At 46.3% G+C, this 62,598-nt stretch overlaps 1 long non-coding RNA gene across 4 annotated transcripts; it reads left to right on the top strand.

Moving 5' to 3' along the window:
* Positions 1–3,342: 3,342 nt before the first annotated feature.
* Positions 3,343–29,812, top strand: LOC119459068 (uncharacterized). Of its 4 annotated transcripts, none has more exons than XR_007466506.1 (3): positions 3,343–3,580; positions 20,301–23,750; positions 23,839–29,812. It is a non-coding gene; the product is annotated as an uncharacterized LOC119459068 (long non-coding RNA). The 4 variants fall into 4 exon arrangements; XR_005193583.2 differs by having other exon boundaries at positions 3,345–3,580; positions 20,301–22,785; positions 23,220–29,812; XR_007466503.1 differs by having other exon boundaries at positions 3,349–3,580; positions 20,301–22,014; positions 22,105–29,812.
* Positions 29,813–62,598: the final 32,786 nt, after the last annotated feature.

Raw genomic sequence — 62,598 nt, 5'->3', positions numbered from 1 at the left:
GGATGACAATTCTCCCCCCCCCCCCTTTTTTTTTTCACCCTTTCAAAAAGTTAATTTGTCAATTTTTTTCATTATTTGAATATGTGTTTTGGTTTCTTGTGTAAGTAAAATAATCTCTAAATAATCCAGCTGAAGGACTAGAATTATGTTAACTGCAACAGGCGATTTAGAAAAATTTTGTAGAACTTGAAAATGATTACCTCTGATACTGCAGCATTTAAGGGTATATTTTGTGCCCATACAGAAAGGCATCTGAATTGCAGGAAACCTGCAAAAATATCAACAATCTAAAGAATTTGAAACTTTACTGTAAAATATGAAGCACATTTGTTGCAGCTAGTAAAAGTTTCTTTCAAATTTGATGAATTCATCCTTAGTTGACTAATTGATAGTCTCACTATCTAGACTGAAACCTTCAGAGCACTTCCTTTCTGTAAATATTTTTGCTTCACATATTTTTTAGGAGTTTGATGCAAGCCAAAAGAATGCCGCATTCTTCATGTTGAGAGTGTTCTTTGCTGCTGGTGTTATTAGTTCTTGGAATGCGGCAGGCCCCACACTATACTTATCGCAAGCACTGCTGTCATTTTTATTTTATAACATGTTCATGATAATAATAGTGCTAAAAAACAGCATAGCCTGTAAAAATGTAATTTTTTACCCCAAGTACGAAAACAAAGTCCGAAAACAAAACCTCGCGAAAACAGAAATCTCGAGATTTGCTCTCCTACACAACATCCATAACTATGCTTGCCCCACAAAACCACCCGAATGTCTTTCTCATTCAACACATCTCACAGGGTTCGTACAGCACATTCGACTCGAAGTTCGAGGACAATTCCAGGATTTCAAGGATGCCAAAGGCCAAACTATAACCACACCAACCACTCTTCGTACAATAAAGTTTATTCATTCATTCATTTAAGGTGGGGGAAACAAACCTTATTCATACACATGCTCTGAAAAAAAATGAAATCTCCTGCTTAGGGGGCTGCAGTGTCTTGCAGCTAAGCAGCTGCTGAGTTAGGTGGCTCTTTAGGTGGCTTTTCAAATTTGGCTTCCCCATTGTAATTATGTCGATCGCCTTCTAGCATGATGGTTAGTAATGTTCGGCTTCAGCCCACCGAAAATTCAACGCAGCTGTGCCAGTCTTCTGCACAGACTAAGGCTGGGGGTAGCGTTTACGCGCGGATACGTACACCTCATGCGACGCACCGAGTCTCCAGACTGTGAATTGTGCAATGTCAAAGAGACTATAGGTCATGTGCTTTGTGACTGCCCTAGGTACGTGCAAGAGCGTCAAAGGTTGAATAATGACCTTACGCGTCTCGACAGCCCACCGTTGTCGGAGGACGTTATTTTAGGCCCTTGGCCAGACACTCAATCAAGTTTCAAGGCCATGCAGGCGCTACTGAACTTTTTAAAAAGTACGGGCCTGGACTGTAGGCTTTGAGCATGCCAAAGTGCTTGCCATATGTTTCATATCCTCCTTCTCTCATCATCGTCACCCATCATGCGCCTTTTTCTTCCCTCTTTCTTTCCCTCTTCCCCTTCCCCCAACGTAGAGTAGCTGGCTAGAGGAATTTACCTCAGGCCGACCTCTCTGCATTTCGCATCATTAAACTTATCTCTCTCTCTCTCGGCTTCAGCCAAAGATAGTCACTGCATTACAGGCAAATGGCTGAAACTTGCTTTCTGCCAGGCATTTCAAGCACCTGGAGCCATGATGACTGTGGCGTGGAACAACTAGCAAAACAACAAAAATAGTATGGCTTGGTCGCTTAATCTGGCATCGTCTAGCTCCACGAAGACAATAGTAATTTAAACAAGCTTGCCATTGGTGGCTGTGTACACACGCTACATTGCATCACTTGGCAACTCAGAAAAGAAAATATCTAGGATCGTTTCTCGATAGACAGTGTCCATGGCATACTCCCGATGCTGAGCTTGTTATTTTGAATGTTCATAGGTATCCCCCAGCCCCAGTTTTCAAGGAGCACATTTATTTCGGAGTTCCAAGAGCCCTTGAATCTATCTCTCTCTCTCTCTCTCTCTCTCTCTTTTTTTTTATTCACGGGCTTTCAAGGGTATCAAGGAGGTGTGCAAACCCCGATTCATGTTCTTAGGGTTGGGCAGCGCTACCCGGACCCGGACGAACGACAACGGAAGAGACGATACGAGCTCTTCCGTTGTTCGTCCGGGTAGCGCTGCCCACCCCTAAGAACATGTTCAGTTACCAACTCGCCCAGCTTGCTGTGTTAATCCCGATTCACAGTAGGCATGAGAAACAGCAGTCAAATACCCTGGTATTTTTTTTTTTTTTTTTGTACTGATTTCAGGTGTAAAAATTGCTGGGGGAAAATTCGGTACTTGTGTACTTTTTGCATGTTGTGTGATGAGCAGCTGCCATACACTCGTAAAGAAAAATATAACTCAAACATTACCCCAATATCTAGTTGCCATCACTAGACATTATATATGGATTCAGAGTAAATAAGTTTTTATTTATTCTATTAGGTTTGGAGAAGTATGTGAACCATATATGATAAACCATGTGGTAAGGGTTTAAGTCATTTACAGAACCACAACACTGCAACCAACCATGGTCATGTTTGGGGGGGGAGGGTGGGGGGGAGGACTGCCTGCTCAAGATTTATCATCAGCGTTAAAGTGTGGCATGTATGGGAATAAAAAAAAAAGGGGGGGGGGGGGAAGGGGAGAGTACTCGCCATTGACTGCACTGCAACTGCGGCATAAGCAATGCTCGTGTGCGGGTGTTTTCTTTTTCTTTTTTTTTCCTTTTTTTTTTTGGAATCGGAACTTGGTGTTTTAACAGCTAGCCTATAAATTAATATCTCAGTAAAAAGAAGAACAAAGAAAAAAGCCAAGAAGCTCGGCCGCCATGCCTGCCAAGTCGCACCGACATGCAGATGGGCAGGCACTGAACAAAATACAGCAGGCTATTCGATGCGTTAGTTCTGTGCGTAACGTCATGCGTCGATTTCGTGAATCGGAAGGCTGCATTCCCCAATTTCTTTTTTTGTCGGACTCGAGCAAAATTAATCTACGCAGCTGTCGTCGATACCTAGGAGTAGTAAACTTTCCTGAGGGAAAAAAAAATAAGTCGAGAATTTCGCTAAGTTGGGGACAAGGGCGCACCACAGTCCACAGTGGTCTGATATAATTGCGCCGCATGGCTCCTCGCAAGCGGTTTTTTGGAATAAAGAAACTTCCTTTATGCCTTAAATAAGCGCGCCGTATGATTTACAACTTTTTGGTGAAAGTATTCATTACTTCCACGGTATCTAGAGCGAAAGGGGACAAACAAGATTATACTGGGGACTTCCTTGGCGACTACGTAGGGATATCGAAAACGTCGAGAAGATTGACCAAAGAGAAGTCCGACGCCATTGCCTGCTTCGCGTCATGTGTCGTTCAACGTCGCGCCCGTTTGCCTCTCAACAGTGTTCCACTGAGTTTGACGCTGCATATTCTAGCTCAATGTTCGCGGCGGTGCGCCTCGTGCATGCAGCGTTGTCATCGCCTTGACTCCATGTTCGGCCTGCAGGTCGGCGTTATGGTAAGGAGCGTTGTTTTTGATTTGTGGTCTTGGAAAAAGGACCCCGGAGCGCATCTGTCCGTTCGCTACACGATCTGCACTGCATGTGGCCCGTATAGAAACACCCGATGGTAGGAAATAGGCGCATTTGCCCCGCCTGACCAAGAAGCACAGCACAGTAGTTTTCGATTGTTATTGCTAGCGTAGGCACTCCTGAATCAAGAGAAGAGCTAGTACTGCTACACGACCACGAAAAATTAGCCTTATGCATGTCATTCAAATTAACCCGTGGTATTCAAAACTGTTGAAAAATGCGATAATTTGCCCTGTTGGGTATATCTGGGGTAGCGAACAAAACTAACTAGTATACCACTGCGCGTGACGACACTGGTCGCCATGATGTGTTTCGCAGTCGGCGTCTTGGAGGTTTTGTAAGTTACAGTTGAGTGAGTGCGCCGCTTTGACATTTGTCCAGTGCACGCAGAAAGCGTACAAGCGGACAAGAGTATCATTTTATGCAGGATCACTGCTGGCAATGTTACAGATCTTCCATTTCAGAAACATTTCGTAGATGACATATCCGTGTAGTTGACATTATAGTGAATGGCTTGATTTTGTTCTTAGTTATGATATGTTCGTGTTCGTCGACTTCGCCTTTCCTTAGCTGCCGCTAAGGAGCAGCGAACAACAGCACACATAACCATCGTGGCGAAAGGGGGCACGCAAACCTCGACCGCACCGACAATCAACTGCAGAGTGGAACAGCGGTTGGGGTACTGCTAGTACCGCGACACCAACAGGGAAAGCTGCTATCCCAAGATACCTAGCGAGACGTCGGTGCAAGCCATGTATACTTTCGATAAATCCTATGTCAAAACAAACGCCGCGCAAAACTTTGTTAAACCACTCGGCCGGGAAGTCTTGGAAATGTGGATATCGGCTAAAGGCTCATTTGCTCTAGACCGACACTACGCCGATTTTGGTCTGCCGACTGATGGCGACAGCGTTTTTCTTCCTTTAAGCCGTTGGCCACAGCGTTTACCGTCCTGTAAACTGCTGTCGCCAACAGTCGGCCGACCAAAATCGGTGTGTCGGTCTAATGTGAATGAGCCTTAAACGATATAGATGCACTGATGCTTGCAGATCTGGGGTTAATCGGGAATTAATTTTTATTGTAATGCTAAAAGTCAAGCGGCACTACGATACATAAGCCTGGATAAGGCTGCCTATTTCTCGTGGAGACAAGTTTACAGCGATGAATAACCGCATTTCTTGAGCTACTTGGTCGCACATGTATCTGACGCACGTGTGTGCAGGCGCCGTATCGTAACCCGTGCCGCCTGACGACGTATTGCACACTCGCTTGACTTTGCAGCCCTTCTAAAGTCTCTATATTATTTATTACCCATTATCAAGAAAGTGACTACAGCGCTGCAGTCTCGAACCAGACCCGTGCCGTTTTTTTTTTATTTATTTAGGTAGTATATTATGTTGGTCAGCATAAGCGTGTTATCCCACCTGTTGTGTGCGCAGACCCGTTCGTAATTTACCAATCATTCATCGACGTCAATGTTGTCAATCCCAGAAAGCCAGGGTCGCGGGGCTGGGATAGGTTGACCGTCGGTGGCGTCGATGGGGCTGCGGTTGAAGACTCCCCTTCGGATGACATGGCGGCCATGTTACGTCCGCTGCGGAGCTCCGTCTTGCGCAAGTGACTACCCCGCACCTCCACCAATAATGTTACGGGAAGGAAGAAGCGTACTAGTATTCACAGATGGGTTTTAATGGCCGCGTAGAGTAGCGAAAACCAGAATCTTCGTCGTCTCCCAGGGCACCAACCATGTCCTTTTCACATTACATACTGTGACAATATGAATGGGGATCACGTCACTGTAAACTACTTTGCTCTAGGCACGTATCAATCACCTATGTTACACCCCTGAAGTACCGAATCCCCGTACATGAACAGCTACTTGCAAGAATCTTTCTACCACCGTTTTCGAGTCAGCGTTGGGAAGACAAAACTTGTATTCCTGATATGCTCATCGTCGTATTAAATATATATATATATATATATATATATATATATATATATGTGTGTGTGTGTGTGTGTGTGTGACTATTCTAAATGATGCGGATATATCTTCCGCATCATTTCGAGAAGTCCGCCTATTGCGAACGTTCGCATATGATGAAAAACCCCGCGTGACGGCCAGTTTCGTTGCAAGGGCCACCTTTCCTAGCGAGTAGTGTTAGGAGAATCCCACAAACTAGTTTTATAGCTGTAGCAACAATTGAAGTTTTATGTTTTGCTGATTAGTGATGCATCTTCACCTTCTGTCGCCGCAGTGAGATAATACATCTACGCAAAATGCTGAATACATGGGAGTTCCACTTGGAATAAATTTCCAGAATGACGCCAGTTTCGAGATATGCGCTATCAAACTCGCCGTAAGAAAGCACTGTTGTTCCACTTATGTAACAAAACGCCCTTTTTGAATTGAAGCACAAAAGTAACTGGAACGCCCATGTATATCGTCCTGCACTTTGGGAAATATCTCGAAACTGCTGTCATCCTAGAAATTCATTTTAAGTGGATACGTCTTGCGAGCTCACTGGCTACAATTCGTAAATTTCAATACGTGCCGTAAAGTAATTAAGAGCTGAATTAGTGAATTGTTAATTAGTTGAGTATGTGTTTCGATTTATCGTGCTATTAATGTCCGCCTCTTTGAATAATACAGCTCAAGGACAAGAATTATGCTATCTGCCACAAGCGACTTTTAAAAATTCCACAAAACTTAAAAATGATCATCCCGTATTTGAACTGCAGGGTGTATTAGTCATGGCGATAATTGGCACAGCGCGGCAGTCAAATTAAATGAAGGAAATTCAGACGCGCCGTTGATTTCCTGCAGTCAGCGCGTAGTGTTTGTCTGCTGCTCTTGTCCTTGTCTTCCACGTACTGATTATCGCCTTAAATTACCAACTCACCCAGTACTCTACGGACAAACCTTGAGCACTGGCTGTTGAATTTGTGCTTCCGCGACTTCGGCATATATGCCATAAGTTAGTTCCATTTATTGATAAGCTAACGGTCTAACCGATTCTTCTTATTTGTCGTGAAAATCCGAATGTTTGAATAAAAATTAAATGAAGGTAAACACGATTATACCTCCACGCAATTAACCGAGCAGGCGGAACGGCTCTGCTGCCACAAACAATTAAGCAACATTGTTCGCACTAAGGGAAGGATAAAACTAGCAGCATATCTATTTCATGCACGCGCGCACAAGCTTTGGAATCCGGAGTGTCAATGTAGCGGGATTTACATTAATGCGACATGGCATTTCCAAGCGCATCATCTTGAATAGTCTGATACGCCACTGTTCACGCGCAACGCATCAAGCCTTTGCGTCACGGCGTCCTCGCGCGCCTATTTTTAGCAAGCACTATTGAGGAGAGCGAACGCCATACGTCTCGCTTTCCTCTCCCCCTTTGCTTTTTATGCGCTGGAGGACTTTTCGATCTACCGCAGGCGATGCACCTTTAGTCCGAGTTCCCTTAACCCAGTCGGGGCGGCGAAATGTCCCGTCTTTTAAGTTGCTTTTTTCCCCTACTGAACAACAATCAATATACCGTTGTATAATGCGTGATGGCTCGGTTGTAAATTCTATTGTCTTCTGTTGCACTGCCACAAACATACTGGTTGTTTCAGCGAACACTTCCAAATGTTTTAAAAGTTGCCTGTGGTAGATAGCACAATTATAGTCCATGAGCTGGCGTACTCGAATAGGTAGACATGCACAAAAGATTGAAATGCATAATTGTCACGGCCGTCACCCGTTCGCCGTCGGTGCGAAGTCAATCGACGGGGTATACAAGCCGGTTGGTCGTTCCGTACTCAAGCGAACACAGTGAAAGAGTCAGAGTCGGGAGTAAACAAAAAAACAAGATATTTATCGGCTGATAAATATACACAAATTAATAAAATAAAATAATAAAAAAGACGCAAGACAAACTAACACGCCTGAACTTAATATATCTCAATGATGACAAAGAAATGTGACGAGCAATTAACAATGCATATACATATGAACCAGGGCGCGGATCAAATATACAAGAATAACACTTAACAGCACTTCACTAAAATAAAGTTCAAAGAAAACAAAGTTTAAAAAATTATGTCATACACATGGTCGGGCAGCAGCAGCAAGTCCATAAACCGTGAAGTCGGCGCGCAGAGCTTTCCCGAAGAATGCTGGCGAGCCGATCTTGTTGAGGTGGATGCGATTGCTGGGCTGGGTTTCCCGGGAGTCTAGATCCGACAACTTCCCTCAAGCAGGTTGAGCTAATTTGAGGCGAAATACAGCGAGCTTCGTTGCAGACGTTGGTTTGTCGTCTCGCACGTCAACGAGTTACTCGGAGTTACGACGCGAGTAGGCGGCCCAGTCGATATTGGACGGCACTAACCCCCGACTGCTTCTCAGCAGATTACAGGCTCAGCTTCTAGATTCATTAGCAGGGCCTAAAACCTGCGCTTAAATAGCATCTCCTTTCCCTAGTTCCCTATGTCGGGGAACTGCAGGTTCCCTCGGCCCTTTTAATCAGGGGCGAGGGAACGGTAGATTTCCCCCTCGCTGTCCAAGGTCGCGCCCCCGCACTGCACCACACGGATGCACACGCACACACTTGGGTCCGTTAATCGGCGTGTCGATATCTCGAAACTATAGGCCGCACCGTGGGACCACGACGTTTTTGACGCCCGTTAATCGGCGTGTCGCCGACTCGAAACTATGCCGCTCCGTCACAATAATCGACTATTTAACAAACATTCACTAATTCAGTTATTAACTAATCACCTTATCACAACACTGTAGAGGCTTGGGCTAGTCGGTACATACTCGACAGGGGAACAGCGCGAAAAGACGAAAGACAAAAGGGGAACACACAAATTCTAGACGGGGAGCTTTCAAGGTGGATCAACTTTGAAACGAATTCTCATGATGACACCAGTTTCGAGATATTAATTCCCGAACTTTGCGGAGAAATGCATTGGCGCGTGCCAGTTCTGTGCTTCAATGCATAAAACGACGTTTTGTTAAGACAGTAACTGGAACTCCAATGCATTTTTACCGCAAGTTTGACGGCGCAAATCTCGTAAATGGTGTCGTCCACACAATTATTTTCAAGTGGATATTCCTTGCAGTCTCACCTGCTAGAATTTGTAAATTGCAATATGTGCCATAAGCTAATTAATTATAACTTAGTCATTGTTAATTAGTCGGTTATGCATTTAACTTTTTGTGTAAGTAATGACCACCTCCTTCGAGTAGGCCAGCGCATGGACTAGAATTGTGCTATCTGCCACAGGCAATTTTTAAAAATTTTGAAAGTGTTCGCTGAAACACCCTGCATAAAGGCCGTTTCGTTTTTGGTAGTGCTTCTAGTTCTGTTGGTTGGACCTAACCGTTCACAGTACCTGTATTTGTAGCCGTGCAAACGAGGAGTCTGCTGCACCTTTCCTATGTAATATGCGCGACATAGTAGGACTAAAAAAAAAATGCAACTTGGTTGTACGAAAAGACTGGCGACAATTGGGTCGTCGTCGAATAGTTGCGAATAATGTAGAGTCCACTCACCATTAATACCAAACAAATTTCATTAGAAAGTTTATAATTAGAGTGCACATTAAAAAGAATGCTTTATAAGAAGCACACGGGATAATTCGAAACAATTAAGTCGTTTGTTCGCAAAGTCTGCTGTCTTCGGAGCATACGCGGTCATGCATGCTCATATAATGTTTAAAAATTAAATTCCCGGATTCTACGGTGCCAAAACCACGATCCGATTGCAGGGCCTCCTTATTAATTGGGGGACTCCTGATCAGTTTTAGCCGCCTGGGGTTCATTAACGTGCGAGCGTTCTTGCATTTCGCCCCCATCGAATTGCGGCCGCCGGGATCGAAACCGCGACCGCGTGCTCAGCAGCACAACGCCATAGCCATTAAGCTACCGCGGCGGGTCATAAAAAAAGTTTAAAAAGGCAGCTTTGTGGGCCAACAAACATCACCTTACAGCTTCGCGACGAAAGCAGACATACATGTCGTCTGCGGCGACGGCCCGAGCGACAGAAAAACAAAAATTATCCGCCTCCATTCCACCCTGTGAAAGTGGATGTACAGCCTCCGGCATTTTTAGCTATATCGCGCGAGAGCACTGTAATATGGTCGTACGTCGTCCTGAAGGGAACATCGCATTAGACGACTCTTGCACAGGAGATTGCTAAGTGCACTTGAGAGTACTCCGGTCTCGCTGATTATCGCCGCTTAAAGGCGCTAAAATGACGCGTGATTGACGCTCGCGCAATATAGCTAATGCGGGAGGCTGTACAGCGAAGCTGTTGTCGACGTTAGACAAACACCACCACCACAAGCGACGTACGTGTGCGGAAGTGCAGCATACATGCTCATTCCTCTAGGGCCAAGCGCAAGTGCGTTATTAACTGAATTTCTCAAAGTAAATTGAGTCAGAAAATTCGTAAGGTATGACTTACAACAAGCTGAATACATGATAGCTTCGGACTGCAATTCGAATATACGAGAAAAAAACGGCATCGTCACGTGACGATATCGCCTGATGACATCACGTCACGCGATGTCTTCGTCAAATGAAGTCACCTGATGACGTCATGTGATGCCTCTTGGAGAAGCAGCACACTGTGCGCTTCCCGCTTCTTTGCACTGTCTCCGGGATGGGCTTACATTTTTGTGGACCAACTATTTTTATGTTATAGAGGCTAACAGCTTCTCTGTCAAAACTAGTTCGTGGCGTCAGCGGCGACGAGGAGAACGACGCACACAAAATAGTTTGCACCCTTTCGGGCTTGTCTTGTCCTCAAACAGTAATAGTCATCTCTTGCGTGCCTTTCCTTTATTTAACGCTGCTGCATGCGTTCCCGGTATTTTCAGTTCACGAACGACACGTGCATTGTCAGCGAGACATAACATTTTTGACAGGAAAGTAGCGAGCGCAGATCTGCGTTAAAGATGGATGGATGGATGGAATAACTTTATTGAAAGGTCCTGTCAATGCTTCCTAAATTGGTCCTGTGGGCTACTGGGCGCAAGTGCGCCCCATAGAACGGGCTACTCCCACGTTGGGACCGGGAGTTCGAAGTTGGACGGGCCAGAGTTGTTCTGCCAGACCCATGCTGCATAGTGCTTCTTGTAGCCACGTGGAGTCTTGATTCTTATTTGCGTGGGTCCGACCACACGGCCAGACAAGTGATGTATACGTCTAGCAGGCCCGTAGCCAGGAACTTTTTCGGGGGGGGGGGGGGGGGGGGCGTGCACTTGTTGAAGGCCGTGACTATTTGAGGAAAGCACCTATTTTTCAGTAATGTTTTTTTTTCGGTAAAGATCAAATTTTTTTTTCTTTTTTTTTTGCCCCCCCCCCCCCCCCCCCCCCTGGCTACGGGCCTGACGTCCAGTGTGCTAAGGCAATTTTTGCAATATGATGTTGTGTATAGCTCAGGCATGTAGTGATGTAGTCTGTTCTGCGTGGGGTACGTGTTGGCTTGAAGCATTCTAAAAATTAAATTATGGGGTTTTACGTGCCAAAACCAGTTCTGATTATGAGGCACGCCGTAGTGGGGGACTCCGGTAATTTTGACCACCTGGGGTTCTTTAACGTGCACCTAAATCTAAGTACACGGGTGTTTTCGCATTTCGCCCCCATCGAAATGCGGCCGCCGTGGCCGGGATTCGATCCCGCGACCTCGTGCTCAGCGGCTTGAAGCATTCTGAAGGCCGTTTCACATGGTGCGATTTTGCACTGCGATTATCGCACCGGAAGTGCGATTTTCGTCGCATGCGACGAAAATCGCAGTCGCAGGGCCGATTCTGCGATTTTCGGCTGCGACCAACCGGTTGGTCGCAGCGTCGCAACGTCGCAGCAATCGCTGCGATTTTTCCGTCGAAATTGCGCTGAGAGAAGCTGAGGGCTTGAGGCCTGGTGAGCTTAGTGTGAGGTGTGCTGTATATTCTGCGGTCTAGATAAAAGTGCTTTCTGGTCTCGTTGTATGTGGAGGGAGGGTGCCAATTCTCGCGGGCATGGTCACGACCAGAATAGGTGGCGTCGCGGAGGGTTAGGTCTCGCGCGCTCCTTCTCATTGAGATCGGGAGGGACGTCCTCGATCTCTCCGAGGTGTGCCGGGAACCAGCAGATGTTGTGATGCTGCAGCGGTGCAGATGTATTGATTATTTGTAGTGCTTGTCTTGCAACTGCGCCTTTCTGAAAGGCTTTGACGGCCGAGCGTGAATCGCCGTAGGAAGCGCGAATAGGACGGGCAGTTTAAATTCTCGGGTTTTATGTGCCAGAACCACGATTATGGAGCACGTTGTTGTGGGGGACCCCGGATTAATTTTGACCACCTGCACTCTTGAAGGGGCCCTGAACCACTGTTTAACGAAGTGGAGAAATAAATTTGAAGTCAAATTAGGCTATTTCAGAAACACTTTGCCGCAAAAAGTACTTCAATGCGTTCAACAGAAGCGGAGTTATTAATTGGCAATCAAACACACCCTTCGCGGTGTTTCCGCTCCTTCTTCAATGCCTTGCTCTGCGAAGGATACGGCGGAGCGGGACATGTCCACAACGCTCCGTCTACCGAACGTCACCGTGGCGCGTGCAGTTCAAATTTAATTTTGGATGTTCACGTAGACGCCACTATTTCTGATTAACGTAGCCAAACGCCGTTGACCTCAGCGAGCAATAGTGCGCTCAGCCAGTGGACTCGTCGCGGCACCCCGCGGCGGCCGCGGTATCTACGCTACGTAGCAGACCGCAAGCTACATGCAACGGCAGCGTTTGCTTTGTGCACGACAGGGCTAGAGTGCGCGCTCGCGCTCGTATGCACCTGTCTGGCTGTGCTACGTGGTGCGGACCGGCCTTGTCCTACACCAACTTGACCGACGGATAGTATCCACATCAAACTTGCGCATTTTGAAGCGCTATCAACAGTTCGATCATTACGAAGCGAAGTCTGCCAAGGCGTCCAACCAGGAGCGGCCAGAGTGAGCGCGCGCTGGCAAGCGTGCGTGTGGTCTGACCTTAAGTTTAGCGTGCTCCGAGGCTAGTTGAGCGTTCAAAACTAGTAGAAATTAGCGAGACCCGACGGCTTCGACACCGATAAGCAGAGTGGCCAAAGTTTAATTCCTACGCGGGCGGCCGCGGCCGAGCCTGAGCAGCCGATAGCCGGCTTCTTCTGGAAGTACGTAATTGTTATCGAAATTCCAAAGCATATTTTCGCTTACCTCATCTTCTGTATTAAACTGCGTCAATATAGACAGTAACAGTAGGAAGAAGCGCACTTATCCAAACACCCTTCTTGATTGATGTCGGCTATTGGCTGCGTATGGGAATCCGCTACATTACGAAATAAAGCGTCCAGAAAAGAGTGGGGAGCAGGCCTTTGTTGAAAAGAGCGTTTGAGAAAAAGGTGACTGCGCTTCCAGGGGTGGGGCTGCCCGAAGGCATTTTGGAGCAAGTAGAATCGCGTTTTGGAGCGGTTTGGAGCAGGAGGAGGAATAAACTTTTATTGCGGAACCAGCACTTTAAGATGGCCGGGCCTAAGCCTCCCATGAGGGGACGTCGAGGGCTTGCCTCGCCGCCGCCTCACGGGCGTGCTGGGTCACCCAGGTTTGGTCGTCGAGGGCGGAGCTCCGCAGAGCCTCACGCAACCTCGACGAGATGGTGTTAATGTGTGTGTACTGTGCTGGGCACTCCCACAGCATATGCGGAAGCGTAGCCGCGGCTACGCTTCCGCATATGCTGTGGGAGTGCCGGTGCTGTGGCACTCACCCGCGGGTGAGTGCCACAGCACCGGCAGTTGGGGGTATTGTAAACTTCAGGGAACATAAGGTGGAGGCGGGCGGGTAAAGGGTACGTATTTGTTTGTAGCAGACGCAGGGTGGTAGCCTGCGCCCGGCTGAACTTGGGGTGAGGTGGGGGAAGGTTCGGCGACTAAGGTAAAATGCCTTAACGAGATCGTTATAAGTAGTCAGATTGTCCCTGGTGTCCAACTCGTGTCCAGTGTCTCCGGCGCGGTTGACTAGTCCTGCGCAATGGAGTGGGTGACCTCGTTGAGGTTGGGGAGGTGTGGGTGGACAGTGCCCGCGTGGGCCGGGATCCATGTCAGGGAGATCATGCTTTCTTTAGAGTGTGGTGCCTGGCGGAGGATACGAAGAGCTTGAGGAGAAATACGGCCTTTGCTGAAGTTAGTGACGGCTGAGCGAGTCACACACGATGGTGGGACAGGTGGGATCTAGAGTGGCCAGGGCGATGGCCACTTCTTCAGCCGTTTCGGCAGTGGGGATAGTGACGCTGGAGGCGTGGTGTAGGACTCCATCGCGTCTGGTGACATCCACAAATCTTGTGCCATGGGAATATTGGGCTGCATCAACAAATGTAACGCCAGGTACATGAGCAAGGGCTTTTATGATTGCTCCGACCCGAGCTTGGCGCCGGGCCCTATTATATTCAGGGTGCATATTTCTAGGAATAGGGTCTGTGTGGATCCAGCTACGGATGTCAGTCGGGATCGATTGTTTGGGGCCCTGTTGCTGATGGTAAATAAAGCCAAGCGTAGATAGAATAAAGCGTCCCGTTTCAGTAAGGGTGAGCTGTTCAAGCTGAGAGCGTTGTTGTGCTTCAATGAGTTCGGCAAGGGTGTTGTGAACTCCTAGTTGGTTGAAGAGTTCAGTACTGGTGTAATGCGGGAGGCCAAGTGCTTGCTTGTAGACCCCTCGTATGAGGGTGTCGAGCTTGTTTTGCTCAGACCGGTACCAGTTGAGGTACGCAGCAACGTAGGTGATGTGGCATACAGGGGCGGATCCAGGTTTTTTCTGAGGGGGGGGGGGGGGGGGGGTCAGCTTTTGTCAATGATGATGATGATAGTAGCCTCTCTCCTATACCGAAATTCACCGTTTCTGCTCACGATAAACCCGCGTTTTTATACGGCTAGAGCAACACCTGTAGCCCGCCGTGGTGGCTCAGTCAGCTCAGGCGTTGCGATGCTGAGCACGAGATCGCGGGATCGAATCCCGGCCGCGGCGGCCGCATTTCGATGCAGGCGAAATGCAATAACGCGCGTGTGCTTATGTTGTAGTGCACGTTAAAGAACCCCAGGTGGTCAAAAATTAATCCGGAGCCTTCCACTACGGCGTGCCTCATAATCAGAACTGGCTTTGGCACGTAAAACCCCAGAAAGATGAAGCCCTATAGCGAAGTCAGGTATCGGTTTCTCCGAGCTTATAGGAAAATGACATTATCCAATACAGCCATGTGCTTGGCGGCTGTGCCTGATAATACAGGGTGATAATACAGGGTGATGCTTTTCTTAAAATTAGGCACTGGGAGGCACGCGAAGACCACCTGTGCAAATAAGTTATGTGGCCAGGGGGCACAAAGTGAGATGATAATTATCGCTGTGAGCAGCCCAATTACCTAAAATTGAACAATTATTTTTGTCGACTGCAGTAAGTGGGTATGTTTGTATTGAAAACTTAGAGGCAGTCGTGTGTCTACACAGTATCAGTCGGAAGAATTATTCTAGCGTGTTCGTGCTCCGAGATATCCGACTCCAAATTTAAATTGTCGTACTTCGCAGAGTTATCGAGTCGACGCAAGAGCAGTTTATGCTTTGCATTGCTGTGGAAGGGGGGCATTTTGAACATTTTTAGGGCATTGACATTTTGATGGGTGAAGTGTTGTCATGAGATTTGTGCATGACAACACCAAACTTAAAGCGGCAGCATGAAATATTCGTTAGCATCGCTAAAAAGGTTTCTGATCTTGATGGTACAGTTTGTTGCTTTTGATTTCAATAAAACTTATAATACTTGGAAATCAGCAGTGACTTTATTTGCGTAGCCCAGGCAAGGACCATGCCCGGTCGTCTAGTCACCATTACGCACGCGCACTGCCCTCCGGCTTCTCCGCGCGCGCCATTATCTCGGCATGGCAGCTGCCGCCATCTTTACAGGCTGCGCGGTCGCGTGTTACGACAGCGGTTATGGGTTCTTCGATTTTTTTTTTTATTTCGCCAGCCGTGAGGGGAAGGGGGACAGTTATTATCTTTGCCAATGCCTCCGCCGCGTTGTCAGGATGCGCCGCACCCAACAGCCGCGGCACATCAGGGAGGAGCTTTGCGCCGATCCTCACTTTCTTGCATGCATAATCATGCAAACGACAATTAAAATTTGTAGTTGGTTATCTCGGAGCATAGACACGCTAGAAGGATTGTTCCAAGTGAAACTGTGTAGAAACACGACTGCCTCTAACTTTTGAATACAAACATACAGACTTACTGCAGTCAATAAAAAGTTAATTATTCAATTTTAGTCAATTCGGCTGCTGACTAGCGATAATTATCATCTCACTTTGTGTCCCCCTGGCCACATAACTTATTTGCGGAGGTGGTTTTCACGTGCCTCCCAGTGCCTCATTTTAAGAAAACCATAAAGCTTAATTTTGAACACCCGGTACATCTAGCCTGTATTGTTTCTTAAAATAAAATTTGGGATGATCTGTCGCAGGTTCGTTATAAACGTGTAAGCACGGGTCCATCTTTGGAGTTCTGTTGGGACACCTTGATTTCCTTAAGAAGATTCTTTGTGTTCGGCTGAGGCACCTTCGGTTGCTTTGGAGTAACGCTCCGCTCCAACGCGGCAACCACTACGCTGTTTGTTTACGATATGCGAACCACCGCGTATGAAGACTCACGACGCCACCTACAAGAAGAACGATGTGGCGTAGTAGCCGTGAGCGCGAGCCAGCGTCTTGATGTTTTGTTTCCCACGCGACGTCATCCTTTTACACAAGGTGCGCATCTGCTCCCGTTTCTCTAACCACGCGACGCCATCATATGCCCGCGCAATTCCTTTCTCTATGCTCGCGCGCTGGCGTTGGCCGCTGACGTCACGCTCCCCCACTTGGCAGCCGCTGCTCGAGGCTTCGCCCCGCTCCGCGAGAACGGCCACTCAGATAAACGGATCCGGCGGCTTTGAACCTCCTATGCTTAATGTACGACAATACAACTGCGAAATTACAATGAAAAACTTGTAGCGTACGAACGGTACTGTGCTCGTACTGGATATTGTCAAAGTGTAACTGTGATCACAATGAGTGCTACAGTTAAAAAAAGTTGCCTATGCGTAGTTCTTAGTTTAGCTGTTAGTTGTTATTATTTATATATGAACACTTCAGCGAGAGATCTCTTTCATTAAGCAGGTTGGTCGCGGAACCGATGACAGCCAATGAGGAAACCGATGACACCCCAATGGGGAACTAAGTTGATCAGGCGCGAAGGCGCTCGCGCGGACATCGGCGTGCTTGGCAAAAAGGACGTCCCCTCGTTCATTCGACGCCACCGACGGGACGAGTAAGGCACGGCCGGCGCCAGGGGGTCCAAGGTGTGCATGAGAAAAAATAACTACGGCAACTTTCGCAACACCACACCCCTACGGAATACAACTAGGCTTGTGAGCGAGCTAGCTTTACCACTGGTACTCGCGAAAAATAATTTTGAAGAATGCTGGTGGCCATATTTTTTCAACAGGGCCATCCCCCTGTCAGCGAGGGGCCGATGCAGAAATCTGAGGGGCGGGGGGGGGGGGGGGGGTCAGGACATCCGGACATCCCCCCTGGATCCGCGCCTGGTGGCATATGACAAAGGACTGCACGAGGCGGAGAAGGCTTTCTTCTTTGAGTCCCCCTCGTCGGTTGGAGATGCGTTTAAGAAGGCGTAGGGTGTTTTGAGATTGGGCGCAGATCTTGTTGAGAGCCAAGGCATTGGAGCCGTTGGTAGAGATGGTGAGACTGAGGACCCGGATACTAGGGACATGGGGTATAGGACTGCCATCTTGAAGGCGTAAGGTGATAGAGTCACAGGGTCGGTGCTCAGATTGGTGTTTTGGAGGGCGTCCCCGCTGAATGAGCTTGTAGAGAAGAAGCTCCGATTTAGCCGGCGAACAGCGCAGTCCGGTCCCTTGGAGATAGGCTTCAACCGTGTCAATCGCCGTTTGGAGGGCTGACTCCACTTGACCATCGCTGCCTTGGTACGCCCAGATGGTGATGTCATCGGCGTAGATGGTATGGTTGATATTGTCGACTCGTTGTAGTTGCTGGGCAAGGCCAATCATGAAAAGCATGGGAGAGATAACTGAACCTTGCGGGGTGCCTTTGCTGCCAAGGGGAAGCTGGTCTGATCGTAAATCCCCGGCCGAGAGGGTGGCCGTGCGATTGCAGAGGAAGTCACGGACGTAATTGTAGGATCGCTCTCCCAGGTGGAGGTGGGAGACCTGCTCAAGGATAGCTTCATGGGAAGTGCTGTCAAAGGCTTGAGTGAGGTCGAGTCCGATGATGGCTTTCGTGTTAGACAAAATTTCATTTTGATGCAGCTTGGAGCAGGCCAATCTGAATTTTGGTGGAATAATAGAATATGGCAGCGCACTTCGAAACCACGACGAAACACAGAATAAACCAACACGAAGCGCGTAGTAGAAGCGCGCTTTATAAAAGAGGGGTCGAGCGACGACACGTGGCGCACGCTTTCCTGCAAAGCAAGAAACATCGGTGGCACTATGATCGAACTATATATTCCCGCGCCGAGGCTCATGATCATAGGGGCAAATGTTATCAACTTGTGCGGTCTAATCGACGCGGTGGCATAATTTCTGGGTCACCATATGCGTCACCGGAGAGCCGTAATCATCCATGGGCTGGTGTTACGTAAAACTATTCCAGTCTGTTTTTGATTATTGCGATAGCAATTATATGGACACTCCAGGCGCATTTCTGCCGTCGCTGTGATGTTCCGTATAATGTTCAAGGGCGATAACATCGTCGCCGCGCGTCGTATGCTGTATGTGCGAGTGAAAGCGTGCGAGGGTTAGCTGACGTTGGTGGCTCCGTCTCGCGTGCGCAAGGGAGGAAAGCGGGGAGGAAGTTCGCCAGCTTCCGTCGCGCGTAAAGCACCCGTGGGAACGTAGGGGGGAGGGGGGGGGGTGACTCCGGCGACTGCTGCGTGTAAGGTGCGCCGGCCACAGCTTGAAAGCGATCTGCAATGGGGACAAAGTGCGCCGAGTGCTGATAGCTTCGTGTGCGCTGTTTTCGCCGCTTAGCGCTGAAGCGAGATGCAGCACGAAGGTCAATTCGCTCGCTGCTTTGCAGCGTTTTGACATCGAGTGTCCGCGGTGAGTGAGTGAAATAACTTTACTGAGGTCCAGAGAAGACGCAGGGGATACCCCGCGCCACCCGGCTAGTCCCACGTAGGGACCGGCAAGCCGAGCTTGACGGCCCGATCGCGGGCACTCTGGACGGCCAGGGTTTGGTCGTTGAATTCGGAGTCGAGTGTCCGCGGTCACCGAAGGAGATGTGTTCATGTTTGCGTGTGCGCGATTTACACCATGCTTGTTAATTTAGTAAGCTAATGTTTACGAGTTTATAGCACCGATAAAACTGATATCCTTACTTGGTATAGCAGTCTACTAATTTGCTATCGCAATCGATGCTTCGCCTTTCGGGTGAAACTGCGAATTTTCATTCCGGATCCGAAATTATAGTGCTCAATATGTTATATGCCCACATGGGCGTGACCTGAGCCATGTGGGCAGCGAACACATTGGAATGGTTTTACGTTATACCGGCCCTGGGGACAGAGAAGCCCGCCCGCTGAACCCGCTGCAGCGCGCGCCTCCCTATTATCTAGTTTAGTATCTAGTTCGCTCGCAGCACCCTCAGCCTACCTTTTGTCGTTTTGCGCCTCAGCTAGGGAGCGCCGCCCCACTCGACCGTATTTAGTACCACGGCCGCTCGATGAAACGCATGTTTCATCGAGCGGCCGTGATAGTAGTACAGTGCCTAGAATATACTTTATTCTAGGCACTGTAATAGTAGGGTGCGACTGTTTTCACAACAAATCCGTGCAGGGGCGGGCCTCGCCTCGATGACGTATCACCATTTTTTTCCTCTCTGTTTGGCGGCGCGGTCGATTGTGCCCCGGTGCCGCGGCGGAAGCCGCGGTGTCCTGCGCCGACGTGAAGCGGCGGTTGTTGGGGTGTTGCGGAGCGCAGCGTAGCTACACCCGAAATAAAAAAAAATACTGCTCCAGTCAGGTAGACTGCTCCCTCCCTGACAGTGAGATTATATTTGGATCATCAAAATAGTGATGCGTTTTATTTAGGAATACCATCGATCCCTTAACAGCAGCCACAGTTGTGCCTAGTCACCACCAGCCCAGCGTGTTCTCCGTTGCGTTGGAACGCTGCCAAACAAAGAGGAAGAAAAAAAGAAAATGGTGATACTTCATCGAGCAATGCATGGATTTGTTGTGAAAACAGTCGCACCCTGGCCTAAAACTCTTATTTAAGCACTGGAAACCCTATGCAGGGCCCATACACGTGTTTCTGATAAAACGTAGGGAGTTCTGGAGTTGTGGATAGTCCTGCTGATCAATTACTAAGTAATTAATTACCGTACTAATTCATGTGTACACAATTATTGTTTCATTGTTTTCTTTGTACCAATATACCCCCCTATAGCCATAAATAAATGTGAATAAGCTGTTTTAATTTTCTTTGATGTGGAATGGCATTCGGGCTTTGTGGGGTTAATATATTCTTTCTTCTTAAGGAATAAGCAATATGCTAAAACGGAATATTTTCTCCTTTCATTTACAGGTTGTCAATTCTTGTGCTCATCAACATCAGCAGCAAGATTGCAAGCTAACATGCATTAGTTATTTTCGCAACATACAGTGTCAACGTTTCCTAAAATGCGATAACAATGGCTTTATTCCACCTGGAAAGTACACCATGGATATGCCCGACAAATGAAAGGAACCTAGGCTCAGTCAAGGACAATGCTGAGAAACTCTACATGCTGATTCAACTAATGGAAATGCTTCTAACAGGCTGGCCTCAACCATATCTCTAAAAGAGGAAGAATTGGAGCACAAAGGAGAAACAAACCTTTGGCACGTTAGCCTCCGGCCAAAAGCACCTCAAGGAACTGCATCTCACATGTTGCACCGTTGCTGCGACAGTACCCTTTCAATACATTGTGGAACAGGACCAAGTCTCTGGGATACACGTACGATGTCATAATACCTCTTATTGGAGTGGGGAATGATTTGCCAAGCCAATGCAATTGCCAGCATGCTGCTGCAATGTTAGGTTTCCTGAAGCCATCCCCACCAGTGTCCTGCAGTAAAGTGGCTAATTGAAAATAAGGCATCAGTCTTGTGCTATGCGGTGAATTAGTGTCTTGAGAAATTCTGAAAAGATTGTGCCGAAAGTGCAGTGCTGTGGCTGAATGGAAGAAGTGGGTGCCTTTTATTGTGCTGTGAAAGTGAGTACCAATAGTATAGCCCATAAAAGTGTAGGGCTGTAAGCAGTAAATGGTTGGTGTGGTGACACAAGTCTGCTCTGCTTTTGTGCAAGTGTGTGAGTGTGTGTGTGCACATTTGTGTGGTGCATCCTCAAGTTAATAAATTTAGTGTCATTGGCCTTGCCTCGTGCAGTGCTACATCTCTCACAATAAGTGTTCACCTCGGCCAGTGTTTTGAAGATTTGTCAAGCCACCAAGATGATCTACACTGTCCAACAGCCGTTTCTTGTCCAGCTGATCCACAAAGTAGTGCTTCCCTGTGTGCTGTGTGCCAAGTAGACGTCAGCAATTGTGCAGTGAAAGTAATTTGTGAAAGTGGTTTGCCCAAGGGTATATAAGTATATGTGTGTGAGTAAAGTTACAAGATTTCTACAGTTTTCATCTCGTCAGTGGTGCGGGGCTGTTTCAAAGTGATGTGCAGTGTGATATGTGAAGTGAACAGTGTGGTGAGAGTGCAGTACCATGTGTAATGTGGTTTCAAGGTGTACACTCCTAGTGAGTAGGCAGTTAACACCGAGTGTGTAGGAGGTGAAGTGTGTCAGGCTCATGTCTGACGTCACCACCATATTTAGCAATGAGTCATGAAGAAATCGTGAAAGTCTACAAAGGTTCAAGGCAAATGTGCTTGCAGCTATCGTGCACCTCCATGGAGAGCTTCATAGGATTAATGTGCGATCAAGTATGCACGATCAAGTATGCCAAACTGGTTCAACATGCTGATGCAGGTTGGTTGTAGCTATGGTGTTTTGAATGAGTCGCAGCATTCACAAGGAAAGGCTGACCAGCTGTGTTAAGAGGGTGCACCATTATTATGCTTCTTGCAGGTGGAACTTTCTCCTCTGAGCTCTGCTGGAGTTCCTCTAGCATGTGCAAATATTCAAGGCACTTAAACGCATTGTTGTCTCAATCAGCATTGAAGCACAAAATACCTACGTTCTAACCAGCAGTGATAAAATACAGCCAACTTTCTACTATACAGTAGAAAATTGGTCACAGTGCACATAGGTGAGTCTTGCAGGGTTTGATGTTTGTTGTGGGTTGACTTGAAGGTATGAAAGCAAATTAATTATGCATTTGCTTAAATTCCTTAACCAGCTTTGGGATCAAGCTGCTGCCTGAAAATGGATCCATCATGGCAGGAAAATCCTGTGTTTGGTTTATTAATGTCACAGGTGTGTCCAGCACGGTGAGTATCTAGGTTTAGGTGCCATCTCACATTGTCTTTCAAGCTGCAGTTTGCACTGTTCTTAGAAATGTCTGCTTTGTGGTTCAGTTGACATAAAACTTATTTGTGCATGAAACTGCTTGGTGACAGTATTACATTGTCAGTTCAGAGGATTTCTATTTGAAAGTCCAAAATAAGGGTACTGTGCAAACATATCAGAATGTCTCGTATATACTATATTTAAAGCAGCTATACATTTTAACTCGCTTTGTTAATTTTACTGCTGTAGTTCACAGTCAGCCTTATGAATATATGTATAAATCTGCATATAACTTCTTGGAGAGACACAAAGCTCATTCACAAATTCATTAGAAATTAGTGTAGCTTAATCAGTTCTTCTGTAGTGTGCATATTTGGTGGTGGTGTTACAACCATTATTGCATATATATGTTGAAGTGCTTCCAGATTGTTGCTGGCTGTGGTTAGACCAGTGCTCCCACAGCAATGTATTTATCACTCGGTGATTGGTGCCTGTACAGTATATGCAGTATGTGCGGTGCACCTTGCATCTGTTGGATTCTAGCTGGTAATCTGCCTGGCCTTTTCTGATCGTGAGTACTCCAATCACCTTATTGCTATTCCACAACATGCATGCACTACCATACAAGCATGACCATGCACTAATGAAACGACTCTAATTAAACGACTCTAAAAATTAAACGACTCTAATTTCTTCAAACTATTTCCAGCACATATAAGCCTCTCAATGTGGTGAACCACTGAAAGTTGAGCAAAATGGTACAAAACTATGTTTGCCACATTTAGCTAAACATATAGTCAAAAACTTGATTTGTATGCATTCACTGGAAATAGAACAAAATTTATAAATTATTAAACAGCTGTGAGTATCATTTCACATAATCTCTGATCCGATTTGAACATGGAAGATATACGGATTAATAATCATGTAGTTGGCTGGTTGAATCTTGTGGACCAGAACACTGTATCCTTGTATAACTATAACATGCATTCTTGATTACTACAGAGTACCAGAAACCTCCTAGTAGGCTACATCAAAGGGTGTGCAATAGGCTCAACTGAGGTATGGAAAGGTAAGTTAAGAGCTTTGACTGGCACCAACCACAACATTCCAAAATAACTTTTATATTGTGATGGGGAGTATTTAGACAGCAGTCGCTGATCGGCACTAGTTGAACTACTCAGCACAAAAGCACAGGCTTCAAACAGTTGAGCATTCAATCAGACCCAAATCATCATCTTTATCGCTCTTTGAGCAGCATAGCGATGGTCTTAGTAGCTGTGACAATTTTTGTTGAAGAAGGTTATTTACTGGATGATGATGTATTAAAGGAACAGTAGCAGTGCTACCATTCAGGTTTGTGCCAGGAGCACTTTTTTAATCTCATGTGCAGTGAATTCCAATTACAATAATACTCATATAACCAGCTAAATTCACAAGGTTTTAATTTATTAATTTACTATACCGCATTTCGATGGGGGCGAAATGCGAAAACACCTGTGTACTTAGATTTAGGTGCACGTTAAAGAACCCCAGGTGGTCCAAATTTCTGGAGTCCCCCACTACGGCGTGCCTCATAATAAGAACTGGTTTTGGCACGTAAAACCCGTTAAAGAACCCCCAGGTAGTCCAAATTTCCGGAGTCCCCCACTACGGCGTGCCTCATAATCAGAACTGGTTTTGGCACGTAAAACCCCATAATTTAATTAATTTAATTTTAATTTACTATAGATTTAAGAGGTTGATCTTAAGCCTTCCTTGAGTACCTGTACACTTGGGCAATGACATGACTTATATCTTGACAAGACGGGGGTATAAGAAACACTCCTATTAAAATAGTAAAGGCCTATGCCTTCATTGAAAACCTTTAGTCTGTCATTGATCAAACCATGCACTTGTAGAAAAAAAAAAATTTGGAAGGTGGTTCAACCTCTAGTTGACGTCGATAAATGACAATAATGTCTTTCTGCGCGAGTTTGGAGCGAGAATGGGGTGGAGTCAAGGAAGCAAGGCACTCTATCGCATCACCCCTTACATGAGGGGAGTAGGAGGAGGTTGGACTGCTTAATTTTTTTTTACTGCTCAACCTTTGGGATTGGCCCACATCTTAAAGCTGCACATACCCACAAGAACGGCCCACCTTTTTAGACTGCACTATCTCCAAGATCGGCCCATGAAAGAGGCTAGAAACACGCATACCCGATACGAAAAATTGGGGGTAACTCGCCAAGACATTGCTTTTGAAAACAGATAAAGTGATTTCAGTGTCGCGGTGCTTCACATTCACTTAACAGTCCTGCAAGCACACGGAGTGCAACTTTATGCAATGACACAAACCCACATCAGCATCATCCTCTTGGCAACTAGTATTTTAGTATTTCATTTTGTGTCCTAGTTTCCCAGAAAATGGCTTCCTTGAAGAAAATTTGATTGGGTCTAGGATACTATGGTTATTTCATCATCATATATGGATAGACTTAATGCATGAATTGGCAGTTCTGAAATCACTGATTGCTATATTGCTATATAAGTGGATTACTCCATATTGCATTTGGACCAATGGTACATCATAAGCTTGCATAGTTGAGATCCACACACCAGTTTGCATAAAGCCTTTACAATTTTTCTTCCTATTAAAAGGCTTGCAAAGGCTATAGTGTAATATAAATGGCTGGTTAAAGTACTTGTAAAGTATAGAGCTCTTAATTACAGCAACATTTTCACTCACATCCATCACACAGTCTGCCAATATTCATTTTACTCTCGTAGCTTTAGAATAGTGAATAATTTGCATACTGACAATAATTAAGTAGTATTTATGTTAATCAGCACTACATGAAATCAATGGCACAAAGACGTGGACATAAAGCATGTACAACAGGATGAGCACCAGCATGACATGCCAATCAACTCAAAGAGATTCTACGTGAGTTAACCAGCGCATCAGTGAAATGAATAAAATAAGCACCAGACTGAAATATATATAAATATAGGATTAGCATAGCTAGGAATTGTTTTATCACAAACTGTACACTGTCAAGATACAAACATTGTGATTAGTTGAAATAAAATGAAATGCGATCACTCTGGGTCAGGATAATGTAAAACTATTCCAATCTGTTTTTTATTCCAAGTCTGCTATCAAACCTCAGTAATAGGTTAAATTGGCTTGGGCCCAGCTCTTATGGGCAGAGCCTGAGCCATTTTGACCAATCACGGAGGGCTAATGGCAGATTTGGATTAAAAACAGATCAGAATCATGTTCCGTTATACTGGCCTTGGTGAGCATGCAGCAACTGACAGATTACATGCTTTGTGGCTCTTCAATGCAAAAACGGCTAATGGAGTCTGGAAAACGGTTTTGTTGTGGCAACACCACACAGATGCTATTTAATGTTAGCTTTTCTTTCTCTCGATCTCTTTCTTGCAATCAGCTACTAAAAACTGTTCACTGTGAAAGTTCATGTAGTTGAAACTAAGCCTTGTTGCTCATGCATACTAGGCAGCTAGGGTATTTTCGACATACGTGCTTGTTTCTTTGTCAAGTGTTGCTGACTGGTCTTTGCTGTAGCACATAAAATGGCATTACAGCAAGCCCAATCGCACACCTAACAAAATCAAGAGCTGCTGTAAAAAGCAATTTGCTGTCTCATAATGTCCACGTCGTGTTCTTCAAAGCTTGTTTTAGTGTCATATTCCAGAAATTGTGGTGGTAAGTATGGGCATGGAAACTTTTCCTGATGCATGAGAAAAAGTGGATTCTTGCTTTCTATGGCAAATTATTTTCAGGAAGTCGAATTGCTCATATGCAAAGACTTGAAGCTCTCACTAATACTACCAGTGGAATTTGTTCACAAACCCATTGCTGATGCCTATTAGGTCTGCAAAGCAGCTTAGCAGCCTGTATGCTGAGGATAGCAGCTTAGCTGTAAGTTAAATGTTGGGCAACAGTTTACAGAACAGTATGTGTGCTGTGCATTGCAGAGCATGCATCCCTTTTGGTAAAACATATTAAACAGTTGTTGAATGCTGTGGCCATAGCAAAACATCAGCTGTGCCATACATTTTAATGATGGTCTTGAATTCCAGCAAACAGAGCAAAACTGGCTGCCTGCCATTTTGGTTGTGCTTCATGTGTGACAGGTCAAACTTACATTATGTGTACAGACAACTGACAAAGTTTCAGAACAAACTTGAACTTTTATTTTCTGTAAATGAAGGTATTGTTTGCAATACTGGTGTGTACGTAGACTGTGACATTGTTGTATGAGGCAGCTTTTTTTTTTTTTTTTTCTTCAAAAGATGGCCACATGTAGACAACTATGTCACTGCTTCAGACAATTTTTAACATTTTCTAGCTTTTGTTCATTACAAGCTTGAGTGTTGTTGACTATTGGTTTATTAAGTGCTTGAAAGACAAAAATCATGCGTAGACTTCTTTAAAGGCAAAAAAAAAGAGTTGTTTTTGATCAGCTGGGGGTAAGGTAGAAGTTGCTTTTGAATATGAAGCAAGCTTTGAGCTTTCCACATAGAACTACACAAAACAACTAAGTTGAGAAGATTATTGTCAAAAGTCTGTACAATCTATCGTGTGACATGCATTCATTATGTGCAAAACGAATGTCAAGAACTAATGTTACTAACTTTTAATTCGGCTATAAGTTGTTGACTAATAAGTTTGATAGGCTATTAAAATGGTTAGCAGGGCAAGTCTGTAAAGATGCATGGTGGAAAGCAGTGCAAGAAAAAGAAGACAACAGGGTTGGGAGTTAATATTGTGTAGTCAAGAAAAGACAAATGAGCGAAGAGAATGACAAGACACATACTAGATTTTCAACTGGTGTATTTTGCATGTAGCAAGCATATACTAAGGAAAGAGTGAACACGTATGCAACACCATAGGATGAGACAAGCGACATGACAACAAAAGGGTTGCAGCAACTGCAGGTGTTGCCGCTGTGTGGCATCAAGACAAGGGCAGCAACTAACGACTTGCTCACACACTGGCTTGAGGTCGCCCGACTGATTGCGACTGGCGATCAAAAAGCGACTGAAGGTGACCGATCACACCGGCATGTGTGACCGGCCTGTCATCACACCAAAATGTCTTGCGATTGATGCTGTTAATATCTGTTTGCCACATAAATTAAGCGTCAGTGTATATAGACATCCTGTTCTTGCACACCTGATTGATTCAGAAGCATTGCGTATGTGGTTGTACAACTGAAAAACTGAGGAATGGGCTACTGACTCACAACAGTCACTTTTCGAGGTAAGTGACCATTTGCGACCAACCTGGTCGCAAGATACTTGGTTGTGCAACCTCTTCAAGTCGCTGGTGTGAATGAGCCCTTAATAGCGCCATTTTTGACGAAGATACATACAGGAAAAAAAGGAAAAGGGGCTGCCAAGGTTACGGGGTGAATCACAAGGATAGTGAAAGGAAGGTTATTGAATTTGAAGATGCGTGAAGATGTTGAAGTGGCAGTTTGGAAAGTTAAAGTGGAGCATATGTGCTGCAGGGTGAGTATTTTTGCTTTACCTTTTTAGGATTTACAAAGATTCATGTTCAATTCTCTAAGCTTCAAAAACTATCCTAGATGAAACTGGTAAGTAATGCCCACGAACGTGGTATCTGACTAACCTTTACGCAACTTAGAACCTCTGTGTGAAATCTCAGTGGAGCTCAGCCAGGGGTTTAGCAGGAACAGTCGTGTACACCTGGCACTGTTATTGATGCAAGACCAGTACATCTGGCAATTCAGCACACTGCCTAAAAGCCTTTGCTCTCAAGCCATAGATGCTGATAAAACCATTTTGCCAATAAGAAATTGACAATATGTCCTATGAGTGTATGTAATGTCTTATTGCTCTCTTTCCACTTTGCACCCAAACATTACATACTAAAATGCAACAGTACATTTTTCTTTCTTTGCATCTTTTTACTGCTAGCATTCTACTTGCATAGCCATTCTAGACTGTCTTATTTTTTAAACCTGTGCCTTAGCTTTTTCTTCTCTCTCTAAATTGCAACAGCATGTGCATTGGAGGCACGTTACATTTTCTATTTTTCATCTTGTGCGGAAGTGGACCTATGCTGATACCTGGGGTTCTTGTGGCCAAACACAAGCCACAAAATCTACCGTGGTTAGAGCCTACAAAAACTGTCGCTATGCAAGTCGGAAACATTGCAGCGCCTACCAGCACAACAGTGCTCTGGGGTGCAGCACTTCAGTAAAGCTTCTAGGTCATTGAATAGAGTATGTCATAACATATTGTTGATTAATGCTGTCGCAGCTGTGCTGCTTTGTTATAATTTTCTGACTGGTTCGGCATGGTCACCACTTCATGTCCCACATGCCAAGCAGTGGATTCAAGAGTTGGTTGCTGTTATGGGTTTGCGTAAGCTAGATGGCTATCTTGGACTTCCAGGACAGAATGTTGGCACAGGTTAGTGAAAAACGTCAGATGAAAAAAATGTACGAAAAAATAATACTAGAACGGCCTTCATCATGGTTACCGAGTTCATGGCTACATTATACCGATGCACTTCAAAACAACTTGGAAATGCTGCATGACTGGGTACAGAAAAATGGTGATAAATCTTCAGAAACTACACTTTCTGATGACCTTAGCAAATATAAGGTTTTGATTATTAACTGAACGTACTTCTTTTTTGTAACAAATTTCAACAGTCGGCAAGAGACAACATCAGTCAGCCGACAGATGAGCTCAGCATTTCACCTGTGCAACTTCCCTTTAAAGAATATAATGTTCAAAATTGTAAAAAAAAATAATAATTTTTCTTCTGTTCAGGGTGCTTCTAGGATGTATAAGGATAAGGTCTATCAATTACAAAAAGGCACAAGGTATTAAGTTGCTGTAGAGCCTATAAAGGCAACAGTTTTCTCTGTATAAAGGTGCTACAAGAAAACCAATTTGCTGTTAAAACTTGCATGAGAACCTTAAATAGGCCTTGGAAGCACTAATAGCAAATGAGCTTTTTTTTTTTTTTTTTGTGTGTGTCACAAGTTTATAGCCCCCCCCCCCCCAAAAAAAAAAAAAAAAAAAAAACTATTTGTATTTAAAGTCAACCAAGATTAAAAAGCCAGAATATGTTTGTGTTGAAACAATAAGAGAAATGCCAAAGTGTAAACTCAATAAAACCACTCTTGGACTGATCTGGAGTGTATAGGTCTAATAGAGGCTTTGCTTGTTAAAACATGTTTTTGAAGTCAAGCTCGAATGACTTGTTCGATAATGTGCTACACCATTGAGCAAAGTCTAAATAATGGGTGCTTTGTATCCTTTACAAGCATCTGATAGCAGGTGTTAGTATGCTCACATGGTTATACTATAAACTGCCAGTGAGGTGTCTGAAGTTCGATTGATACATAGCACACATCATGGCATTGAGCAAACTGGAAACTGCCCTGCTGCCTCGTTCTGTGAATACCATTGGTTTTTAATGGCAGGTACTAATTTTCGCAGGTGATGCTAATGTCAACTGCAGATAACTTAGTCACATTCTGTGGGTGTAACCCTCTGTTAGAGTACTATGCAATGTCTGTGTGCATTTCAGCTTGAGGAAAAGCGTAGCATGCTTTTTTTTTTTTTTTTCTTCGGGGGGGGGGGGGGGGGGGGGGGGGGGGGGGGAGGGCTCAAGCTGAAATTGCTTGGGGTATTAAAATAACTTGCTAATGGTGAGCGACACATGCACTAAAAATATAGATGAGTTGTAAAAATTAACCGTTCGTTAACAGAAAAGTTTCAAAGCGCAATGAATACAATTGAGTGTACTTCAAAGAACACTCCAAAAAAGCGCAACATTAACTCCTGCTTTTGTAGTGCACTTTCTGTCTGCAAGGAGGTTCATTGGACGGTTGACCTCCTTAATATCTCTTCAGTTTTCCCTAAATACAACTTCGCGTGTTTATGCTCCGAGCTGTGTTCCGGACTTTGTGCATGTGACCGCGTCATGTTCGTCGTCGCTGAAAAACTAGAGCGTCTTTTTCAATACACGTGCACTCACCCACTTGAAAAAGGTGTTTCAAAATTGAGGGCTGTAGGCGGTTAGGCAGGCACTAAAGGCGGCATTCATGCTTTGCTGGAGAAATTAGGGAAAATATGACTGCCCGCTATACAGTTGGCTTTTTCGCGCTCACATTTTGCGCAGAGGTAGAATTTTGCTACGAGTAGAGTTTAATATTGCGTTTGTAGTCCTTACTCGAACAGAATGTCTGGATTGTTAGCCAGAGCACTTGCCTGGTTTGTCAAGTAAAGAAAGCGTTCGTTTGCATCCCTCGCAAGTTTCACATTGCACTTCCCGCCAACGAACAAATTCTTAAAAGGCAACGCCATGCCGCAGACCACACAAGCAACCACATGACGTCATACCAGCCATGCGTTGTGCAGCGGGAAGGTAAATTAGCATCCCCTACAGTGTACTAGAACTCTTCTAGTACACTGTAGCATCCCCTTTACAATTCAGGCAAATAACAGCGGTAAGTCTTAGGTTAATGAAAGTTTTTGTTTAGCTGACGTTGTGGAGTTTTCGTTCGTTACGCAAAAAAAAAAAAAAAAAAATACTGCATGCAGGGAAGAGTAAAATCGTTCAGTGCCTGGTAATTTCGCTAAAGGTAAGTGTCTCCGTGATTAATTGCGTGCCTGTTTCGTCGGCAAAAAAGTCAAGAAACATCGAAAAAGTATTTTTAAAGTTTGGCGGCAATAAACATAAGTCTGGCTACGCTGCCTTCACGAGATGTTGGCTACCATGCTCAAAAGTCACGAAAGTTTGGCAACTCTGAGCGTAAGAAAGTCTGGCTACTATGACACGTTAGCGGATTTTGGTCGCGCTCTGGCAACGTTTCTACAAGGTTTTTTCCAGCAGTTAAGTTTCCGAAGTTTCAAACATGCAACGACATGTGATTTTAGTTATGATCTTTTAAAAATTTTGCGTTTTTCACTCCTTATTTTAAATCCATGCCACAGTAATGGCTCTCGCCGAGTAAAAATAACACCAATCTCGAAGGCTATGCTTTTGCTGGCTGAATTACAGAAGCCGAAAAGAAGTAATGACCGCCATGCAAACCTTTTGTCAACTCTGGCAAAACTATTCTAGAGACTACAGTATAACTAGAGTGACCTAGAATAATAGGGAGTGTCCAAAGCGCCAGCTCCGGCGAGGGCCTTTTTCTGTGAACTGCCGCGCCGCCGCGCCGCGCCGCTGCTGCTCCGGACCCGTAATCTTGCAGTAACCTTTTAAAAGATATATATAAACAAGGCGCTTATAAAATGGGAAAACAAGGTATCTGAGCCTATAGAGATGCAGCAGGGGCTTAGGCAGGGGTGCCCTCTGTCACCTTTGTTGTTCATGCTGTATTTACAAGGACAAGAGAAAAAATTTGAGTTGAGAGGAGCGAACTTGGCTTCATCCTTTCTCAAGCAAGGAGAATGGATTAAACAGTCAGTACCAGCTTCTCAAGCAAGGAGAATGGATTAAACAGTCAGTACCAGGACTGATGTACGCGGATGACATTCTACTTATGGCTGACAGCATGGAAGACTTGCAGGAATCAATGGGCATCTGTGGTTAAGAGGGAGATAGCTTAGGTTTGAAGTTTAGTAAAGAAAAATCGGCAGTCACGATTTTTAATGATAATCAGGGCAGCGAGCATAGGATACAGGAAGTTACGCTATTTTGGAGTGTGGATAAACAATGGGGCTGAGTACCTAACGGATCATGAAAAATATGTAACTGCTAATTAAAGGTAGCAAAAATGCAGCTGTGATGAAAAATAGGGCACTGTGGAATTACAATAGGTATGAAGTGGTGAGAGCGATCTGGAAAGGGGTGATGGTCCCTAGTTTGACTTTCGGCAATGCGGTCCTGTGCATGAGATCAGAGGTTCGAGCAAGGTTGGAAGTGAGGGGTAGGTAGGCTTGCTTTGGGAGCACACGGAAATGCACCAAATCAGGGGGTGCAGGGTGACATTGTATGGACGTCATTTGGAGGGCAGGGAAGCTAGCAGCAAGATAGAATTTGAGGAGCGATTGAGAGAAATGGCAGAAAAGCGGTGGGCAAGGAGAGTTTTCAGTTACTTGTACATGATGAATGTTGACACAAAATGGAGGAAGCTGACCAGAAAGTTGTCAATCAAATATTTGGACTGCAGGAGGGGTGCAAACCAGGAAACAGCGGTTAAGAAAAAAGGTTAAAGAAACAGAGAGGGGTCTGTGGAAAACAGGGATGCAGACGAAATCAGCACTGGGAACATACAGAACTTTCAAGCAAGAAATTCCGAAGGAAAATATGTATGATAATTCTAGGGGAAGCTCTTTGTTTGAAGCCAGGACGGGAGTATTGCGGATTAAGATGTACCGAGTCAAGTACCAAGGAATAGACACGTTGTGCGGTGCGTGTGGAGAGGAAGCGGAAACGGCTGAAGACCTCACTTTTCTGTAAAGGACTTAACCCTAAAGTGCAAAGCAACGGGGCTGATTATTTCAAAGCATTGGGGGTTTAGGGACAGTGAAGGCAAAATAGACTTTAAGCGGGTAGAAATAACCAAACGGAGGCTTATCTGATTGGTGGTTAAAATCAAGGCAGGGGTGAAATTTCACCCACCACAAAGTACGAAATATGTTAATAGTCACGGCTAGGCGGCGTAAGCCACCGCCCGATTTAAAGGGTTAAAAGCCTCACCCATCCATCCATCCATCGTGGGCTTTTCGCGCTCGCTAAGCGCGCGTGAAGCAAGGGTCGTCTGCTACGCGCCGTAGTCTTACCCATCTTTGAGCGTTGTCTTTAAGCTTGGGCAGCAAGAGAATGGAAAAACGAACGCGTCAAACTCATCAGCTCCGGTGCTTGTGTTCGGGAACGGTAATTCAGTAACTGTGCGTGCGTAGAAACGCGCTAAATGAGCCCGCGCAAGGAAAGAACGTAAAAAACTGTATTCGCATGGGTACGTGGGCAATAGCACTATGCTTGCAAGAATAAGAGTAACAAAAAAAGTAAATTACTCGCGAAGTCAAGTGAAATACTTACGCGCGTGCAGTGACCGCTTCGCTCACCACTACGCGCTTTTCACTCGCGGTCAGTAGAAGTTTAGAGCCATATGAATATGTATTTATTCATGAATTTTTTAGCCTCGACAATACTTTATTATGAACAGAGCACAGTGAGAAGGTGTAAGGGAAACAAGAGAAGGAGCAGACACGACCCTAATGCCGCAATATTGTTGGCCTATTTCGCTTCAGAGATAGCGTACATGAACAATTCTTGCTGTACGCTGTCTCTTCAATACAAATTTAGCGCACGATGTACCTTAAGGTTCACTGTGAGTGAAGGTTGTTTTAAATTCAGACATTCGAAAGAAAAGCCATTCCCATGGAGCCAATAGGTAAACAAACATAAAAAAAGGGTGAATAAATATTTATTTTTCTACATCAAAATGAATAGATAGCTGCTACTGGCCTAGCCATGTACTCATTTGTTATGCAAAAGTAATTGCTGCAATAAGACTTTTTTTAGCCTATTTGAATCCTACTTGAACCTATTTATTTAGCCTATTTGAACAGCCTTGAATCCTCTCTGAAATTACCAACATGTAACTTCTCATATGATATCATAGTTATTGCTTAACGTGTGATTTTTTGACGTAAACTAACAAGCATTCATGGCGCGTGACGATATTTGTGCTTGCATTGCATTGAGTGGAAAATCGTATTCAAAATTACTGTCTTTGATGCACTACAAATATCGCTATTGATTCTACATATCCCTAAAATAGTTCCTTAAATCAGTAAAACATGAAAAGTTTATGTTCTGGTGATTAGTTTCCTCTTTCATTACGTAACTACAAGTACGTAATTATCAGTAAGTATATTTGCTGTGTACGAACCAGCGAACATACGCAATAAATATTCCTAAAGTTACTTTCATGTTAAAATGTGCTTAGTGTTTGCGCTCTTGCAACGTAAGAAGGCGAAAGACGAGTTGCACATCCGTAATGCATGACGTTCGTTTTCTGACGTTCGCACGTAATTATGAAATTAGGCGTACGGTACACATTGTTGCACTGTTAGCGCTTCATTAATTTTGGTTTGTATTGTTTTTTGCCGCCATATATTTCTCGCGTACCCTTAACCTACACGCCATGGTAGCTTATAATTAGTGGCTTTGGTAGGTTGGATTGCTAAGCTCGAGGACGCGGGTTCGATTCCCGGGTACGGCGGCTTACATATCGGTGGAGGCGAAATGCATAAAACACCCGTGTACATAGATATAGGTGAATATTAAAGAACCCCAGGCGGTCGAAATTATACCGGAGCCCTCCAAAGCGGCGTCTCTCAAAACCATATTGTGATTTTTGGATGCAAGACCCCAGTAATTATCATTACTATTATTACCCTTTACCTGTGCTCTCAATTCTTCGTGATATATAGGTAAGTTCGACACGTTGAGATCGAGATTGGCATTCAACACGTTCGTATCGTCACACCCACACCATCAGAGGGATTTCAGGAAGAAAAATGCGGGTTTGCACCACACGTCATAATGTCGTTAATCGCGACGTGAATGCAAGTATGTCAAGTTACTAATGCCATGACCCATCAGTCATCTTATTCACACATTTGTGCCTTTCCACGCTATACTTATGTATTTTCGGTACCGCGGCCCCGCCGACGGACACATTCCGCTTCCCAAGAGCCAGTTAAGGATTTCGCCTTAATACAGAAACAGCAGAGCGCGGGAGGCCAGTCTAGTAAAATAAATCAAATGCATGAAATAAAAAAAGGATAGGGTGTAAAAGCGTTAGCATGAGCTAGCCATGTCTGCCACGTTCTCCTCGTTCTCATCACGATCACCAGCTTATTTTCTTCTGCAGCACGTTCACGTTGCTCATTCCACGCGTAACTAAATGAAGTAAGCGCGCGCAATGCGTTACTCAAACAGCCGCGTAAGGCGCGGACCAAGCGAGCTATAGAAGGATATAGACAAAATACGCGTATTCACAGCCGGCAAGCGCGTTCTCTGTGCGGTGAGTCACTGCGGTATTACCTTGCGGTGACGTGGTACTTAATATATCCCAAATTATCGCGATGTTGGCTAACAGCAACCAAAATATCAGGCTCGTAGCAGACGCCCGTCGCCTTGGCGCGGCTTCCGCAGCGGAGAAAGCCCACGATGGATGGATATATAGATGGATGCTATGAGCGTCCCCTTTGAAACAGGGTGGTGGGTTGCGCCACCAAGCTCTTGTTATTATTTTGCCTAATGCTCTACTACAGTGTACTGGTCGTCCTGGTCCCGGGTTCGAGTCCCGGACCAGGACAAATTTTTCTTCAACTGCGAGGCTTTCTTTCGAGGAAAGCGGTTGGGTTTCCATTGTAGCAAATTGCTACATTTGGGTGGATGTCTCAGTTTCCCTTTAATTACTTATCTCCACCTAGCGGATTTCCGCTGAACTATTAAGTCATACTCTTGCCTTTGCTTCGAGTTGTCGACAAATTCGACTTCGCCCTGCCATCTGCTAGCCGCCTGGTTAGCTTAGATAGTAGAGCGGCTGCCCCGGAAAGGCGGTAGTCCCGGGTTCGAGTCCCGGACCAGGACGAATTTTTCTTCAACTGCGAGGCTTTCTTTCGAGGAACCCGGTTGGGTTTCCATTGTAGCAAATTGCTACATTTGGGTGGATGTCTCAGTTTCCCTTTAATTAAGTGTAATGGGAAGTGTTAAATACACAAATATGAGGCATAAACAAGAGAAACGAAGACTGCAAATTGGATGCAAAGGATGGAAATGCAAAATACCATCGAGATTTGCAGAAAGAGCAAGAAAGGAACCAGGAAGGAAATTTTGATAACGCAAAGGGCCTTATTTTCTATTAGTGGCCCGAGCTGGCTGTCCGAGGTCAAAAACATATTGAAGCAAAAAGTGTATGCGCCACAGAACATGAGGCTGCAAAAAAAAAAAAAAAAAAGAGGCTGGGAAATGTATGTGCCACAGAATATGAGGCTGCAAAAAAAAAAAAAAAAAAAAAAAAAAAAAAAAAAAAAAAAAAAAGAAGAGAGGCTGGGAATGACTTGGCCCATCGTAATAGAATGACAATTCAGACTGACCCAGTGATACAAGCAGGGCGTGTTCATCTACCAGAAGAATTGGGATTCAGAGAAGATTGAATGCTTAACTGGCAGCAGTCGATTTAAGTACGAGACGATTAGAGTATTGATTGAAGAAAAGCAGGGATGAGATTATTAGGTTGGAATGCGCAACATTTTAGACGAGACACACAGATGAGGAACACACAGGAGAGAACGCTACTTGCAATAATCGATTTATTCCCTTGTTAGCGGAATAACTACTGGAAGGTATTCAAAGGGGGAGAGCGACAAAAAAAAAAAGAAAAAAAAGAAAAAAACTTCACAAACGGCCATCCACCAATACCAAGCCGGCTTTGCCACATGATCAAATTTTTTCTGCAATCGACATCGCAAAAAAGGAACACGGATACAAAATTGCAGATTAGCGCGTAGGGAAATCATTTCTTTTGCACAAGGGACACGGATGGCATGCTTACGCACATACTTCCCACACGCGCGATCTCGGCGGCTTCGATTATCTCTCGCGTCATTTGGCTGCCATCTTTGCCACTTGGCTGCCATCTTTGCTCACAATCTTGCATTTATTAAAGAATGGCCGACATTCGTAATCTCTACAATGTATCCCAAGGTGTCCGGCGACTGCTTTGGAAACATTATAGTCAAGCTCCTTTAATCTTTCGTTCAGACATCGTCCAGTCTGTCCGATGTACTTTCTGCCGCACTTAAGTGGAACAGAATATATACCACTCCCTCAGTACAGTCGACGAACTTCTTTCTGTGTTGTGTTGCACAGCCTTAATGTTTCTGTGTGGTACCTGGGTTTACCTTCGCACACATGCTCAGCAATTTTTCCGGTGCGGAAAACACCACTTTTACATTGCATCTTTTGCCAATTTTCTTTACACGGTGCGCAATCGAATGAATGTATGGCATCACCACTATTTTTTCACGTGTGCTTGAACAGCAGGGCTCCCTCCCAGATAATGATGCCCTGGCTCTGATTTCCTTGAGCAATGATTGTGCCACAGATACTAATACATGGAACGGATAACCTGCCGCCGTGAGCCTGCGTGTTTGCTCCCAAAAGCTGTCAGCAATGCTATGATGGCACGATTTTTGCAACGCGTTTTTGTAGCAAGACTTAACAATGGCTCGTTTTACGACTTTCGAATGCGCGGATTCGAATGGCAAAAGAGGCTTATTTGCGCACAGTTCGTATTGCCAATAGCAATGACTCAAGCCCAAACCTAGTTTTAAGTCAAGAAACCTAATTGATCCACCGTCTGGCTCTTCACTTGTGATCACGAATGGCTCTACACACACTCTGAAAATTATTTCTAGGTGTGTCAACGGCGACTGAGTCCTGTTATCATTTTCCACTAAAACTAAGTAATCGTAAACAAACCTGAACACACGAGCAACCCGTGAGTTCATGAGTTGCTCCTCCAGGGTTCTGTCAATGTTGGCTATGAACAAGTCGCTCAGAATCGGTGCGATAGACGAACCTATACATATTCCTTGTTTCTGAAGGAAAATATCTCCATTCCAAAACACGTAGGTGGATCTTAAATACATAGACAACAACTCTAAAAAGGCTTCAACATGCATCTGTGAATCATTTTGAAAAGCAACGTTTCTTTAATTGTCAATACATTGTTCAATGCACAGCAAGAGCACTTTGTGAAGAATAGAGTAACATAAGTCTTTATGACGTCAAAAGAGTAGGCCAAATACCCCTTGTCAGAATTTCTTTGCAGGAACGCAATAACTTGCTCAGAATTTTTTATTAAGAAGGGGTCGTAAACTTCCAGCAATTTTAACTTGCTCTGCAGGAACGCGGCTACCGGCAACTGCCAGGTGTCTTTAGCAGTGACAATTACCCTAAGCGGGCAGTCCACTTTATGGGTCTTTGCTGTGAAAAACATTTGTAAGCTTAATTTTCTTTTTTTATCAATTGACTTATTCAGATTATCTAGCTTCCATCTGGCGCACAACTTCTTAGCTTCATTTTTTACTTTAGACAAGCAGACACTGGCGCGGCAATCAAAAGTCGCTCTGATGGCTTCACCTGCTTTCGATAAATATGATTCCTTAGGTAACACCAAGAAGCCTCCTCCTTTATCCGCCGGAACTAAGGCCAGCGAATGCTCCTTTAGGAAGGACACTGCTTTTTTGACAGGAACGACGTTCTTGGGTGGCTTCTTGGGTCGCCAAAACGCCGCTGCCTTCGGACAAACAGCGGTCCGTTTCACTTTCCGGTGCCAACTTGGAGACGTGCTTGACAATACCCAGAAGGGCCGGTGGCGAGAGCTTAGGTTGAACGGCAAACTTTAGTCCCCTCGAGAGAACGTCCTGGATTGGTTCTGGTAGTGTCACCTCGCCTCGTATGTAGACGGGAGCCGTTGAAGAGGCGGTCTTTCGCTTCATCGATGCTCGTAGCTGCGAAAGCGTCTGCATCCACATGAATTCAGCTGTCGCATCCGCCAAGCTCCTAAAACTACGCCAGTCCCGCTTGGCTCTTGGTGAACCTGACCCATGCACACGTAAGAAGAGGCAGTCTCGGTCTGAAGAACCGTGCTTGCTTGTGGCTTTCGGAGTGCACAAGCTTGCATATCCGCACCCCTTTGTCTGCGACGGTGCAAAGCCCCCGAAGAGAAGTAGTACTTCTGGAGGTAGCTGGTTCATACCTATGTGGAAAGCCATACTTAGTGCTCGGCAGACGGCAATGGGAATAAATGTCACGAGAAGGTTAGGGTGAACAGAAAGACAATTAAAAGGGCCCATTGAAGTGGAGACGAAACTTGCCAAGGTTGAAGACTGGGCGGGTTGGTGTAGCATGCTAGAGGTTGGAATGCGCAACATTTTAGACGAGACACACATATGAGGAACACAACACAGAAAAAAGTTCGTCGACTGTACTGAGGGAGTGGTATATTCTGTTCCACTTAGGTGCGGCAGAAAGTACATCGGACAGGCTGGACGATGTCTGAACGAAAGATTAAAGGAGCATGACTATAATGTTTCCAAAGCAGTCGCCGGACACCTTGGGATACATTGTAGAGATTGCGGATGTCGGCCATTCTTTGAAAAACGCAAGATTGTGAGCAAAGATGGCAGCCAAATGACGCGAGAGATAATCGAAGCCGCCGAGATCGCGCGTGTGGGAAGTATGTGCGTAAGCATGCCATCCGTGTCCCTTAGTGCAAAAGAAATAGATTTACTTAGGCGCTAATCTGCAATGTTGTGTCCGTGTTCCTTTTTTTGCGATGTCGAGTGCAGAAAAAATTTGATCATGTGACAAAGCCGGCTTGGTATTGGTGGATGGCCCTGTTTGTAAACTTTTTTTTTTTTTTTTTGTCGCTCTCCCCTTTTGAGTATCTTCCAGTAGATATATTCCGCTAACAAGGGAATAAATTGATTGTTGCAAGTAGCGCTCTGTCGTGTGTGTTCCTCATCTATGTGTCTCGTCTAAAATGTTGCGCATTCCAACCTCTAGTATGCTATACCAACACGCCCAGTCTTCAACCTTGGCAAGATTATTAGAACCGGAGTCATTGCAAGTGTAGGTAACGGTACAGCACTGTAAGTCAACGTCGAGATCAGGTAGGCAAAAGGCTAGAATAGCGGAAGATGTCAAACCTGATTAAATCAAGCAGGCTAGGGGACTATTTGTCCCTGCCCTGTTGTAAACTTAGCAATAAACATCATCCAGATAGAACCTTTGCTAATCTCGAAGGCTATGCTTTTGCGGGTTGCATTCATTTTGTCCGAATCCACGGCACTTAGGACTGTTGCCTGCCTATTGTCAAAAAAAAAAAAAAAAACGAATTTGCAAACATGGTGGCTACTTCATTTCTGGCCAGTAAGCATACCTGATCTTCGAGCACCTTCGCGATAGAATTTAAGAGGAAGCTTTAGCTCGGGGACTCCTATCTAAATGCATTCGAAAGGAGAAAGCATTTTTCTCGGAAATCACTGCAAAAAATATGATGAAGTTTCTTGCATTTAAAAGCAAAAGCTAAAATATAGTATCTGCTGTTTGCGGATTTTTCATGTAGGTCGATGTTTTAATAAATATGGGCAAAAATCGCAAATTTCAAAAAACAAACCTATCTAGTTTACAACTCTAACTCGGCAATGAAAAACGATGTACAATTCTGTAAGTTCCACCTAATAGTACATCTAAAGCGGAGAAAATTGATATACATGTCTCTCAAATCACTAATATGTGAGAACTTTTGCAAAACCCTATTGTAACCAAATATATATGTAACAAATTCTCGTAAGATATACATTGGCATCAAATATGTCCACTTTGAATGCTCTAACGGATGCGATTTACAGGTCTTAAATATGTGTTGTTGGTTCAGAACTAGAGATTTGTAAACATCGTGCTTCTATTTTTTTTTTTCAAACTTGCTAATTCTTGAAAATTTCTTTTAAAAAATTCAGGCCCTAAATCGAAATCCCGCTTACAGTCACTACAACTTAACTTTTTCTCCCAAATGCATCAAATTTCATTAATATTTTCAAACTTGCTAATTTTTGAAAATTCCTTTAGAAAAATACAGACCGTAAATCGAACTTCCGCTTCCAACAGTCACTGCAGCCTAACTTTCTCTCTCGAATGCTGTCTCGGAAAAGTGTTTCTGATTTTTGCATGTATTTGAATAGGCGGCATCGGAGTTGCCGGGGCCCAAGCTACAGCTTCCTCTTAATAGTGCGCCATTGAACGCCGCATCGTCGCTTGCCTGGACTTTGAAAGCTGTCCTCGTCTGCAGAAGTTCACTTGTCGGATATCCGATCGCTTCCCTCGTAATCGTAGAAGAAAAATTTAGCGCTTCTCGCTGCTTTATGTTCTTGCTCAAATTTTGCGGCAAAGTCGCATGTTATGGTCCAAATCGGTTAATATAACAAGAATGATCCTGATACAGCACTTCACACTGTTACTTGCCTGGTTTGTCAAGGCGAATTTGCCTTAGTCTGCGCTTCTCGGATGCGCACACGTGTGCTCAGTTAAAACTTATTGGAAATTTCGCAAACCAAGCAAGTAATAGTTCCAAGTGTTGTATCGCACAATTTCGACCATAAAGTGCGACCTTGCTGCAAAATTTGAGCGAGCACAGAACAGCGGTACGCGCAAAATCTTTTTTTCTGGGCGTGGAGGTGGTGCATGTCTGCGCGGTGACCATATTTAATTTTATCACAAATATTTAGCTGCCTGAGTGCCAAGGAAAATTAAATGTATCTTAGTCGCGCGAGACAAAAAAAAAAAAAGTTTTCAGGGGAAAAAAAATATGGAAGCGCCCAGTTCGTAGGAATCGCTTTTTGCGAATCGTACCGAATCCGTATTTTGGTTAGCTCCCGAAGTGTTGTGGCTACGCCTCTAGAAATATTTTGTGATTAGAGTGCAGATCAACATTGATCTAATGAATTCTAGAGTATCAATGCTGTGATGGGGAGAAAAAAATCGCGAAAACGGAACATTGTATATTGGCCAGATGTTTTTTTGTCCGCCTATTGCCTTAAAGGTCGTTGAAATTTGAGGCAAATATCTTTGTTCTACGCGGCACTAAAAATTCAAGAGCGCTGGTACCTAAATATCTTTAAAAAAAGGCCGTCCTTGATTTTCTTTAAAATTTCTCTAAGTCTGTTGACTTTAGTTCAGAAATTACTATTACGAGAAATGTGACCCAATGAATGGTACTGCCGTTGCAACCTGCGGTGTCCGAGCGTGCTTGTGGTGCCAGGTTCCTTTCTTTTGCGACTCAAAGATGCTCCAGGATGGTTCCAAAGGCGAGGATTGACAAAGCAGGAAATTTGTGGGTAAAAAAGTTAGTGACGTTTCACTTAGTGAATGCGGGTTATGCGCTAACGTATGGACGCCGCGAACATGCACAGTGAGCACCGCGGCCAGCGGAACGAGTGGGCGAGCGGAAAGGGCAGCGAAGCGACGCACAAAAGGAAGAGTTTTAGCTCGGCGACCCGTCGCTCAGTTGAACTAGAGTGTACGCTAGCTGAATGAAAGAAGGATGGATCGATGGATGAGGCTGAACCCTTTAAATCGGGTGGTGGCGTGATTGAGTAAAACCCCTATATATAAAAAAGTAGCGCCAACCACTTCCCTCCTCCTCCGTTCCACTGTCGCGCTCGGCGCGGCCAGCGCGATCGAGGCGCCATGTAGTGGCGCCGCTTATGTGGACCCTGCCCACGGTGTAAGATATATACAGTATATATCTTACAGCGTGACCCTGCCGTAGCAGACGATGGCTAACGCGCTACCAAAGGAAATCCGCGGAAAACTTCGATCGCGCGCTGCGGAGCAGTTCTTGAGGCGCGATTTTGCTTCGTCAGTCTCTGCATGTTTTGCATGTTTTGCATCAGTCTCTGCATGTTTTTGCATCGCTTTTGCATGTTTTCTGAAGCTATGATCAAAGATTCGTGTCGTCCACCTAGTCACCGTCTACGATATCTCCGAAAACAGAGGTTTTCTAAGCCACACCGGCGTCATGCACTTCCATTGTAAACAAGGAGGCAACGGAGGCAGTTGAGGCTAGCATTGGACGCGTCACCACGTGATCAAACATGGCAGCGCCCACGGGATCGCCGCGAAAAGGGTCAATACAAAAGCGCAACGCGTGCTTCCATGTGACACGGATTGGCCAATGGGGGAGCGGAGGAGGCTGGGGCGACAGGAGTCGGCGAGGAGGAAACGCCGGGGCGAGCGCGGTGGCGGCAAGATCTGAGAATGGCGCTACTTTGGAAGATTGAGGAGCTTTAACTTCCACAGGGTGGAATGGAGGAGGAATATTTTTTGTGTACTTCCACCGCATACTACTGCCTATGGCTTGGTGTGGCATTTACAAACGCGTATTCTTTACGCCTTGGAATGGCCGATACAGCAATGTGCGACACCTGTGGTTCTGAAGAAACCATTCAACACTTGTTATGCACTTACTTTCTATACGACTTTCAGTGCAGATCTTTACAGGCCGCACTAAGCCGACTGAACTCTAGCATAACATTTTCTGAAACAAAAACTCTCGGACCCTGGTCACATCCCTTGATGAGCAAGCTATTCGTGCGCTACTGCAGTTTTTGAGGAAAACCGGCCTCAATGACCGATTGTAGTATTGCTCTAGCTGTGTCCTGCTGTGTGCACGCAGTGCACATTCTCTCGTTCGCTCCCTCTTTTCCCTTTCCTTTACCCCCAATATAGGGTAGGAAACTTGACGCTCGTCTGGTTGACTTCCCTGCCTTTCCTCCCTTTGATTTCTCTCTCGCTCCACCACACACATGTCATATCCCAGTGCAAGCAAATGTGATGATTGTTTCATAAGCAGTGCAGCTTTAGCCATTGCTATACAACATCCCAGTTAAAGAGAGAAGTGAATAGATCTAGAGGTAGAAAGTTCACTATTATGCACATATATTCCAATAAACATACCATTCATTTTCATTGTTTACCCAAAATATCGTTGTGACCAAATGGAAATGTATCGTGTAAGGAGTCAACTGCTTAAACTCATGCTTGTAGATAAGCCATATTTGGTCTCTGTCGGACATGCTATTATCTCATATGGACTGGTACGTGCTGCTGTGCAACAAAAATAGTTCAATGAAAATTATATGATACAAACCAGTCGTGTGTAAAGCACATCTCAAATACGAGAAAAGTGCCCTGCGACTTTTTCGTGTTTCGCTGGCTTTCGTTCAGGCGTGTAAAATTTTATGACACGTACACCCGGCCACAAAAGTTTACGGACTATGGGATCCGTCTAAAAGGGATCTCAGAAAACGTCCAATTCATGAGCAGCTTGTATCAGTAGCCAGTAAAACTATACCATAATGTTGTTAGCATATTCTAGTCGAGGCCCGAAATGCAAATGCCAGGCTATGTTGTGAGGCTGGGGAGATGTTCAACTTTTTCTCAGATTTCATGGTCCGTAATATTTTGCGGCCGGGTGTACGCATTGAGCAACAGAAAGTTGGAGCGGTAATTTTTCAGGATGGTCTAGAACTTTCTCGTTGACACTTTTGCTCTGAATATAAGATTTGAGGAGTTGATTAATTAATAATAACATATGTAATTAGGCGAAATACAAGCAGTAGTTTCACTTACTCCAAGCGACGGCAAACAACGTTACCTTGGTTCTGCAGGGTCAAGAAAGAGAGAACAACTTTCTGCATGGGCTCAAGACATGCACACGCGTTGTCATCAAATAATATGAATCTGTTTTCACACGTACGTTGTCAGCCATAGCCACCGCTTGTTGACATCCTACAGGCTGCACTCTGTGATAGATGTACTCTTTATAATACGCTTGTGTGATATGTTTTCTGAATAAAAGTTTAAGGTTGAAGAATGTCTGATTTCGTTTCTGTTGGAGAAAAATGACACATTATATTATTCCAGTGTATTTAGGCATGTAGTTGCTCATGGATTTTTAAAAATGCAGTCAATTGCAAAAGTAATACCATGAATGGATGGGCCACTCCAATGTGGCAGTGCTCTGCTCGGAGGCAAGACATGGAGCAAGCGGAAATGCTTGTTGACACCCAATTTATACACTTCAATATACAGGGTGTGTTCAGAAAGTAATGCAATTTTTGTTTCGGCTCTCCTATTAGTCCCAGCGCGTTCGGACCGGTTGGGTTAGGTGGAGGGACTCAGCTTTTCAGCGTTGCCTAGCAATGTTACCAATTAAAACAACAACAACAACAACAACAACAACAACAACAACAACAACAACAACAACAACAACAACAACAACAACAACAACAACAACAACAACAACAACAACAACAACAACAACAACAACAACAACAACGCGTAGTCTAGACTAAAAAAAAATTGAAACCCGCAATACAAGCACCTAAAATTCGCTAAAACCCCGCTAAATGCCGACAACTATCAGGTTGAAAACATGTTTTATTGCATCTACATAAAACAGTGGAAGAAAACTTACACTGGGTGTAGAAAAGTCAGTTTTTTTTTGTTCATAATGAGATGAACGATATAAATTATCAATATTATCATAAGCGCTTTTTCTGCGACTGTGAAGTGTGGAAACGTATATTGCGAAACTAAAATAAAAATATGTCGCAGTTTCGCCCGAAAGGCGAAGCATCGTCTGCGATAGGAAATTAGTAAACTATAGACGTTTTCACGAGGGCGATTCCGACGGTCTGGCGTGGAGAGTATGTGCCAGTGTTGCCTGTTCGGTCTGGACTGTGAGCTTGCCTTGCGCTTGCGTTGCGGAGTGGTAGCTTTCCTTCGATGTTTCTGTTTCTTTTTGTCACGGATTACTTACGGTCGTAAATAATGGCATATATACTCATAAAAAAGCTACAGGCCAGCACTGTGCAGTTTATGGGTGCACAAACAACCAGCGGAAAATAACGATTTTGGGGACTAAGTGTGTCCACAACACAACACTCCGCGAGACCACTGCCGATGTGGTATGTTCACGCTTCACCGGTTTCCTGCATCACCTGAGAACTTAGCATTTCAGTCTAATGTGAACCAATGCACACACCAGTAAAATAATGCATTTTGGTAAACCCTTTTCCACATATTCCCCAATAGGTTGCGAGAATTGTCAGCTCTTCGATGCAATACTTTCTTGTATGTAGTGGCTACATACGAGGCTACATTTGCTCTTTCAAACACGACTTCATTCCATTACCTAATACGAGGGTCACACGGCGCACTTTTGATCGTGATCGAGTCCGATCTGGATCAAAATTTTCGGTCGCGATTGGCTTCTTTTCTCAATCTGCGGAAGGGAGCCAATCGTGGTCGAACATTCCGATCCAGATTGGGCTCGATCGCGATCAAAAGTGGCCGTTTGACACCGGTACGAGACAAATTGAAGTATTCTGCAAGAGAACTAGTCGGTAAATACACTTCACAACGATCTGGAATAATCGCGCCCTATGGAAGATGTATGCAGCCCCTGTGTTCGCCAAAACATTGTTCTCTGCGTTCATACGGGCCCTGCGCGGCCCTGCACATAAAGGTAATTTCGAAATCTAGAACCTGGGCTGTATCAGTTCGCCGCAGGTACCGCGCAGCTCGAGCGCTACGCTTCTGCTATGACATTTGGGTATACGCACCCTGCGCTGCACCAGATTCAACAAATTTTGCATGACTGAGCTGTTGAGTTGCGTCGGAAGCGTATGGAGTAACCAACGCATATCTACAAACCGCTGACACGCGTTGGCTGGGCCGCTGGCGCTTGCTTCCAAGCATTGCCCGACAGCTACATACGCGCCTGGCTTTCGCTAAATGAGGTAACCTTCAACTGCGAAACGTAATGGCGATCAGATTCAATCGAGGACTACAGTCACATGTGCCCAGCAATAACAATGCATAAAAAATATTACATTCGAGAGCAGCAAAGAACGGGGTAAGAAATGCAGCTCCACTAACGTGAAACCTGTGGAAAGTGCGAAGCATCGATGCGCCGGTGCTGGAGTATCGCTACAGCCTGGACGTGATCTCGCTCGACGGACGCCGACAGCCCGGGCGTCATCACGCGCAATAGACGCCTACAGGCCGGGCCCCTAAAGTACTTCGCACTTAACGGAATTTGGTTAAGGCCCAAATTATAGCCAGGCATTCTCGTTCAGTTACAGAGTATACAGTTCGATTCAGGTTTAGTGAGTGCACGACTGGCGAAGGCGGCGACGTACTCATCGAAGCCAGCCTTTCGCTGAGCGAGAACGGCACCAAGGCCGACGCCACTCGCATCCATGTGTATTTCTGTTGGAGCGCTTGGGTCGAAATGGCGCAGGATTGGTGGAGACGTCAAGACGCAGCTTCGTGAATGCGGCATCGCAATCCGGTGACCAGGTCAAAAGGTTGTGATCACCACGAAGAAGCTGCGTTAAAGGTGCTATTATGGTGGCGAAATTGCGGATGAAGCGGCGGAAGTATATATGACGCTAACCCAATGAAGCTGCGCAGGTCTTTCAAGGTCTTTGGTCGTGGAAACTGGGCAACAGCTTGTAGTTTCGCCGGATCAGGGAGTACACCTTCTTTCGACACGACATGGCTGAGGATGACCAGCTGCCGGGCGGCGAAGCGACACTTCTTAAGTTAAGCTGGAGGCCAGCATCGGCTACGCATTTGAGGACGCGTTCAAGTCGAAGTAAGTGGGAAGGAAAGTCCGGTGAAAAGATAACGATGTTGTCCAGATAACACAGGCATATCTGCCATTTGAGGCCGCGCAAGATGGTGTCCATCATTCTTTCAAATGTGGCAGGCGCGTTACACAGGCCAAAAGGCATCACGGTGAATTCAAATAAACCGTCGGGTGTAATGAAGGCCGTTTTTGGACGGTCTGACTCAGACACTGGCACCTGCCAGTACCCGGATCGTAAGTCTAAAGACGAGAAGAATTCGGCGCCTTGGAGGCAGTCTAGCGCGTCGTCAATACGGGGTAGGGGATAAACGTCCTTGCGGGTGATCTTATTGAGTCGCCGGTAGTCCACGCAAAAGCGAATTGTGCCATCTTTATTTTTTGACAAGCACTACAGAAGAAGCCCAGGGACCGTGCGAAGGTGGTATGACACCGCGTTGGAGCACGTCTCCAACGTGCTCAGCGATGACGCCACGCTCCGTGGCGGATACACGATATACGGCCTGTGGCGTAAAGGCGCATGGTTGCCGGTGTCGATGTGATGGACAACAGTGGAAGTACGGCCTAAGCGAGATTGGTGTAGGTCGAATGACATGCGAAAGCGGTCAAGGAGATCGAAGATCTGGGCGTGCTGACCTGGAGTGAGGTTGGGATCAATACACCGGGAAAATGTTCGGTCACACGGCGGCGTCGGAGGAGAAACTTGAAGGGCCATAGCGACAACCTGAGGAGAAGCCCGGTCGTCAGGCACATAATAAAGGAAGCTTGGCTCGATTGCGTCAGTATAACCAAGACACTCATCGTGGAGCAGGCTAGCAGGGCAAGGAAACAGGTTCGAGACATAAAGTGCGCTGGAATCTTGTCGAATGTCAAGAAGGGCAAAAGGAAGCAAGAAAGGATGACGGCGAGCAACAAGTTTAGACGGCGTGAAAATAACTGTGGAGTCGGAAAACCCAACGCAGGAAACGGGTACAAGTGCGGCAGAGTATATGGAGGAATCTCCGTGTCGGCGGTGACGAACACACGAGCGGAAGCGTCAGCAGTATCTTCAAACACGTTGGTGCCGAATGGCGACAGAGCGAGTTCAGCACGGGCACAATATATAACGGCATGATGAGATGACGGAAAGTCCCAACCTAAAATCATGGCATGGGAGCAGCGGGGCAGAATAGCGCACTCAACACAGTATAAAGTGTCGCTTATAACAACACGCACGGTACACTTCCCTAAGGGTTCAATCGGTGCAGCGCTTGCTGTACGTAACGAAACGGCAGAAAATGGCGTCGCGACTTTTCTTAGTTCAAGACGGAGCTGGTCCGAAATCACTGATATTGCTGCTCCCGTGTCTACAAGCGCATGAATGGCAATGTCTTCTGCAAAAACTTCAAGGACGTTCGCAGGAAATAAATTAGGTCTTGAGGAGTTCGTTGAAATCGCAGTTCTTGCCTCCGAAACTGCGTTCCTTAGTTTTACTCTCGGATAGCTTCAGGGCGACGGAGAAGCGGCGACAGAGAACGCCGACGGGGCGACGGAGACCGACGGGTATTGAAGGTTCGGTGAGGCTTCGAAGTGCTGAGCGGCAGTAGCGGAACTGAACGGAGAGTCGAAACCGTTGCTTTGTGCCCTCGGAGAATCCGAAGGATACCATCCGCGCCAGCGGCAAAACCGTGCTACATGCCCCGCCAGGCCGCACGAATAACAGATAGGGCGGTTGTCATGGGTGTGCCATGGATTGAGAACAGCGGGCTGAGTCTGATGGAGATATTGGCGAGGTGGGCGCACGGGCTGCTGTGGCGGCCAGTAGCTGCTCATGTAACAAGTAAAGTGGCACAAGGGAAGCGAAGCGGAAGGAAACGATCGAAATAATGATCGGCGAAGATCACACAACCGAAGTGCGGCGGGTCTGCTCTCGCAAGGCCAACAGTCCAAAATGGCGGCATAGCATGTTCTGACGCTAGACGTCGCCCGTGTCGGGCAATGGCGCTACTCAAACGTCGGTTTGTGAAAAGGTCTATACGAAACAAGGATATATAGTTTTAATGGCCATATAAACGTGTGAACATTCGCTTACTAACTAAACACGCACGGCGTCACCGCGTGCACACGTATAACATGAACACATCTCGCTCGATGACCGAGGAAACTCGCTGCCAAAACGCTGGAGTGAGGAGGCGCGGCAGCGAGCGAATTGACCTTCGTGCCGCGTCTCGCTTCAACGCGAACTAAACGTCTAAAGCATAGGCGCATACGAAGCTAGCGCCACTAGTTGCATTTTCACCGCATCGCAGATCGCTTTGAAGATGAGGTCCACGCGTGCGCTCACTGTTTCCACATCGCAGATCGCTTTCAAGATACGCCGCCCGCGCGGCTGTGCCATGAGCAGCCGCCGCTGGAGTAGAACGCCCCCTCCCCTCGACTCCCCCCGTGCCTCGAGCTTCCGCCGTAGCGCTTGCTCAATCATAGGCTGCATGGCCGCTGCGTTTGCGTTCGCTGTGACTTATGCTTAGGTGTTCTGTGGCCGTGATGGATGCTGTTGCTGACGCTGCACCTTGCAACGAAGAGCTCGCCAGGGAAGCAGGACTGTATTTGAGCGACTTCAGTGAAACGGAGCACGAAATGATCCTCCGTGCTCGCGCGGTAGGTGTTTCCGCGTGCGATGGCGGTGAGGAGCCGGCCGCGCCGACGGAAAGCGAAGCCTCGTTTACGTCGATGGAAGGCGAGGTGGCCGGTCCGTCAGGCGACGATGTTCCCGACAGCACAAGCTTAGAAAGTAGCGCGCATACTCGGTATGTTTTTTTTCGTGTCTTTTTTAATGACATTCAGCTCTCACCGAGCGGCCACTTTGCTGCTGCAGGGGCATCAGTAGGGGATTTGATGAAGATGACATTGATGGGACAGCTGTTCTAGAAAGGACATGCCTCTTTGGCACGCCAACATACTTTCCGAGGGCAGGATTATATACATAATCCGAGGGCGAGAAATGCAGAGAGCACACCATCGGTTTCTGTGACTATTTTGCCGTTTTATCATCGGCAGAGCACTGAGCCATTGCGAACGCCGGGGCTCATCGCGCGGCACCACATGAAAGGATACAGTCGGGTCAACACTGCCGCTGTCCCTGAGCAAGCCCCGCAGGGGCGTCTGCGTCAGCAGGCGTTTGGTGTGTGGCGACACCACGGACCCGAGCACACGAGGGTTGGACCCTCCCACGTTTAACCGTGCGTGGCCTAGCCGTGTCCGGGGAAAAGTGGATCCTGGGGGTTGAGCCAATGTCGGGTGTTTGGACCTTTATGGCCTCCCGGCGGAGGCAACACACCCCTTTGGCCTCGGCTTCACGTAGACGGCACCCCCGGACTGACCCACCCGGGGGAAATCGGTAGTTGCTTTTTCTTGTCTCTCTCTCCCTCCAACCTTCGTCTTTCTCTCTCACTTCCCATCTCTCCTGTCTTCTCTTCACTTCGTTTTACTTCCAATCTTCCAGGCAACAAGGGTTAACCTGGTGTAGTTTATCCAACCTTGGGCCTATTAGGTTATAGTGGCTATGTACAGTTGGCGTCCGCGTCTCCTTCGGGTCTCGTAGCGTCCCCTTGTTGGGCTCGGTGGTGGGTGGCTGGCATAGCCTCCGAAATCAAGTAATTATATATGGATGTATTGTCCTTTCCTCGTCTGCCTGATCGCCCTCTTAGCAAAAGAGGGTGCACCGAAGAAACGCTTAACTTTTTTGGCCAACGCAAAGACACCTTCCCACGATTTCACGTGATTCACAGTGAGAACCCCGAAAAGACTACCAGAATGATTTCTCCCTTCACTGTTGCCAAATGCATAACTGATGCACTAGGTCTCGGCTACAAGGTAACGAAAATGGCCAGCGGCGACCTCCTCCTTGAGGTTCGCGACCAGCACCAGCACGGAAAACTCGCCAGTCTCGTAACACTCGGTAATTTACAAATCACGGCAACTCCGCACCGATCGATGAACACATGCAAAGGAGTAGTTTCTGATGAAGACCTCCTGAATTCGACCGAAGAAGAACTCCTCGAGGGCTGGAAAGTGTGGGGAGCACACGCCGCCACCTTCTCCCGGAACGTTTATAGAACGTTTGTTCTCCCGCGGGCGCTCGCCGTCGCTTGCGCACGTAGCGCGCGCAGCGGGAGCCGGGCGGACCATAGAGAAAGAAAAAAAAGTTATTTCTCTATGGGCGGACACGGGAGAGATGCACTTTGCCCTCTCCCGGTTCTCGCTCGCCTCTCGCGGCGCGCGTACCCGCGCGGGGAGAGGGAAAGTATACGACGGGCGAGGAGGACATTCCCCTCGCGAAAAGGTAAAAAGGTATAAAAGAGCGCGACCGAGAGACCCCCGGGGCTCTCTGACCTCGCTACTCCTGACCTGCCCCTACGGATATACCCGCTGCAACCCGTGAGTGACCTCGTTTGCAGTGACTATCACACGCAACGAGGCAAGTCTATTTTATTACTTATTATACAGAGCGGACTTCCCTCTGCAAGTGTGTTTTATTGCCCGCAGCAATAAACGTTGTTGAGTTGACTCGCTTGTTGCCTTATTCGCCCGAACCCTACGTAGCTGCGATTATACGCGCTACGGGTTGGGGAAGACCCCCACAAAAGAACAAAATGTGACACAAGTACAGCGAATAAAGATTAAACGAGACAACATTGAAATTACCACGAAGCATCTAATCCTTACATTTGGCTCCAGTACTCTCCCAGATACCCTTGAAACAGGATACACGAAAATCCGAGTAAGACCGCACATTCCGAACCCGCGCAGATGTTTCAAATGCCAAAGATTCGGCCATGGCTCTCAAAGCTGCCGAGGCCGACTGACATGCACAAAATGTGCCGATCATGAACACACATCTGACAACTGTACTGGCGCCCTGCACTGTCCAAATTGCGATGGTGACCATACAGCATATTGTCGATCCTGCCCTACGTGGAAAACAGAAAAAGACATCATCACACTAAAAGTAAAAGAAAACATATCTTTCCAAGAAGCACGAAAGCGTGTTTCTTTTCTTCATTCCGCAGGGTATGCTGGTGCGGCGCGTAGGGGAGCAACGCCGCAGCAGACTTTGGCATCAGCCCAGCCCACAAAGAGTGTGGCCGCGGCTGTGTCACCAGCCCCCCAGGCGACAGCAGACAGCGCTGCTGCGCCGTCTCTAAAGGAGGGTCCATCGATCTCTGGGTTGGTGGCCTCCAAGGACCTGCTTTTCGAGGCAAGGCCCACCCCGAAAACACCCCGCTCGCTTGAGCGGAAGTCCAGCGGCTCCCTGAAGTCGATGGACACAACCCCAAGCCAGGCGGCGCATCCAGCGCCTCGGGAGTGACGCGATTCTCGCGACCGCTCCAAGAAAAACAAACCCCGGATTACGGGGCCTGGAAAGGCTCTGTAAGCCAACTAGACTCATCTCTTGACACACAGCCCAAAAACACAGACAATATGGATACACAAATATTACACTGGAACGTGAGAGGCCTTATGCAGAACCTCGATGACATTAAAGACCTTTTACATAAATATAATCCAAAAGTGATGTGTGTTCAGGAGACACATCTTAAATCAACACAAACTTTCTGCAGCAATACGCTATTTTCCGGAAAGACCGGGACGACGCTGCTACATCGTCAGGCGGTGTAGCTATAATTGCCGACAGAGGCGTTACATGTCGGAAACTGCAACTCCAAACCCCTCTTGAAGCAGTTGCTATCGAAGCAGTGCTATTAAATAAACTATAGTTACCGCCGCGTCTATATACATCCCCCCAAGTTATCAACTCTCTAGAACAACATTTCAAAGCTTTATTGATGAACTCCATCACCCTTACATAGTCGTTGGTGATCTAAATGCACATAGTACACTGTGGGGTGACTCTCACTGTGATGCGAGAGGACGACTAATAGAAAACTTCCTACTCTCTTCAAGTGCCTGCTTGCTTAACAAAAAAGAACCAACATTCTACAGCCCTACACACAAAACATTTTCTTCCATAGACCTAATCATAGCGTCCAGTACAATTGTGCCATATCTGAAGTGGGATGTGATTAATAACCCTTATGGAAGTGATCACTTCCCCATCGTACTAAACCTTACAAAACAATCTGAGTGCTCCACACACGTTCCCCGATGGAAAGTCGACTCGGCTGACTGGACGTGGTTTTGTGAAGTAACACATTTGCCCTGGGACGATGTCCGTTCACTTGGTATTGACGATGCAGTAGCATACTTTACAGCGTTTATTATTGATGCTGCATCAGTATGTATACCCCAAACAAATGGGTCGCCTTCGAAACGACGTATTCCATGGTGGAATGAGGAGTGTAGGGAAGCCCCGAAAAAGCAAAACAAGGCCTGGAATCTCCTTCGTAACTCCCCGACCACAGAAAACCTAATTAACTTCAAGGCGATAAAGTCCCAAGGTAGAAGAGCACGCCGCCGCGCTAAATGGGAAAGTTGGGAAAAATACATCTCCAGCATCAATTCTTATACAGACGAAGGCAAAGCCTGGAACAGGGTAAACAAAATAAAAGGCCACGAAACTCATCCTCTACCTTTAGTAAACACACAAGGAGACACTCTTGAGGACCAGGCTGATTGTCTAGAGCACATTTCCAGCATATTTCCAGTACATACCATTACACAGATACATTTCTAAGATATCAGCGACAAGCAGAGCGACAGCCTCTGGGTTGGAAAGACACAGCCAATGCAGCATACAATCGTCCATTTAGCTTGGCGGAGTTTCAGGCCTCACTGAATTGTTGTAATGAGTCTGCTCCAAAAAGTGACAGAATACTATATGAAATGATAAAACACTTACACCCTGAAACTCACAAAACACTACTGTCACTCTTTAACACCATGTTCTCTGCTGGCTACATTCCGACTGCATGGAAAGAAGCAATCGTAATTCCTATTCTCAAAGATGGCAAGGACCCTTCTTCGGCCAGTAGCTATAGGCCTATAGCTCTGACAAGTTGTATATGCAAGCTCTTTGAGAAAATGATCAATCGCTGCCTCATCCATTTTCTTGAAAGCAACAAAATACTTGATCCCTTACAGTGCGGTTTCAAGGAATGTAGATCCACAACAGATCACCTTGTCCGCATCGAGACAAGTATCCGTGATGCCTTTGTGCGCAAACAGTTTTTCTTGTCAGTATTTTTAGATATGGAGAAGGCATACGACACAACTTGGCGCTTTGAAATCCTCCGTGATCTGTCTGGAATGGGAGTTCAAGGCAACTTACTGATTGTGATTCAGAGTTACCCCTCCAATCGTACCATCCGTGTGAGAGTTGATAACGTCATGTCTCGTCCATTTACGCAAGAGGCTGGGGTACCTCAAGGTGGTGTGCTGAGCTGTACTTTATTTATTGTGAAAATGAACTCGCTGTATACTGTCATGCCACGTAGTATGTTTTATTCTGTATATGTGGATGACATCCAGATAGGTTACAAATCATGCAATCTAAATATCTGCGAGCGACAAGTACAGCTTGGGCTAAATAAATTGTCTAAGTGGGCGAACGAGAACGGTTTTAAATTAAACCCTCAAAAAAGTACGTGTGTCCTCTTCTCTAACAAGAGAGGTGTACTTCGGGATCCCGTATTAGTTGGAGAACGACTATCTGTAAGCCGTGAACATAAATTTCTAGGTATCATTTTAGACTGCAAGTTAAATTATTTCCCCCCACACTTGAAGTATCTTAAAGCAAAGTGCCTCAAGACTATGAATCTGCTGAAGCTCTTGTCACGCACATCCTGGGGAAGTGACAGGAGATGAGTGTGGGTGAAACAACTTTATTGAGACCAGCGGATTGAGGCCTGGGCCTAGGCCGCGCCAGGGGCGGTAGAAAGACCCTGTCTCCCGGCCGCCTCTCGAGCTAGCTGGATGGCCCATAGTTGATCTTGCAGATCTGAGCTGATCAGCGCGGCTTTCCACCGCGCCCCAAGCTGTTCTGGGGAGACTGCATTTTTTCTTGAACATGTGCGCAATCCCATAGAATGTGTTCTAGGGTGGCGTGTTCTGTCCTACATAATTTGCCCAAGTCATCTGGGTATAGTTCGGGGTAGATGCGATGTAGGTGCACCGGGTTGGGGAAGGTTCTAGTTTGAAGTCGCCTCCAGTCAACCACCTGAGATCTGTCTAATTTGAAGCTAGGAGGTGGGAATATGCATCTCGACTTTTGGTAGAAGCGGATGATGTCGCAGAATCTGAACATTCTGTCCCTCACCTTGTGGGAATCCTCGGGTCCCATAACCGGCGCACGGGCAGCGAACGTCGCGTCAAGCGCATGCGTGCCAGGGAGAGTTGGGAGAGGGGAAACTTTCCTTCCGCGGGCGGCGCGCGGGAATCGCAAGCGCTATCAGCGCCACCGGGTGGGTCACGTGAGATCCCGCTGATATCGCCCGGGTCTCTAGGGTCTCCAGCAAGCGGCGACGGCTGAAGTCTCCGCCGTCGCTCCCGTATTCCCGCACGTGGTTAGTCAACCGCGTTCTTGCCGCGGCAAACGCCGCGGCCCCCCCGTATTCCCCAGTTGGTAAGTCGGAAGTCCTTCTTTACCTAGTGTATTATTCTCTTCGAGGGAACCCTCAGCGATGTCAACTATAGCTAGCTGGCCTGCTCGAAGTGTTAGTTGCAGTCGTAATAAATGCTTTCCGAGTGTACACGTGGTTGTCGTCTATTGTTTCCTCGAGTTTGTACCGGACCGCGGTTGATGCGCAGGCATTCGCCAACCGCGTGGCTCGGTGTGTCGAGGCAGAGGGCCGTTGGCATCCCCCCCCTCCCCCCCATATCCCGACAACCTTCCAGGTCTCCCCTCCCGTTCCTTCGGGGGAAGCTTCTTCGCGATCGCGGTAAATGAGACCTCGCGCGACGCGGTGGGCTTCCTCGTTGAGGTTGGGAGCGGGGGACTCACAGGAGGTGTGGGCTAGGAACCAAATGAGGTATCTGTCTTCGGATTCCTTTGATGATATGAACTGTGCTTTCCCGTGGAGTATGTTAGCGGCCTCGGGCGATATTCTTCCTCGCGCATAGTTTCTGATGGCCGACTGCGAGTCGCTGATGACGTATCTGCATTTGGGGGAAATTAAGGCCTGAGCGATAGCTACTTCTTCTGCAATTTCACTGTTATTAGAACGTATCGAGCACGCGTTTATGCACTCGTGGTCGGAGTTTATTACTAATGCGACGTAGGATTCGTGAATCGGGTACTCCGCTGCGTCCACGAACAACGCCTCCTTGTCTCTACCGTATGTCTTGAGTAGAGCTTTAGCTCTGCTTTCCCTCCTTCCCTGATCAAGTTCGGGGTGCATGTTTTTGGGCAGAATAGGGACCTGGATCTTTTCCCTGATTACCTTGGGAACCGACACTTTACATCCTTGTTGATTGTGATAGTTCATCCCTAATTTGCTGAGGATACTCCTGCCCGTGCGCGAACCGGCTAGTCTCTCCAAATGAGCAATCTGTTGAGCCTCTATCAGCTCCTCTAACGTGTTGTGTACACCCAGTTGAAGTAGCCGCCCGGTGCTAGTGCTGTCTGGAAGGCCGAGAGCTTGCTTGTACGCCTTTCATATGAGTGCGTTGATCTTAGCTTTTTCGGCTGAATACCAGTTGAGGTATGCCGCCACGTATATAATGTGACTTATGGCGAAGGAATATATAAGTCTGTCGACGTTAGCTTCTTTCATTCCCCGGTGTTTGTTTGTGACTCTCTTGATTAGCCTTATTGCGTTGGTGACTAGTTACTAGCCTCTTGACGGTTTCTCCGTTAGTGCCCTTGGATTCGATGATGAGTCCTAGGATTCTGATCTGTTTCACTATGGGGATAGTCCTGCCGTTTTTGGTGCGAATTTGTATTTCTTCGTAGGCTCGGTTCCGGTTGTAGCCCTTGGGTGGTCTGCCTTTGATCGTGGGTCGATAGAGGAGGAGTTCGGATTTATCCGGCGAGCACTCGAGGCCAGTACCTTCGAGATACTCCTCGATTATGTCGACGGCCTCCTGGAGTCTCTGCTCTATCTCTTCGTCGCTACCTTCATACACCCAGATGGTGATATCTGCATATAAGGAGGGGTGTATTCCATGTACAGAGTTGAGCCGTTCCGGGAGTCCTATCATTATTAGATTGAATAGCGGCATGGGCGATATGACCGAACCCTGCGGGGTGCCAGCGCTACTCATGTGTCTCTCCTCAGATCTGAGTTCTCTCACTACAAGGGAGATGCCTCATAAAGTTATACAAAAGTCTAATATTATCACGTCTTGACTACGGAGCAGTAGTCTATAATTCTGCGAGGCCTAGTGTTTTAAAAATGTTAGATCCTATTCACCACTTAGGCATCCGCCTTGCTACAGGTACCTTCAGGACTAGTCCTGTACAAAGCCTGTACGTCGAATCAAAGGTATGGTCTCTATTCTTCCAAAGGACATATTTAAACTTCTCCTATGCCTTGAAGGTAAAATCTGCAGTAGACCACCCATGTCACTCAATTATTCACGACGTGTCCACGGCCAGGCTGTTCCGTAACCGACCAGCCACTAGCCCTCCTTTGTCTCTCCGATTGGAAGCACTGTCATAAGAAACAGGCGTCCCTCTTCTAGAGAATGCCCTAATGGCTTCTAGGCTTCCACCGCCCTGGGAGTGGCAGACCATCCAGTACGATATCTCTTTCGTAGAAATATCAAAATGGGCACCTGAAGCACATATATACATTCGCATTTTCTTGAACTTAGGGAGAAGTATTCTTGCAGCGAATTTTATACGGACGCCTCCAAATCGTTTATTAGTATTGCTTACGCAGCTTTGGGACCGTTTTTTTCAGTGTCCGGCGCACTAAGTCCGCATACAAGTATTTTTACAGCGGAAGATACGCAATCCTTTCGGCAGTCAAACACATAAAACAAAAGAATATTACAAAAGCAATCCTGTTCACAGTACTTTTTACGCTGAGCTTCTATTTGAGGGCACTGGATAAGAGCATGGGGAACTGTAAGTATGTCGCCACACCTATCACATGTCGGTGGATCACTTCCTGTAAGGAGATACGAGTGTGTTCCATAGGTATGTCCTATCCTTAACCTGCAAAGAAGCAATTCGTTGTGTCTTGTTGTTTTCTGAGATACATAATTCCCAATTCTTGGCTTGATTACATGTAGCTTATTTGACACTTCATTATCCCACTCCCTTTGCGAATATTTCCGTAATTCATGGCGCAAGAAAGGCTTTAGGTCAGTGGAAGGGATGGCTATGTTTGTGTTTGCATGTTCAAAAACTACTGAAGTGGCACTTTCGTCTGCAGGTACGTTGCCTTTAATGCCTCTATGGCCAGGTACCCAGCATATTATGACGACTTGGTTGTCCTTGTAAGCTGAGCGGGATAGCACATCCCTCTTCAAACAGCATTCTTTCTTAGCCATGAGCCGCTTTTTGATTTTAATGCCGTCTTAAAGTTTTTAGCAGATGTAAACACATTACAAATCATCTGGCCAGGGTATCTGTAGCGCAGCCTCGACTTGCAGGCTGCAGCTGCAGTGCAAAATCATTTTACAGCACGTGCCTCTCAGCCCTTGATTCCAAGGATCTCTTGAGGCAATAGTGCTATTGCATATATTTTATTATGTCACCGCTTTGTAACGGAACCTTTAAGCTCATAGCTCACATCATTAGTCTTTGTCATTATTTTAACACTCATATATTTTACGCAATGTATAGCGACTTGTTTTAGGCCTCTTTACAGCCACCTTTTATCTACCATTTACTACCAACTGTCCACTCCATCCATAATACATTCAGAACCCATCACCATATGTCATGGCGCTCTTTGGCCATAGCTGGCCCTTGCGCCATGAAACACTACACATCATCATCATCACCCCTGAGCAAGCGCCCTTACGCCGTTTATACAGCCCTCAACACTACACACACGAGGAATTTTATCGCGGTTTCCCGCGAAGTCAACGTTTTTCGAGCCACGCAACACGCAACCAAACACTGCAACACTGTAGAGCGGAACAGGCGCGCGCGGTGATGCATGGAGCAAAAACGAAACTACGAAACTATCACGACCGCATGTAGCGCCACACCATTTTTTCTTATTACTTATTTAATTTTGCGCTAAACTTGTACGTCCTCGCTTGAAACGGCTTAAAAAGTTGGCAAATGCTGTTTATGTACATTCAAGGTGCATTTCATTTTGCGTTTTATTATCAGCGAGAAATCGCTCTCGACCAATTGCGGCCGGGCTGCGTTTGTGATCTCCGACGTCACGAACGTGTAGTGCGAGAAATTCGAAGGGGCGGCAGCACCTATCCTTCAGTTTTTCGCTATTTTCTCGCTTATGAAACACCTGTTCGCAATAAGAATGGTATATCTGTGATCGTGATAGGATAATCTACCATTAAATCCGAACTTCCGGTTTCTCTTTAGCGTCCCTTAAGATACAGCCGCCTGGGCGGGCGCGCGCGGCGTAGAACGCCCCTCTAGAGCGTTGCGCGCGACTGGAAGAAGGCGTGCTTCCTTCCCGCTTCCCGCCCTTGCGTGCGCGAGATTGAGCCGCGATTGCCGGCTCACCCTCGCACGCTTTCACTCGCACATACGGTGCGCGGCGACGATTTTGGCAACGGCGACGCCGATGGCAGAAATGCGCCTGGAGTGTCCATATAATTGCTATCGCATTAAAAAACACATGCTTCCGTGAACTACATATCACTGGCCGGAAATCAGGTTGTCCTACCAGGTAGTGATTAAAATTACGGAAAAAAATGTTATCGGTTTCATCTTGGTGTGGTCACGTGCTCTATGTGTATTTGTTCGCTAGTGTGGCTGCGTCTAGGATTGGTGCTATCGCTGACCCCGTAGACCCAGACCATTGTGCCGATCATGCGAACAACGTGCTCGGGCAGCATGTAACTGATGTAGTATTTATAATTTCTTCGGATACCAGCCCGCACAGTAAGCATGGCATTTTTCATGTCAGTGAACATTCTGTTGTTTGACTTCCACTTAATCACGTTGAGCTGGCTAGAAACACATTCGACATCCGCGATGGACCACGGCAGCACCAGTACTGCGATTTAGCTAACTATATTTTTGAATGTACAGTCAACCGCCTTTATAACGAAGGACTCGAGACTTCAAATTCCTTCGTTATACAGGTGACTTCGTTGTAAAAGTGGCGTTCCGTGCCGCTCACAGAAGAGGTTTGTTCTATTCAGAAAAGGTGCCTGGCACCACAAACGAAAAGGTGGCGCCAGTTTTGGTGTGCCGGGCTGCACCCACTCACTGCAAGGTTCAAGGGTGCACTGCACCACGGCGGCACCTTGCCTTGCACCACGTGCAATCGAGCACGGGGGTGCAGTGCTGTACCTCGGGGAATCGAAGGCCTAGGTGCAGTGCACCGTTAATGGGTGCAGAAGGTGCAGAGAAACTTGGCTGAATCGAATAAACCTTAGATGAGGCTAAGCACGCCTAAGAAAAAACGAAAAAAAAAAAAAAAGCAATGTGTTAACATGAATTGAAAGACTTGGTGAAATAAGTCGCTAGTCTGTATGACAGATAGTTCGACTGTAGCCATCCTTATTGCACCGAGGTTCAAAGCATGCTCTGTGGCGAAATGCAGGAGCTAAGAAAAATAAAGCTGCAAATCGTCGAATGCCGCTATCGCCTCCCATGCTGTCAAAATTCTTCGTTCGTTTTCAGCATATCTTCACCACTGTTACCTTCGTTGACTTTCGCATCCTTTCCGCCTTAGATGGCTTTGAAGATGTCGTCGGTCGTCAGTTAGGATATACGTAATCACGTCGCCATCAACTGCGACGTGTTCGTTAGCAGTCGCACCCATTGATGTGCATTACAACCAGTGCTGGGCAGTATCGAATGATACATGCATCTTAGATACTCTTAGATACTCTTTAGGCATCTTGTATCTGAATCATGATACGTCTGGCAAGACGTGTGTCAGTATCTGTATTTTCGATATATGGAAGAATGTAACGTGTACCTTAAATACAAAATACTGCTATCGCAACATCACCGTGCGAAGCTATAAACGTTGGTTGAACTCCGCTTCTTATGCTGATAAGAAGTAGTTTATTGATTGGAAAATGTAGAGAGGTCGGTCTGAAAATGGAGTATCTGGCCTGCTACTCTATGTAAGGGAAGGGAAAAGGGGAAGAAAGAGGGTCATAAAGGGGGATGATAATGGGAGAAACGAAATGAAAGAACACATCGCATAAATGTTACCATCACAAGCATGAGTCCAGGCCCGTGTCGCCTAAGAAACGTGAAAGAGCACGCATTGCCTCTATCGTCTGCCAACTCTCCGGCCATGCGCCTAGCAGGAGGTCCTCCGACAGGGGTCTGTTGTCTAAATGCCTTAAGGTGTCAGTCTTTCGCGCGCATACACAGGGCACACCACGAGCACATGATCTATAGTCTCTACAACGCCACATGCTGAACAATCCGCGGAGTCTGCCCGTCCAATGATGTGCAAGTATTTGCGCGTGAAAGCGACGCCTAATCGTAGTCTGTGTATCAGGCAGGTATGAGGCCGTGGAATTCCACGCAGAACAGAGAAGTGCATATCGGAATCCAGCCTTTTAAGGCGGACGTGACGAGCGTCTGGCTGGGCCCAGTATCTTCTCGTCACACTCCTCATTAATTCCGGCAGGAGGCACGTGATGTCCGGTCTCGAGAACGGTTCTACGTACAGTTCGCAGGCCATTGCTGAGGGCGCGCCTTGCTTCAGCATCGGCCATATCATTACCATTGAGCCCATGGGCAGTGTCCCGGGATCCATTAGAACAGTATTCGGTGGTGTATTTCTTGAGCGCATGAAAGGAGCTCGGTGATCTGCAGTGCCAGAGCCTGATATGTGGTGTGGCGCAGGAAACATCCCAAAATTTGCATTGTGGGTTTTGAGTCCGTGAAAATGCACCACTCTTGAGGTCGTTCCCCGCAGATGTGGCGAATCGCTTCCCGAATAGCCACAAGCTCTGCAGCGGTTGATGTAGAATCATGATCTAGAATGAAAGCTCGAGTTATCTGCTGGGCGGGTAGCACCACAGCTGCTGTCGATCGATGCCTTTGGTGAGGCGGATCCGTCAGTGTACACACG

The sequence above is a fragment of the Dermacentor silvarum genome, chromosome 1, assembly GCF_013339745.2.
Source record: "Dermacentor silvarum isolate Dsil-2018 chromosome 1, BIME_Dsil_1.4, whole genome shotgun sequence".
NCBI lineage: Eukaryota > Metazoa > Arthropoda > Arachnida > Ixodida > Ixodidae > Dermacentor > Dermacentor silvarum.
Note: the sequence above shows the minus strand (reverse complement) of the source record. Positions and strands in the feature narration are given on the sequence as shown.